The sequence below is a fragment of the Tachyglossus aculeatus genome, chromosome 4 (genome assembly GCF_015852505.1).
Source record: "Tachyglossus aculeatus isolate mTacAcu1 chromosome 4, mTacAcu1.pri, whole genome shotgun sequence".
NCBI classification, from domain to species: domain Eukaryota; kingdom Metazoa; phylum Chordata; class Mammalia; order Monotremata; family Tachyglossidae; genus Tachyglossus; species Tachyglossus aculeatus.
The window spans coordinates 27,327,542-27,388,489 of NC_052069.1; the positions used below are offsets into that span (position 1 = coordinate 27,327,542).

General features: G+C 43.8%; 1 protein-coding gene across 2 annotated transcripts; it reads left to right on the forward strand.

Annotated features, from left to right (window-relative positions):
* The first annotated feature begins 21,503 nt into the window (after positions 1-21,503).
* On the forward strand, positions 21,504-43,986 carry LHX8 (LIM homeobox 8). Of its 2 annotated transcripts, none has more exons than XM_038745417.1 (10): positions 21,504-21,815; positions 23,336-23,514; positions 26,130-26,219; positions 26,367-26,528; positions 31,011-31,132; positions 33,044-33,264; positions 33,658-33,761; positions 37,324-37,419; positions 42,353-42,536; positions 43,329-43,986. In XM_038745417.1, exons 2-10 carry the CDS (start codon positions 23,434-23,436, stop codon positions 43,403-43,405), a joined length of 1,137 nt encoding a protein of 378 aa, XP_038601345.1. In that variant the 5' UTR covers positions 21,504-21,815; positions 23,336-23,433; the 3' UTR covers positions 43,406-43,986. The 2 variants fall into 2 exon arrangements, with proteins under 2 accessions (XP_038601345.1, XP_038601346.1); XM_038745418.1 differs by lacking the exon at positions 21,504-21,815 and adding an exon at positions 22,052-22,072.
* The last annotated feature ends 16,962 nt before the right edge of the window (positions 43,987-60,948 follow it).

Consider the following 60,948-nt stretch of genomic DNA (forward strand, 5'->3'; position numbering starts at 1 on the left):
TGCCCAAAGTCACACAGCCAACAAGTGGCAGAAGCGGGATTTGAACCCATGACCTCAGACTCCTAAACCTGGGTTCTTGCCACAGAGCCGCAATGCTTCTCATTGGTAGAGGCCCACTTGACAAGGTCTGGGGGGATCACGTGACCTGTCAACATGTTTTGTTGTCTGTCTCCCCTTTCTAGACTGTGAGCCCGTTGTTGGGTAGGGACCGTCTCTATATGTCAAATATTTATGGATAGACACTGATAACCAAGGGAAGTAGGTGGCCTCATCCAGGATCTGAGTTGCAAGATGGGTCATGGGTTCAAATCCCGACTCTGCCGCTTGTCGGCTTTGTTACTTTAGACAAGTCACTTAACTTCTCTATGCCTCAGTTACCTCACCTGTAAAATGGGGATTGAGATTGTGAGCCCCACGTGGGACTTGATCACCTTGTATATCTCCCCCAGCGCTTAGAACAGTGCTTGGCACATAGTAAACGCTTAACAAATGCCATCAAAAATGAAAGGCAACATGTGGGCTACCCTAACACCACATGGACAGTCTGTGCCCTTTCCCAGACTCAATACTTTTGATCCTTTTTTATGATGCAGAACCAGATAGACATCAGATCATATAATAAGAAGAATAAGAATATTTGTGGTATTTGTTAAGCGCTTACTATGTGTCAGGCATTGTTCTAAGCACTGGGGTGGATACAAGCAAATCAGTTGGACACAGTCCCTATCCTACATAGGGCTCATAATCTTAATCCCCATTTTACAGATGAGGTAACTGAGGCACTGAGAAGTTAAATGACTTGCCCAAGGTCACACAGTAGGCACATGGCAGAGCCGGAATCAGAATCCAGATCCGTCAGACTCTCAAGTCCATGCTCTATCCACTAGACTACAATGTTAGTGGCAGCCAGCCAACATCAGTGGCTCTACCTCAGAAGCTACTGCCCTGGTCAGTTTAACCAATTCATTCATCTGCCAGGGGAAGGAGGAGGGTTGAGATTTTGTGGGAGCTTTGAGGAAGTAGTTGGATTGTACAATGCTTTCTAGACTGTGAGCTTCTTTCATTCATTCATTCAATCAATCATATTTATTGAGCACTTACTGTGTGCAGAGCACTGTACTAAGCTCTTGGGAAGTACAACTTGGCAACATATAGACATGGTCCCTACCCAACAGTGGGCTCACAGTCTAGAAGGGGGAGACAGACAACAAAACAAAATGTATTAACAAAATAAAATAAATAGAATAAATACATACAAGTAAAATAAATAGAGTAATAAATATGTTCAAACATATACAAATATACAGGTGCTGTGGGGAGGGGAAGGAGGTAAGGCAGGGGGGATGGGGAGGGGGAGGAGGGGGAGAGGAAGGAGGGTGTTCAGTCTGGGAAGGCCTCCTGGAGGAGGTGGGCTCTCAGTAGGGCTTTGAAGGGAGGAAGAGAGCTAGCTTGGTGGATGTGCGGAGGGAGGGCATTCCAGGCCAGGTGGAGGACGTGGGCCGGGCGTCGACGGCAGGACAGGTGAGAACGAGGCAGAGTGAGGAGGTTAGTGGCCGAGGAGCAGAGGGTGCAGGCTGGGCTGGAGAAGGAGAGAAGGGAGGTGAGGTAGGAGGGAGCGAGGTGATGGACAGCCTTGAAGCCGAGAGTGAGGAGTTTTTTCCTGATGTTGATTGGTAGCCACTGGAGATTTTTGAGGAGGGTAGTAACATGCCCAGAGTGTTTCGGCACAAAGATGATACGGGCAGCAGCATGAAGTGTAGATTGAAGTGGGGAGAGACAGGAGGATGGGAGATCAGGGAGGAGGCTGATGCAGTAACCCAGTCGGGATAGGATGAGAAATTGAACCAGCAGGGTAGCAGTTTGGATGGAGAGGAAAGGGCGGATCTTGGTGATGTTGCAGAGGTGAGACCGGCAGGTTTTAGGGGCAGGGTACGTGAATACCACCTCTATTGTATTGTACTCTCCCAACCACTTAGTAATAATAATAATAATAATGGCATGTATTAAGCACTTACTACGTGCAAAGCATTGTTCTAAGCACTGGGGAGGTCACAAGGTGATCAGGTTGTCCCACGGGGGGATCACAGTCTTAATCCCCATTTTACAGATGAGAGAACTGAGGCACAGAGAAGTTAAGTGACTTGCCCAAGGTCACACAGCTGACAATTGGTGGGGCCAGTATTTGAGCCCATGATTTCTGACTCCAAAGCCTGGGGTCTTTCCACTGAATCATGCTACTTCTCTGAATTAAGAGTCCTTTGAGCCAGAATTGAACCAGCAACCTAAGAATGTCTAAGGATACACTGCTACAGTCCTCTGCTCTCCTACCTGAGAAAGGCTCATCCACACTGTAAGCAGTCAGTGTCCTCCAAAATATTCTCTCTTTCTTTTCTCATCTTTCTGTAGGAATCTGTGAAAGGAGATAAAACAGTGCAGGCCATTCTATCCACAGCAAAAATAAGATGAAGGTAACAAAATTGAACTTCACTTGGATTGCTTTGCAAAACAAACCAATCACTCCATCACTGCTCTTGAGCCACAGAGACATTCATTTCATTGTCCTTCAAGTGTTGTTCTACACTATGACAGGGACTGCATCTGATTTAATTATCTTGGGCCTAGCCAGTGCTTTAGAATGAAGTAAGCACTTCAAATGACATTATTATTATTTATTGAGCACCTACTGTGTGCACTGCATTGCACTAAGCACTTGGGAGAGAGTACAATAGAATGAGTAAACACAATCACTACACTCAAGGATCTTGCAATCTAGTGTGGGAAACCAATACCGATATAGTTTTCAGGTAGGAGGAAGGAGACAAGGTTATGTTTGAGTTAGTTCATAAATAGTAAGTACTCTTCTCTACACCAACCCATGGAACATCATCTAATTTTTTCTTCCTAAAACAGCCAAAATGTAAAATGCACTAGAACCAAGATCCTCTGATGTCTCTTGGAAGAGAAGATTGTCTTGTTGTTAATCTATCCTATATACACTCAAAGTGCTTAATACTATTTTTTTCCTGGGAAAAAGTTTAGAACTCCTCCCTTTTTTCATCCATATTGAGCAAAGACTCAGAGAAAGGTTCCTAGTAATAAATATTATCTAGACCTGCTAGGCAATGGAGTTTGGGTAAAGGGTTACTATAGTTATAGTTATCGCTTTAATTTGCATTCGAGCCAGCCATAATGTTGCATGCCAACAACAATAGCAACAACAATTGTCTCCTTATCCTGCATACACAAATCTCTGCCCCATTCTAATTTTGACATTATTTTTTCCATCCAAACTGCTACTATGCTGATCTAAGCACTTATCCTATTCTGCCTTGACTGCTGCATCTGTCCCCTCACTGACATCCCTGCCTTATGTCTCCGCTCCAGTCCATACTTCACTCTGCTGCACAAATCCTTTTTCTAAAGAAATTTTCGGCCCAAGTCTGCCCCTCTTCAAGAACCTCCAGTGATTGCCCGTTCACTTCCACATCAAACAGAGACTACTTACCATCGGTTTTGAAGCACTCAATCATCTTTCCCCCTCTTCCCTTACCTCATTGATTTTCTACTACTGCCCAGCATAAATCACTCCTCTACTGCCTGTGTGCTCACTGTACCTTAATCTCATCAGTGTCGGCTGTGAGAGGATGATAGATAGATAGATAGATAGATAGATGGATGGATGCATGGATAGGTAGATAGATAAATGATAGATAGATAGATAGATAGATAGATAGATAGATAGATAGATGGATAGATAGATCTCACAGCTGATCCCTTTAGCCTGGAATTCCCTCCCCCTCCATGTATGCCAGACTACCACTTTCCCCACTTTCAAAACCTTATTTAAAGTCACATTTCCTCCAAGAGGTCTTCCATCACTGTCATCATCATCACCATTTTGGCATTTGTCAATCAATCAATCATAATTATTGAGAACCTGGAGCACACGTCTGGGAGTCAGAGGTACCTGGTTTCTAATCCTGGATCTACCCCAGGTCTCCTGTGTGACCTTGGGCAAGTCACTTAACTTCTCTGGGCCTCAGTTACCTCATCTGTAAAATGGGGATTAAGACTTCGAGCCCCATGTGGGACAGGGAACAGTTTCAACCAGCTCAACTTGTATCTACCCCAGTGCTTAGAACAGTGCTTGGCACAAAGTAAGCACTTGAGTACCATAATTAGTATTATTATCATTATTATTATCACTACTAAGTGCTTGGGAGGGTACAATATAACAGAGGTGGTAGACACATTCCCTGCCCAGAACGATTTTACAGTCTAGAAACGCTTACTATATGTTAAGCACTGTATTAAAGGCTAGGGTCATTACAAAATAATCAGGTCAGACACAGTCCCTGTCCCACATGGGACTCACAGGCAAGGTAGGAGTGAGAACAGACACTGAATCCCCATTTTACAGAGGAGAAAACTGAGGCACAGATAAGTTAAGTGATTTGCCCAAGCAAACAAGTGGTGGACCTGGAATTAGAACTCAGGTCCACTAACTCCCAGCCCTGTGCTCTTTCCACTATCCCATGCTGCTTCTCCAATTAAACCCTCTTTTCCTCTCTGACATCCCTCTTCTGTGTCACCTGTGCATTAGATCTGCATCCTCTAAGTGCTTCATATTCACCTCACCCTCATTTCCCACAGCACTTGTACATATCCATAATTTATTTATTCATATTAACATCCGACTCCCCCTCTAGACTATTAGCTTATTATGGGCAGGGAACGTACCTACTAACTCATTCGTTCATTCAATCATACTTATTGAGCGCTTACTGTGTGCAGAGCACTGTACTAAGCGCTTCGGAAGTACAAGTTGTCAACATATAGAGATGGTCCCTACCCAGCAGTGGGCTCACAGTCTAGAAGGGGGAGACAGACAACAAAACAAAACATATTAACGAAATAAAATAAATAGAATAAATATGTACAAATAGAGTAATAAATACATACAAACATATATACATATATACAGGTGAAGGAGGTAAGGCAGGGGGGATGGGGAGGGGGGGAGGGGGAAAAGAAGGAGGGGCTCAGTCTGGGAAGGCCTCCTGGAGGAGGTGAGCTCTCAGCAGGGCTTTGAAGGAAGGAAGAACTCCTTTGTATTGTACTGTCCCCATCAATCAATTAATCACTGGTATTTATTGAGCATGCACCATGTGCAGAGCACTGCATTAAGCACTTGAGAGAGTACGACAGAGTTGGTAGACACATTCCCGCACACAACGCAATAAATACCTTTGATTGACTGATTGATTTCCTGGGTAATGCTTTTTTATCAGGTATCCCCCTCGAGCATTATGATGGAGTTTCTTCCTTGAGAGGGAGAAGTGGGGCCCAGGGAAAGGAATTATTCTTTTATTTAGAGAAGCAGCATGGCTCAGTGGAAAGAGCCCGGGCTTTGGAGTCAGAGGTCATGGGTTCAAATCCCATTTCCACCAATTGTCAGCTGTGTGACTTTGGGCAAGTCACTTCACTTCTCTGGGCCTCAGTTACCTCATCTGTAAAATGGGGATTAAGACTGTGAACCCCACGTGGGACAACCTGATCACCTTGTAACCTCCCCAGCACTTAGAACAGTGCTTTGCACATAGTAAGTGCTTAATAAATGCCATTATTATTATTATTCCTGAGATTGAACGAAAAGGTAGCAGGAGCTGTACATGTAAGGGCAAAGGAGTTCTGACCTTGGGAGAGGCAGGCAGTCAGAAAGTTACAGGTAGAGCACCAGACGGACTAAATCAGGTTTGTTATTTTGTCCATTAGTTACTCAAAGCAGATTAATTGGAACCAGACATATGAGGATTCCCAAGGTTTTCCTTCTCACTAACATCATTAGTTATTCAAAACCAGCTTAGCTGCTTGTATTTCAGGAGACAGTTCTTTAGCTAATTTTCTGAGAAAATGCAATTTGCTTTCCCACTGACCTATGTTGAATAGACTCTTGTACTAAGTAATGTCCACTGTTTGTTTTTGTTCACAGACAGCTCTTACAGTAAAACAGAATGCCCAGGAGAAACTGAATTCCCTCTGAAGAGGGAAGACGGAATGAGCCTACCTCTGACCAGCTGTTGTTAATATGGACACACCTTTTCTCAGCAGCAAAAGATGAGGTAGCACCCGAAAGAATACGACTAATTATCTTTGGTTAATCTAGAGAAGAAGGAGACCTGATAGAGTAAGAGTGTGAATTCAGAGACCGAATGTCAGAAATGCCTTTACCCAAGAGGGAAAGGTTTGTTGGGAGCTACTATGTTAGCAGTCGTAGACTAGTAATTAAAATGTGATGAGGAGTTGTCATTCTCCTAAGAGTCATCCTGGGACCCAGAGATTTGAGGTAAAACACTGACTGGGATAGTTTAACCTCATTTTACCAACAAGAGCTTTCCGATCGAGTGACTGACATGTTTGACATGACAGTTCATTGTTTTTCTTTATAAAGTCTTACATTTATGCTGGTTTTAATAGTGTCTGTCCACTAAAATATGGACCTTTTGATCTTGAGGTGACATCATTTTACAGTGAGTAGTGACTCAATATTTTTAGGTTTGTCTTCCTTAGCAGTAGTCTAAAAGGAGTTTAAAATTTATTCCATTCATTCAATCGCATTTATTGAGCGCTTACTGTGTGCAGAGCACTGTACTAAGATATTCCAGAATATCTTAAATTGTATTAATATTAAGTAAAGCAAATACGTTTTAGTAAAACATTTTAGTAAACTTAGTAAAACTCAATTTCCCTGCTCTGCCACATGTCTGCTGTGTAAACCTTGGGCAACTCACTTAACTTCTTTGTGCCTCAGTTACCTCATCTTTAAAGTGAGGATTCAGACTGTGAGCCACATGTTGGGCATGGCTGTGTCCAAACCAATGAGTTTGTATCTACCCCAGTACTTAGAACAGTGTCTGACACATACATAGTAAGTGTTTAAAAAAAACCATAAAAGAAAAGTTTAATGGAAAAATGTGCATAGCTGAGGATCTTTATGCTAATCTATTTGGGGTATTCAAGGTTACAGGTTTTCAGAATAAGTTTTTGCTTGAGTGAGTGACCATTAAATTTTAATTAATCTTGTTCCCAAATATTTTTTTATTTTCCAAACTCATTGCTATTTTAATACAGCTTCCTCCCAGTAAGCACACAGCTCAATGGCTGTTGACCTGTGTAAATGTATTTCTGATGTCTGTCAGCAAGTATAAATGTATAATTTCATTAAAGTTTATTATGCATACTCTGCTATGAGAGAACAGCATAAAAATGAAGGCATTTGGCTAAAGTTCAACTGGGCATCAAATAGCACTGGCAAGAATTTTCTTAACCAGATGGGTGTAAAACCTTGCTAACGCAATAGTGTGTGCTTAACACAGAAAAAGTATCAGAAACAGATGTGTTCGAAATGACCAAAGTAACAACAGAAACAATAAACATGGGATGTACATTAGAAAATGCTGCCCTTGCCAGAAGAAAAAATGAAAAATTCTTGACAGAACAAATGCATTTCCTTGTCAAATATGAAATGCTACTGATAGTTTTCCAGACCGAGGTTCACGTACAAACATTTTTCTTTATGTGTTATTACTGAGCTGCTAACATGGTGGCCAAAATAAAGACCATATTTTCAGAAGAAATTCACCATAGGGAAAATGTAATTGTATTAAAGGAAAATAAATCTCTGGCTTAATTAGGAAGATGGGGGAAAGGTGAATGCCTATAAAATCTATGCAATTTGGATACACTCTCATCATAACTGCTGTTGTTGCCCAGATGCAACATTCCCCATTTTTTATGAGCCGATGTGTATACACACAACCCATCAGTTACAAATATTTTTCTTAGCCCTGAAGTTATTAGAAGCCCTCCAAGAGCCAAGCGTGTGTAGGGGGTGTGTGTGCTCTGCCACCTGAAATTAGGCAAATTGGAAAACAGAACATCCTGGGTGGCAGAAAAAAGGGTTTTTTTTTTCCTTCAGTCCCTTTCTTCCCAAAACCAGGGCCCCTAATCCCTCCAGAAGAGGTTGGAGCAGACTACACACACACACACACACACACACATGCACACACACACACGCACACACACATACTGATATATACACATAAGACAAGCTCATATATGCACACAACATGTACACAATACACATATAGCTTGCACACAAACACATAACATACATACATCTACACACACACACACGCTCCGATATATGCATAAGGCAAGCTCATATATCCACACGTATGCAATATTCATTCATTCATTCAATCACATTTATTGAGCGCTTACTGTGTGCAGAGCACAGACAGCTTGCACAAAAACACATAACATACGTACATCTACACACACACACTCCAATATACACCTAAGACAAGCTCATATATACACACAACTTATATGCAATCCACAGACAGCTTGCACACAAATACGTAACATGCGTACATCTACACCTCCCCCCCCCCCACACACACACTGTAAGGCCAGGTTAGGCCTGGGTCCCTCCTCAACACGATCAAGTCCAATTTTCAGTGGGAACTGGGGCCTTTGGGCAAGAGGATACCCCTCACCTTGGAGGGGAGCCTCCCTTCACTTCCAGCATCATTTGGTCAGGGGGCCTCAGCCAAATTTAGCTGAAACCAAAAAGAATCAGAGTCAGACACAGACCCACCCCAAGAAAAGGGAAATGTAATTGGAATTTATTTTTCCTCCTCTTCAAATTTTCCTATTGGTTCCTCCTGTGAGTCTGGGTGGAAGAGGTCTCATCTGCCCCATGGGGGTGGCTTGGGTGGGCTGTGGGGGATCGGCCTCAAAGGGAATTTGGGCTCTCCTCCAGCTTCTCCTTCTCATCCCCCTCAGTGGGGTCTCCAAATGGGAAGGGGGAGGGGAGGGAATGGGGAGGATCAGAGCAGGCAGGGCCTGGGCCACGCGCAGGCAGGACACCAGGGTTGTGCCGGGCTCCTTGGCCAGACCACAGGCTGAGTCTGGACTGGGCAGGAAGGGAAGGGGCAACCGGCTGGAGGAAGTGAGGGGGTGGGTGAGGGAGGGACAGGGTGGTGGGGAGCGAGGGGAATTGCAATTGCCTCCTTCTCCTTCAACTAAGCACTCAGTACAATGCTCTGCACACAGTAAGTGCTAAATAAATATGATTGAATGAACCTTCAGAACCAGCCAAAAGAGTGATTTTCCTCCTCTGCAGCCGCCGAGGAAAGGGTGACACACTACTGTAGTGGCAGAAGGAATGGTGCCCCCTACTATAAGCGGCCGAGGGAAGAGTGCCCAACTTCTGCAGCGGCCTAGGGAAAGGTGCCCAACTGCTGCAGTGCAGTGCCCGAGAGAAGGGTGCCCCGTGGCTGCAGCGGCCGAGGGAAAGGTGCTTCATCACTGCTGCAGTGGAGTAAAAGATGCCCAGCTGGTGCAGGGTGGTTCTATTTAATCACTGGCACGAGTCAGGGGGGGAAGGGCGGTGAAACCCCACCCACGTGGGAATTAAACTTTCTTCTTTCTGGAGGGGACTTGAGGTCGGTTTCAGCTTCCCTGTCCCTCCATTCATCCAATTGTATTTATTGAGCGCTTACTGTGTGCAGAGCACTGGACTAAGCGCTTGGAAAGTACAATTCGACAACAGATAGAGGCACTCCCCACCCAACAACGGGCTCACAGTCTAGAAGGGGGAGACAGAAAACAAAAGAAAACAAGCAGATAGCAATAACACAGTGATAGATATCAATAACACTCCTCTACCCCTCTTCGTCCTCTGACACTCACACACCCACACCCAAACCCACAGGCACGCCCCTTTTTATTACTCGCCCGACCTCGGGTGTAAATCGCCCTCGCTCTCAGGCAAAGACATCTTCTCCCCCCATCCCTGCCCGGCCCGGGGCATAGCTTTAACTCTATTTGTTCTGACGATTTTGACACCTGTCTACATGTTTTGTTTTGTTGTCTGTCTCCCCCTTCTAGACTGTGAGCCCGTTGTTGGGTAGGGACCGTCTCTATATGTTACCGACTTGTACTTCCCAAGCGCTTAGTACAGTGCTCTGCACACAGTAAGCGCTCAATAAATACGATTGAATGAATGAATGAATGGAGGCCGGAGTGGAGCTCCTCGATCTCCCCTGCCCCCAGCTCTGCTTGGCTGGGCAGAGTTTTGTGTTTCATCAATCGTATTTATTGAGCGCTTACTATGTGCAGAGCACTGTACTAAGCGCTTAAGTGCTTGTGTTTCGTGTTGCGTGTTTTGTGAGTTGGGCAAGCCCAGGACCCCCGACTCAAAGGAGGAGGGAAGTGGAGCGCTGGGGGCAAGGGTGGGCCAGAAAAGACATCTGGAAATTCAGAGGGAAGCGACATCTCTCAGCGTGGTTTAGTGGAAAGAACACGGGCTTGGGAGACAAAGGACGTGGGTTCTAATCCTGCCTCTGCAATTTGTCTGCCGTGTGGCCTTGGGCAAGTCACATAACTTCTCTGTTGCTTCAGTTACTTCATCTGGAAAATGGGGATTAAAAGTGTGAGCCCCACGTGGGACAACCTGATTACCTGTATCTACCCCAGCGCTTAGAACCGTGCTTAGCACCTAGTAAGCGCTTAACAAATGCCATCATTATTAATCGTAATTCAAGGGGGAGCGCAGGTCCCTGAGCGAGCAGAGAATTGCACTTACAGTAGCACACAAATCCGTTCGTAGAGGAGGCAAGTCAATCAATCAATAGAATTTGTGGAGCGCCAACTTTGTGCGGTGCGCTGTAATAATAATGGTGGTATTTGTTAAGCGCTTACTATGTGCCGAGCACTGTTCTAAGCGCTGGGGTAGATAAAACGTAACCAGGTTGTCCCGCATGGGGCTCACATCCGTAATCCCCATTTTTACAGATGAGGTAGCTGAGGGAGACAGAAGTTAATTGACTTGCCCAAGGTCACACAGCAGACAAGTGGCGGAGGCGGGATTAAATACGATTGATGATGATGATGATGATTAGAACCCATGTCCTCTGACTCCCAAGCCTGTGCTCCATCCACTAAGCCACGTTGCTTCTCCAGTCGAGCAGGCGAATGCCTTCGAGGAAAGTCAAGCCCACTCCGCCCTGCTCCTGACAGCTTCTTCCTTCTGGCTAAGTCTATATCAGCAAACTCCCCCGAACATTCAGGCCCCAAATTTATACTCTGACCGACCACGGTCATAATAATAATAATAATAATAATAGCATTTATTAAGCACTTACTATGTGCAAAGAACTGTTCTAAGTGCTGAGGAGGTTACAAGGTGATCAGGTTGTCCTTCAGGGGGCTCACAGTCTTCATCCCCATTTTACAGATGAGGTAACTGAGGTACACAGAAATTTAATGACTTGCCCAAAGTCACACAGCTGACAATTGGTAGAGTCGGGATCTGAACCCATGACCTCCGACTCCAAAGCCCGGGCTCTTTCCACTGAGCCACGCTGCTTCTCTCAATGCAGCAGGCCTAAACCCACCCCCGTCCTCCTCTTTCTTCTCAAATGATGATGATGATGATGTTTTGGGGAAAGAGAGGAGCAGAGAGGGTACTAAATTATCCGGATCATTGAGAACTAGTCCGGTCTCTCTCAGGTAGCATTTAATAATTATGGTGTTTGTTAAGCGCTTACTATGTGCCGAGCACTGTTCTAAAGCGCTGGGGTAGATACGAGGTAATCAGGTTTTCCCACATGGGACTCACAGTCTTCATCCCCATTTTACAGATGAGGCACAGAGAAGTGAAGTGGTTTGCCCAACGTCACACAGCAGACAAGTGGTGGAGTCGGGATTAGAACTCATGTCCTCTGACTCCCAAAACCCCTGCTCTTTCCACTGAGCCAGGCCGCTTCAAAACCAAGTGCAAAGGGCGGCAATCCCAGGGCTAACTGATGCCGAAAGCAGGGTGGAGCCGGATTTGAGGAGTAAATTGTCGTCGGTAATTGTGGCCGTGTAGAACCTCGAAACAGGCGAGGGAAGAAACTTCATTCATTCAGTAGTATTTATTGAGCGCTTACTGTACTAACAGCACTGTACTAAGCGCATGGAAAGTACAATACTGCAATGAAGAGAGACAATCCCTGCAACGGCCCGGTCCCACACTCCTGAATGTGGTCCTGGGTGCGAATTCGCCCTCAATCCTCCCAGATACAAATCCCAGAGGAATCAATCAATCAATCGTATTTATTGAGCGCTTACTGTGTGCAGAGCACTGTACTAAGCGCTTGGGAAGTACAAATTGGCAACATATAGAGACAGTCCCTACCCAACAGTGGGCTCACAGTCTAAAAGGGGGAATCCATCCGTGTTCTCAGGAGCAAGGGGATTTGGCAATGTTTGGGGGCTTGCATCACCAGTCTCTCGGATTTTATACCATCTTATTTCCAAAGACCTGGATCTTTGGAGTTAGAATAAAAAAAAGAGGGGCGTGTTTCCTTCATCATCCTGTGGGAAAATGCGACAACCCACACGGAGACCCTCGCGATCATGTGGGCGACCCCACTCCTTGCCTGGAGACCCAGAAGAGGTCGCAGGGAGAGAGGGCTCCCGGCTGGACACACACTTCGACTGACCCTGCCTGTCCTCTCTGTCCCAACAGCTCTCCTCTCTCCGTCAGCGTTTCCCATTTTAATCCGTAAGATAGTCATCGGGGAAAGGACAGATAAGGCCCTTTGAAGGTCCGGCAGGCGGGCTTTCAAGCTTCTCCGCGATGGCTTTTATTTCCTTTTTGATGGCTAGCATGTTGGGGGGCGGGAGGAGAAAGAGAGAGAGAGAGAGAGAGAGAGAGAGACCCTGCCTTCTCCTGGGCTAATCGAAATCATATTTCAGGACTGTCTGTCTGAACTTTTCGTACATTTTCCGCTCCCCTGACTATCTGATTTAAATACCATCCCCTACCTCACCTTGCAGAGAGGATATCTATAAGGCCTGAGGCACTTTATAGGGTCCCGTACATGTGTATTCGTTATCCAGACAGCCTCCTGCGCTGTATAACCTGCAGACCTTAAAAGCCGCTTCAGAAATGCAAAACAACTGTGAGCTGGAAAAGTGATGATCTCCAGTTAGATCATTTCTCCTGGAAACCTGAAGGGAGGTTTCCCGTTTGATAGGAAAAACTTAGCCTTTCAGATCTTGGCAGGTGGGGAGTGAGGCGGGGGTGGGGGCGAGAGGCTGAGCCTTCGAGGCCCGGAGCTGTGGATCGCGGGGAATCTGGAGAGCTCTCCCTCAAATCGAGCTCGGGAAATCGGACTAGGGGATTTGGGTGGGAGACACACTTGTGGGGAGCGCTGGACGTCTCTTGGGGAGTCAGACTTGGGGGTGATAGGCTTTCTCTGGGAGTCAGACTAGGAGGGCAGGGCGTCTTTCGGAGAGTCGGACTTGGGGCCTGGCAACTCTAGGAGTGTCAGACTCGGGGGTGTGGGCATCTATCGGGCAGTCGGCGAGGGAGGGAGGGAGGGATTCTCTCCTCGAATCGAATTTAGGGTGTGGAGGCCGCGGCCTCTCAGACGGGAGCTGTTCCTTGCAGGAGGAAGCCGACGGTTGTCGATGCATCTGAGGGGTTCGGGGAGCGAGAAAGCAGAGGAAGAGGGAAAGAGGTCAGCCGAAGAGAAGCTTCAGAGGGGATGGGGGAAGAGGGAGGCGATCAGAGGGGATGGGGGAAGAGAAAAGACTGTCTACATGTTTTGTTTTGTTTGTCTCCCCTTCTATCAATCAATCAATCGTATTTATTGAGCGCTTACTGTGTGCAGAGCACTGTACTAAGCTCTTGGGAAGTACAAGTTGGCAACATATAGAGACGGTCCTTATCCAACAGTGGGCTCACAGTCTAGAAGGGCTCACTGTCTAGAAGGCTCACAGTCAAGACTGTGAGCCCGTTTTGGGGTAGGGACCGTCTCTATATGTTGCCGACTTGTACTTCCCAAGCGCTTAGTACAGTGCTCTGCACACAGTAAGCGCTCAATAAATACGACTGAATGAATTAATGAAAGAGATCAGAGGGGATGGGGGAAGAGGAAAGAGAAGGCAGATTGGGGCCGGAGAGAAAGAGAGATTTCCAGTTTCTCTTGGTTGAAGGAGGGGGGCAGAGGGGAGGAGAGGAGAGGCATCAGACGGGTTGATGATGCCCCCGGAGCAGACCCAGCTGCAGTCTTCATAGGAGAGCGCGGGACAGACTTCTCTGGTCCAGGGCATTTGCAGAAAGGGATGAAGGGAGGGAAGGAAGGAGGGATCAGAGGGGGAGGTGGGGAGAGAAAGTCCTTGGTAGGGGGCGGCCTGGCCTGGACTTCCCTGCCGGGGGTGGGGTGGGCCCGGAGAAAAGGACTGCTGCCTGCCTCTTCGGCCTTCTTCTTCGCTGCAGGGGCTGGGTGGTCCAGACCCGCGGGCCCGCTTAGCCTGGCCGGGGGGAGGGGGCCCAGGCTCCTGCACGTTTGACTGGCAAGCCTCCGTTCCTTCCCCGTGGAAAGGGAGACGACTTCCCCTCACCCCCCAACACACACACCCCGCCCTTGAAGGACTGGGCGATGCTCCCCGGTCCCCTGGGTTATTCAGACTCATAATAATAATAATGGCATTTGTTAAGCGCTTACTATGTGCAAAGTACTGTCAGCACACCGCGTTTGGGGGGAGGGGGGAACCTGTCCCGGGATGCCCCATTTGAGACGGTCCTGCACCCCAGGAAAGTCTGCTCCCCCGAAGAGCGAGGCATGAATAAATCCATGCCGGCTTCGGATCTTGCGGATTTGGGTATAGAAATGGGAGAAAAATCCTTCCAGACCTTTCCTTAACAAACCTCGGCCTGTCCCTTCTCAAAGCCCTTGAGACCTCTTCCACGCTATTTAAATGGTGGGGCGTGGGGGGGGGGGGTGATCTAGTCCATTTAGGATGCTTAGGTCCAATTTGCATTCATTCATTCATTCATTCAATCGTATTTATTGAGCGCCTACTGTGTGTACAGCAGTGTACTAAGCGTTTGGAAAGTACAGTTTAGCAGCAGATAGAGACAATCCCTACCAAACAACGGGCTCGCAATCTAGAAGGGGAAGACAGGCAACAAAACAAAACAATAGCATCAATACCATCAAAATAGATAGAATTATAGCTATATACACATCATTAATAAAATAAATAGAATAATAAACATGTACAAAAATACACAAGCACTGCGGGGCGGAAAGGGGCAGAGGAAAAGGGGGGCTCAGTCTAGGAAAGCCTCCTGGAGGAGGTGAGCATTCATTCATTCATTCAATCGTATTTACTGAGCGCTTACTGTGTGCAGAGTACTGTACTAAGCGCTTGGGAAGTACACTAGCCAGCGGGGCCCGAATGGCGCCCCCGACCCGGGTGTAAGGCGGTCCGGAGGGTGGGTGGGGCCCTGAGGGTCCCATCCCCAGCCCTGCCCCTTCGCCCTTCCTCGAAGGGAAGAAAAGCCGAGGGAGGCTCCGCTGGACTCAATCGATTTCTTAAGCTCTGTCTTTTCTGATTTATTTTTCAATCTCCCCAACGATCGCTCCGGGAGCCAACTCCCACGAAACCGTCCCGAAGTGGGCCAAGGACTCTGACGCCAACCGAGTTTCCCAAATTCCTTCAATCGTACTTATTGAGCGCTTCCTGTGTGCACAGCACTGTACTAAGCGCTTGGAGAGTACAATTCGGCAACAGATAGAGACAATCCCTACCCAACAAGGGGCTCACTCCCGGGAGATGCCCGGACCGCTCCAGGGAGCCAGCTCGGGGCTGGAAGGAGGCCCAGAGCCCGGCCTGGAGACCCGGGTAGGGGACCCCAGACTCATAAATAATAATGATGGCATTTGTTAAGAGCTTACCATGTACCACTGTTCTAATCGCTGGGGTGGATACAAAGTGATCAGGTTGTCCCACGGGGGGCTCACAGTCTTAATCCCCATTTTACAGATGAGATAACTGAAGCACAGAGAAGTTAAGTGACTTGCCCAAAGTCACACAGCCGTCAATTGGCAGAGTCGGGATTAGAACCCATGACCTCTGACTCCCAAGCCCGTGCTCTTTCCACTGAGCCACGCTGCTTCTCTCAGCTCCTCTTCTTCCCCGGGGAATCCGTGGGGGGCGGCGGCGGAAATCTGGACCCTCTCCTTCGGTCTGAAAGTGAGAAGAAACATTGACACCCCCATCCTCAGCACCCTAGAACCGTCTACTCCGATCTGAACAGGCCGGTGCCGATGCCGGGGGAAATCACAGAGGCGACTGAAAGGTTATTACAATTTAAAAAAAAAAAGAAAACGGGCATAGCTCATGATTAAGCAAGCGGACGTGTGGGGTAGCATCAGTTTACAGGATGCGGAGGATAAACAGCTGGAGAGAAAGGGAAAGCGTTCCTGAGAAAAAGGTGTCTCTGCACAAAATTGACTTTTTGGGTGGGAGACCGTGGGGCAGCCGCTCAATGCCCTTTCCTCTCATTCATTGATTCAATCGTGTTTATCGAGCACTTACTATGTGCAGAACACTGTAGTAAGCTCTTGGTAGAGTACATTCCTTCATTCAATCGTAATTATTAAGCGCTTACTGTGTGCAGAGCACTGTACTAAGCTAAGGAAAGTACATTCCTATATTCAATCGTATTTATTGAGCGCTTACTGTGTGCAGAGCACTGCACTAAGCTAAGGAGAGTACATTCCTATATTCAATCGTACTTACTGAGAGCTCACTGTGTGCAGAGCACTGTACTAGGCGCTTGGGAGAGTACATTCCTTCATTCAATCGTATTTATTGAGCTCTTCCTGTGTGCAGAGCACTGGACTAAGCGCTTGGGAAAGCACATTCTTTCATTCAATCGTATTTATTAAGCGCTTACTGTGTGTAGACCACTGTACTAAGCTGAAAGTACATTCCTATATTCAATCGTCTTTATTGAGCTCTTCCTGTGTGCAGAGCACTATACTAAGCGCTTGAGTATATTCCTTCATTCAATCATATTTATTGAGCACTTACTGTGTGCAGAGCACTGTACTAAGCTAAGGAGAGTACATTCCTATATTCAATCGTATTTATTGAGCGCTTACTGTGTGCAGAGCACTGGACTAAGCTAAGGAGAGTACATTCCTATAGTCAATCGTATTTATTGAGCTCTTCCTATGTGCAGAGCACTGTACTAGGCGCTTGGGAGAGTACATTCCTTCAATCAATCGTATTTATTGAGCTGTTCTTGTGTGCAGACCACTGGACTAAGCGCTTGGGAGAGCACATTCTTTCACTCAATCGTATTTATTAAGCGCTTACTATGCGCAGAGCACTGTACTAAGCTGAAAGTACATTCCTATATTCAATCGTATTTATTGAGCGCTTACTGTGTAAGCTTACCTCCTTCCCTTCCCCACAGCACCTGTATATATGTATATATGTTTGTACATATTTATTACTCTATTTATTTATTTATTTATTTTACTTGTACATATCTATTCTATTTATTTTATTTTGTTAGTATGTTTGGGTTTTTTTTTTTCTCTGTCTCCACCTTTTAGACTGTGAGCCCAATGTTGGGTAGGGACTGTCTCTATATGTTGCCAATTTGTACTTCCCAAGCGCTTAGTACAGTGCTCTGCACATAGTAAGCGCTCAATAAATATGATTGATTGATTGATTGATTGCAGAGCACTGTACTAAGCTAAGGAGAGTACATTCCTATATTCAATCGTATTTATTGAGCTCTTACTGTGTGCAGAGCACTGGACTAAGCTAAGGAGAGTACATTCCTATACTCAATCGTATTTATTGAGCGCTTACTGTGTGCAGAGCACTGTACTAAGCACTTGGGAGAGCACATTCCTTCATTCAATCGTATTCATTGAGCTGTTACTGTGTGGGAAAGTACAATAGAACAATAAAGAGTGGCCGTCCTTGCCCACACCGAGGTCAGAGCGCGCTCAGGACCGTCCCTGCAGACTCTTTCAGGCCGTGCTGTGGGCTGGGGCAACCAGTGAAGGCCGTGGTCCTCGGGGTGCGTTTGGGGCTCTCGGGGGAATTGGGGTGGCCCTGGGGGGCCCCGGAAGACTCAGGGATCAGCAGGCGGGGCCGGGCTGTTCATTCATTCTTTCAATCGTATTTATTGAACGTTTACTGTGTGCTGAGCACTGGATTACGCGCCTTGGGTAGTCCAAATCGGCAACATGTAGAGAAGGTCCCTACCCAACGGGAAGGCGGCGAGGGTGGACAGGGTTGTTTGTTGGTCACCTGTCTCGCAGAGTTTAAAGAGTAATAGAGCGGGCAGGGAGATACTGAACTAAGAAGTCGTGGTTCTGACCGCATCGCAGAGTTTGTCTTGGGACCAGTGCCAGTTGAGGCATCGATGCCACCCCCCCACCAAAAACAAAAAAGGAATCCAACGAGAGGTCTCCTCTCTCACCGGGCTTGGCACTGGAAGGAAACCTGGAGATGAAACCGGGGGGGAATCCGGAGAAAGAAGGCGGTGTTTTGGCGGGGAACTTACCGGGTTTCAGCCCGGGCACTGCCCTCGCCCCGGGCACGGAGTGAGGCCGGAGCCGGCCTGAGGGCGAGCGGGGGGTGGGTGGTGGTGGTACCAATTAGAGACAACCAGCCTGAGAAAGTCGGACCATCTCTACGACCCCCGAGGCCGTGGCTCTCCGACCGTCGGCCTGCAAATAAAACCAGGGGTGTGTGTGTGTGTGTGCAGAGGGAGATAAAACGCGAAAAAGCAACCCTTGAAATCATTATCTATAGGGCCAACCGTCAGTCTGGAGTGACTAACGATGCTCTTCCTGGACGCACTAATTAAGGAAAGGCTAATTATTCCGTATCGCTCCCATCTAGCAAGCTGATGGTTCGGAAGGGACTCGAGCCCCCTTCTTGGCAGAGGGGTCAGCAGGCTGGGAGCGTGAGGAGGTGGGGGTCGGGGGGAAGAGGAGTCAGAAACTGGCCAGGGTTTGCTGAATTGTACTTCCCAAGCGCTTAGTACAGTGCTCTGCACACAGTAAGAGCTCAATAAATACGACTGAGTAAATGGCCACCTCCTCCAGCATCTCCTGGCCACTAAATTAGACGTCTCCCGGGGCGGCCTGGGTTGGTGCCCGTGCCTGCAGCTTTTCTCCCGGGGTGAGATCTCTGGGACTGAGCTGGGCTAACCGCCTGGGCCAGGCTAGCAAGAGTCAGTAGCCCTCTCGGGCCTGTGCCACCCCCGAGCCCGGGGACGTAGGTTCGGAGGCATCCTTTGCAAGAGGACATAGTGCCCTGCGAGGCCTGGGGTGGGCATCTCCTCCCCTTTCTGGAAAAAAAAAAGATGGAGAGGGGCAGAAGGACGGAGCAGGGCATCCTGCAAACCCCGCTGTGGAGTTTCTTGCCTCCCTAAACATCTCGGACAACGGAGTTGGGAATCTTAAGGGGTCACTTCCCAGTTCACAGACCTTACCCAGGCCGCAGGGGACCCGATTGCCAGTCTCTGCCCAAGACTGGCAAGGCCCGAGGGAAGGAAGCGGGACGTGAGTGTGAGATTCATGGCGCAAGGAGCAGGAAAAGAGCAGGGGCGATGGCTCAGACGGGAGCTGGTGCAGCTGAATGAACCTCCGGGTTCAATTCGTTCTCCTCGAGAACAAACCTGTGGTTATTCGCCGCGAGGATCGGAGGCAAAAGGGGCTCAACAGCCAACCTGGCGGGGCCCTGCCCTACTTCAAGAATAATTTGCTAATTCGGATCCATGGCTTTTAAATATCAAGTTTCAGGGGACTCTCTCAATGCAGGCTTAATTTCATCCCACTGATGAAGGATGTTTATACACGGCGCCTGCGGTGCGAGCCGAGGGTGAAAATATCCGTTTTGTGCCTTTTGATAAGAATTACCGAGGTGGCTGGCTTATTAGACGATTGTAGATTGCACAGCTGCAGACGGGCTCAATGAGGTCGCTGGCTCGCTGGCTGGCTCGCTCGTTCGCCCCACGCCTGAGCCCCGGCGGCTCGGAGGGGCCCGTCCCCCGGCCCAGGTGGCTAGTCAAGGCCCTGGCAGCCCACCCACCCACCCACCCCGGATCCCCACCCGCATCCCGGTGCGCTCGGCTCGGGGCCATGAGGGCCCAGGAGGGAAGGACCCGCCGAGGCCTCCCCGGGAAAACCGCGACGGCCACTCGGAAACCCGGCTGGACGGATAATAATAATAATAATGGCATCTGTTAAGCGCTTACTATGTGCCAAGCACTGTTCTGAACGCTGGGGGGATACAAGTTGATCAGGATGTCCCACGAGGGGCTCACAGTCTTCATCCCCATTTTACAGATGAGGGAACTGAGGCTCAGAGAAGTAAAGTGACTTAGCCAAGGTCACACAGCTGACAAGTGGCGGAGCCGGGATTAGAATAATAATAATGGCATTTATTAAGCGCTTACTATCTGTAAAGCACTGTTCTAAGCGCTGGGGAGGTTACAAGGTGATCAGGTTGTCCCATGGGGGGCTCCCAGTCTTAATCCCCATTTACAGATGAGGTAACTGAGGCACAGAGTAGTGAAGTGACTTCCCCAAAGACACACAGCTGACAATTGGTAGAGCCGGGATTTGAACCCATGACCTCTGACTCGCAAGCCCGGGGTCTTTCCACTGAGCCACGCTGAGCAACTGGTCTCCCCCAAGACCCCCTGTCCATCTGCGTGTAGGGCTGCCCTTACCCACCACCCCCTGCCCAATCGGGTTTCCACTGGCCCCCCTAAAGTCCTCTGGTTTCTGGGCCTGGGCCTCCAGTTGCCCCGCGAGGACCTTTTCTGGAGCCAGAGGAGGGGAATGACCCTGCAGGCTGGAGGATCATTCAATCGTATTTATTGAGCGCTTACTGTGTGCAGAGCACCGTACTAAGCGCTTGGAAGGTACAGTTCGGAAACAAGGAGAGACAATCTCTACCCAACATCGGGCTCGCAGACTATTCTTTGGGGAGGCCAGGCTAAGCCCGCGCTGGGCAGAAAAGTAGCTGGGTCAATCAATCAATCAATCGTATTTATTGAGCGCTTACTGTGTGCAGAGCACTGTACTAAGCGCTTAGTCGGCCCCTGAGACCCTCTGATAGCTTTTCTGCGGAGAGATGTTGGACCCGGGGTCGCACCTGGAACCAGGCCCAGCCTCGGGGCAATCCAAAACGAAATCGGTTGTGCGCGGGATGGGTGAAACGCGCTCCTTGCTTCCTTCATCTCCATCCTAGACGAGTCCAGGGCCTGTAGGAAACGAATTCCTGGCCTCTGGAGCCTCCGGCCTGGACTTGGGGGGCGATGTCGAAACCCCGATGGCAAGGAGCAGCCCGAGGGTGGCTTGGGCTCATCAACCCACTGCTTTTCAGCCTCCCCTCCTCCCCCACCCAAGGGCTCCCGTTCGGACGGGGATCCGCGTGAGGTTCCCTCCCAAAACGTTGCGCAGAGGACAAAACAAACGTTGGCCGTCCCGGCTCCCGGAGTGCACGGTTAGGTTTTAGTCCACGCTCGACCCCGGGACTTAAAAACCGGGCTGATAGATCCGACACTCCGCACGTCTCTGTCTTTCCGTTCATACGCGCCATCCCGAAACAGATGCTAGATCATGGAAAATGCATTATGCGGATTTCGCCCCCCTCCCCCTGACCCCACCTAAATGCAGATTTTTTACAGTTGATGAAAAACACAAGTCCCTCGGTTCTCTGCTTCCACGTTCGCCTTCCCAGCCGACTGACTGGTCAAGCCCACCCTCTTTACCCCCCTAATATATTAGGAGGACACAGGCACAATTAACATAATTACAGTTCTCTCCCATTTGCCGGTCCCCTGAATTCAAGCAAGATCCGATCAGATAGTCGTGCCCGGAGGATTTCTAAGATGAACATGAACCGTGATTGAGGACCTGGTTTGTTGGGTTTTTTTTTTTTTGGTTTTTGGGTCTTTTATTTTTCGAAAGATGGTGAGGATAGAAAGAAAAGAAAAGAGCGGTGTGGGCTACAGGGCTTTGGGAAAGACGGCGCATTCGCTAGGGAACTATGCGCTCAATGGAGCAAAACACACTCATTTGAGAAAACAGATGACGTTTCCGGGCGTTTGCTCTCTCCGAGGACTGGCGACTCACCGGATTTTCTGCAATTCCGCCAGCGCTTCGGAGTCGACTATGTAAATAAGTCCCGCTCCGCCTCCGTGGAACATTCCCCAGCTAGGACCATCGGGGTTTAGTCGCGCCAGAAACTAAATTTACCTTTAGACCGACCTAAAACCAAGGGAAGGGACAGAGAGAGAGAGAGAGAGGGAGAGATGGAAAAATAGAACGGCAGCGCCTAATAAAAAACATATGCATATGATTTAGGTAAATACCTTTACCGAACGAGAGGCACCCGGAAAATTCGCCCTCTCCTGCCATGCGTGAAAATAATCCAGAAACAATATTTTATTTTTTCTTCACCAGATTCCCTCAACGAAAATAAACAAAAAAGGGAAGAGAGGTCGAAATGGGCCCTCATTCCCGCTTCCCCCCCTCCCAATTTCCTAATTATAGTCCGGTTTTATCTAGCACCTCCTTCCCACCCCTTTAGCCAGGGGACTACAATTTCTAGCGTTCAGTCTCTGGGTCTAGGTCGAGATGAGCGAGACTAATTAGCCCCATGCTTTTTTTTTTCCTTGTAGACTTGATTTTAAAATTAGTCGCAACATTAGTTTTCACGCTGCTCGGCTGTTCCTTCTTTAATCTGACTCGAGAAAACTCTGTGCGGAGGGGAGTCCTAATTCACTGGGCAGGCTGGTTTCTGTTAGCCCCTGCGGGCCAAGAAAAAAGAAAAAGGGCTCTCGGAGTTGGGAAAATGGCTAAAATGTACAGGGCTCATAGATTCCCCTTCGGCTTGTCTTCTCGGCTATTATAGAGACAGATGTAACCTGATTCTCGTTTAGCTTTGGGGTTCGGACTAGGAGGGAGCAGGCGAGAGAAAGCGAAGAAAAACGACGGAGACAGATTTTGGAAAAAAGTTAACAGGCCCTTCCCTTTGCTCTCTGTGTGAGTGTGTATGCGTGTGTGCGTGCTTTTGAAGAACAAAACCTGGAGTGAGTTGGCTTGCCCTGATAAAGATCTGAACATGCACAGAAGGCGGGTTTTACATAAGGAGGTGAGGCTAGTCAACCAGGAAAAGACTTCTCTCGCTTTTTTTCCCTCTTCCCTCCCTTTATGTAAGGTTCCACCCCCTTGAAAACAAAACTTTTTTTTCTGAAGAGGCTGACATCAGTGAAGTGGGGACCTGAGCCTTAAGAACAGTCTATCGCCAACCGATAGCAGCCTCCGCAGGCCTCTCTTGGACGATTTTTTTTTCCTTTTTCTTTTTTTTTTCCTTTCCCTCTCCCCTTTCTCCACTTCCCCTTCCCCACCCCCGCTTCCATCCCTTCCTTCTGCAGCGTTTGAAAGCGCATTTGGTTTATGCGTGTGTGAGAGCGATCGAGCCAGCCCTGGCCGTTGGTGGAGTTGGAATGTGATAAGCGGCCCTAGCAGTGCCATGTATTGGAAGAGCGACCAGATGTTTGTGTGTAAACTGGAAGACAAGGACGTGCCGGAGCTGGATGTTTCCTCGGAGAAGGTGAGCGAGCCTTCAACTTTGAGCTTCCCCCTCTCTCTTCCTCCGCTCGAATTTGCTCAGCCCCGAGGCGCGGGCTGCGATTCGGAGGAAGAAGCCAATTGCTGCGCGAAACGCTAACGGGTGCGAAGGTGCGGGAGGGCTCTCCGCATCCCCGTCCAATCGATCCGGGAGTTGCGGGAACGGCCAGATAGATTTCCAAGTCCAGGGAGGGAGAGGGGGACAATCTGGAAAGCCTTTCCTAAGCGCTTCTACCCGGCCTGAAAGCTGGGCCCTGCCCAAGCGGTCCTGGGCCTCAGTTCCCTCATCTGTAAAATGGGCATTGAGACTGTGAGCCCCACGTGGGATAGGGCCCGTGTCCAACCCGATTTGCTGGTATTCACCCCAGCGCTTAATACACAGCCTAGTAATAATAATGGCATTTATTAAGCGCTTACTATATGCAAAGCACTGTTATAAGCGCGTAACAAATATCGTAGTTGTCACTATTATTACAGCAGAGACCGAAAAGTCCCTTCCACCGTTTGCCCCACGTTACCCCAGCTTTCGCTCAGAGCAAACAGAAATTGTCTGCTCTGTGGCCGCAGAGTAGTGTCACAGTATTTCTTTAAATGTTTCACACCGCTATTATTAATACTACTAATAATTATAATAGTCGTGGCGGTATTCAAGCGCTTTCTAGATGCCAAGTTGCTGGAGGCAGATACAAGATAATCAGGTCGGACACAGCCCTCGCCCTACATGTGCACGTTAGGGATGCCTATTTCCAGGGCTTAAAACAGTGCTTGGCACGTAATAAGCGCTTAAAAATACCATAACTTTATTGATAATATGCATCTAGAGATGTAATAATGGGAGGATCAGGGCCGCAGATGTATCTATTCGAGCAGGGAGAGATATCTCTCCGGCCTTCAACCTCGCTGCAAACTGGTTTTCGGAGTAGCGGCAAATTTCCAGCTTTCCCGGATGATCCCTCTTCTAAAGGACAGGATACTGCCCTTCTGGGGAGGGCAAACGAACACGGATGGCCAACGCCACTAGACTCCTAAATGCCCACCCCGAGGTTTGGAGAATGAACACACAAACTGCGCGGGGAGGACCCCATCGTTGTCCGCACACACGAGCCTCGGAGTGATGGTATAATGGGTGTTGATTGTGTCACTTTAAAAGCGTTGACCTGCGCTTGGATGAGGGTTTTTTTTCCCCTCTTAATGGCTCAAATTAAATTCAGCTGGATATTTTCCATTATTCGCCCCGCTTTTTTTTGGCGCTAGTTAAAAATAATCCTCGAGCAGCTCGAATGTTGACTTTTATTGCGCTTTAAGTGGCAATTTACACCTTAAAGAAACGAGTGTAAATCACTCACAGCTCTAATTGCTGCAAGTTTACGAAAGAGCTGCTGGCTCCGTTTAATCTGAAGCCTTTCTATTCAAATTGTCATCGGAACAAACACCAGGCTCCTTAAATCCCGCTGTAATTACCTTCAAGTATCCTATTAAACCTCTTCACCTTTCGGGTTATCCCCTTCAAAAAGCCCCCCTTTTAAAATGGTAACTACATATAATATATGTATATAGATGGTCTATGATACGTATATAAGTGTGCGTCTTGCTTTTTTAATTGCGGTTATTAAAGAAATCAAGTTTCTCTTCCCCGCCCCCAGCCCTCTTCAATTCATTTTTACACCCCCACCCCAAACCCCCTTGGCCGGGGGAGCCCAGTTTGGCGGTGATTGACGTGCGGAGAGAAGATGCTGGGTCCGAAAGGAGATTGTTGTTCACTTGTTGACCCCCAAGGGGAGGTGGGGGGTGGTCGTGGGGCGGGAGGTGAGTCCTGGTGAGAGTGAGGGTCTCTTTAATTCTCCTCCTCCCTGCCCCAGCTGTGCCACATCCCTTGCCCATCACCCCTGAGTCCCCGAGGAGAGGTGGAGAGGGCTGAGGGGGCGGTAGGTGAGTCCTGGTGAGAGTGAGGGCCTCTTTCCTCCTCCTCCTCCCTGCCCCTGCTGTGCCACTTCCCAATTTGTACTTCCCAAGCGCTTAGTACAGTGCTCTGCACATAGTAAGCGCTCAATAAATACGATTGATTGATTACCCCAGCTGTGCCACATCCCTTGCCCATCAATCAATCGTATTTACTGAGCGCTTACTGTGTGCAGAACACTGTACTAAGCGCTTGGGAAGTACAAGTGGGCAACATATAGAGGCAGTCCTTACTCAACAGTGGGCTTACAGTCTAAAAGGGTCTCTAAAAGAGAGTGAGGGTCTCTTTCCTCCTCCCTGCCGCAGCTGTGCCACATTCCTTGCCCATCACCCGTGAGTCCCCGAGGAGAGGTGGAGAGGACTGAGGGGGCGGTAGGTGAGTCCTGGTGAGAGTGAGGGTCTCTGAGCCTTAGTTCCCTCCCTCTTCTTCCTTCCAGCCCCCTGCCCCAGCTGTGCCACTTCCCCTGCCCACCCACCACCTGTGTGCCCCCGAGGTAGAGGGAGCCTCTCTGCGGGCCTCGTGCTCCGCCCCGGCTCCAGGTGATTCATTAGCCTGGCTCCCAGGGGCGTGCTAATTAATTTCTGCCCCGTCTCTCTCTCTCTCCCTCTCCCTCCCCCGGCCTCTGTCCTTTCGTGCAGTTCCCGGGGCTCATGTCTGAGGAGTGCGGGAGGAGCGCAGCTGCCCTGGCGGCGGGCAGACCCCGCAGAGGCAACGGGGAAGGAGGCCTGGTAAGCGGGGATGATGATGTCCGGTCCTGTCCATCCTTGGCGGGAGCGTGGGTAGAGGACGAGGACCAGGGTGAGTGTGTGTGTGTGTGTGTGTGTCCCGGGGGGAGGGGGAGGCCTGAAGGCAGGGCCGTCTTGTCCCCCCCGCAGGTGAGCCCCGAGGGCGCGGGGGATGAGGACTCCTGCTCCTCCTCCGCCCCGCTGTCGCCGTCGTCCTCGCCCCGGTCCATGGCCTCGGGCTCCGGCTGTCCCCCGGCCAAGTGCGTGTGTACCAGCTGCGGCCTGGAGATCGTCGACAAGTATCTTCTCAAGGTGCGGGCGAGGGGGCGAGGCCACGGGGGGAGACGCTGGAGTGGGAGGTGGGTACGGGCCTAGTGGGGATACCCACTGCCTGGGCCCTGGGGTGGGGGCCGTGGTCATTCCTTCAATCGTATTTATTCATTCAATCTACCCTATAGAGAGCTCACCTCATCCAGGAGGCCTTCCCAGACTGAACCCCTCCCCTTTTTACTATCTACTGAGCGCTTACTGGGTGCAGAGCACTGGACTAACCGCCTGATTTATTGATCGCTTACTGGGTGCAGAACGCTGGACTGAGCGCTTGGGAAGTCCAAATCGGCAACATATAGAGGCGGTCCCTACCCAACAACGGGCTCACAGTCTAGAAGGAGGGAGGCAGACAACTAAGCAAGTAGGCGTTAATACCATCAGAATAAATAGAATTACAGCTATGTGCACAGCGTTAATAAAATAGAGTAATAAAGGTGTGCAAATAAAATAGAGTAGTAAATATGTACAAATGTATAAAAGTGTGGGGAGGGGGAGGGGGCGATGGGGGGGCTAAGTCTGGGAAGGCCTCCTGGAAGAGGTGAGCTCTCAGTAAGGCAGAGAGGCTCCCCCGCACCCCAATTCTATTTACTTATATTAATGCCTGTCCACTTGTTTTGTTGTCTGTCTCCCCTTTCTAGACTGTGAACCCGTTTTTGGGTAGGGATTGTCTCTGTTGCTGAATTGTAGTTCCTAAGCGCTTAGTATAGTGCTCTGCACACAATAAGCGCTCAATAAATACGAATGAATGAATTCTAGACCGTGAGCCCGTTGGGTAGGGATTATCTCTGTTGCCGAATTGTCCTTTCCAAGCCCCACACCCTAATTCTATTTAGTGATATTGATGCCTGTCTGCTTGTTTGGTTGTCTGTCTCCCCCCTTCTAGACTGTGAGCCCTTTGGGTAGGGATTGGCTCGGTTGCCGAATTTTACTTTCCAAGCGCTTAGAACAGTACTCTGTATACAGTAAGGACTCAATAAATACGATTGAATGAAAGACCCCCGCCCCCGCTCCAGGCATTTTCTGGGCCTCCCCGGGGGGTGTGACACCGTCATCTTGCCCGCAGAAAACTTCTTTAAGACGACGGCTTTTCCCGAGTTCACTGCGAGGATTTCAGGTAGCCCCCTTGGCCACTAATTCAAGCTGCGGCCCTGGGCCCAGGAGCCCGGGCTGGATTGGGTCCCCGCGGGAAAATTTGGGGGGGTCTCTGAGAAGCCCTTGCACCGTGGGGGTGCTTTCAAAGTCTCAAGCTTGTCCTCAAGCTTTCCGGTTCGGGAAGCTGGGCAGGCCCAGCCCTGGGGCAAGATTAATAACTTTTCCAAGTGAAGAGCACGGAATTAAGACACTCCAGAAGATGGTACCTGTTACCAATATTTTATGCTTTCAGTAGAGCTCTAAACTCTTCTACCCCCACCTTTTTTTTACAGCTCCTAAGCTTTAATGATCCCTGTGTATTCTAAACGAATATAAAACGACCCCTCAGCAACTTCCTAGCGCTTTGAACAGTGCTTTGCACATAGGGCTTAACAAATGCCATTAAAAAAACACTACTGCATTTCTATATTCTTCAGGGCTGGGGCGAAGCTTATAGAATATCCCTGAAATTAAAATTCATCCATTCAATCGTATTTATTGAGCACTTACTGAGTGCAGAGCGCTTGGAAAGTACAATTCGATGGGAATTTTGCTAATACATAGTCATTCAAGATACTCATTTCAAACCCTTTTAAAATGTATCTGAAATCTACGTGTTTATAAACTTTGCACCTCAGATTCTGTCGGCTAAAATGGTTTTGTTAGCCTGATATTTTCATTTAAATGAGGATTTGAATTGAAATGTTTCTTAAATGACTAAATCATTCTCAGTATGATTGTCTACTGGGTGCATAGCACTATAGTAGGCATTTGAATTTAAATGGAAACTATCTTCCTCAGACATATTATTAAGTTATTTTGTGGGTTAGAAGGCTGCTTCTTTTATAAATAACAGAGTATACAAATGGCCTTTATAACTCCATCCCACCACCTAGATACCCCTCCCGGCTTCAATGCCTGCTTGCGTACAATACAGTACAAAGTATTGGCTAGAAAGCAATTCAATTTATAATTTAAATAGGTAAGTGCTCAAACATAGTTCATTAAATTATACATTTTACAAAGTCAAAGCAGTTAATGGAACATTTGGCTATAGTTAGATAATATCTGCACATTACTACTGAACTCTAAAAATCTTGAGCTATATTATTTTAAAATATATGTGGATTGTGATCGGCATGAAGGTCTTTCAGGAAAAATATGAATGTTAAGGCGCTGACTGACCTGAGATGTCTAGGTTTAAATTCAGCATGGGTCACCAACAAAAAAAGTTTGTGAAGGGGCATGTTAGCTCTTACCCCAGTTACCTTTTACGAATCTAAAGAGAAGGTCAAGATTAGACAATTGGATGATGTAGGTTCTTCTCATGGCCTGGTCACAGAGTTGAGGCTAAATTTATGCAGCACAGCTCCAGGTGATTTGGGTTTCTCAGAATCATTTTTGTGAACTTTTAAAAATGCATAGGAATATTTCTCTCCTCTCCCCAACTGCGAAAGATAATGCTATTTTCAAGTTCTTTGACCATGTAAACAGTTAGTAAAGCTACTTTGAGAGAAGATGATTTTCCCTTGTGGCGGAATTCAATAGAATCGGGTGCTGCCGGCCTCGTAGTAAGAAAGTGACCCCAACCTCTAATTATGTGAGAGCCCTGAGAGGGACTTTGCCCAAGGGATGGATAGGGGAAAAATTAGCAGGTTAAGTGCCCTTCTTTCCATTTTTGGGTCTTATCGAAGGCTTTTACCCAGAGCTCCATACTTCAATGGTCAGTTCTGTCAGACCTGTATTACCACACTACTATGTAAAGACTTCTGCTGATGACTTTGATAAACCATGGCTGTTATTGCATTTTACCTTGTAACAGACAACTTATCCCTTTACAATCTTCTTTCTCAGTGGTGTTTTTAGAGAAGTAGTGCTATGTGAAGCTGACCTAGATGAAATATCTATGGATCTTAGTTGTGATAATATTGTGCTAAGTACTTACTATGTAGCAGGCACTGTACTGAGTGCTGGGATGGATACAGGTTAATCAGGTTGGAATAATTTATTTTCTCCCTTTTGAGCTACTGCCCCACCCCTCTGTCTGTCTTAATCTTTGGCCAACGAGGTGTTTGTAAAGAAAGATTGCAAGTATTTAAGTGGATAGTAATTTTGCCAAAATTGTGCCAGAGAAGTGCAGGAACTTTTGGGCTGCAGGAAAGTTCTGGGTCAAAATATTACAAAGAGGTTTTATACAGACTGATATCATAAATTTCACTTAAGGGTACCAACTTCTTTTTTGTTTCTTGCATCATTCTTTCACAATTCTTAAATCAAAAATCTACTATATATCCATTTAAACAAAACCAGGTTTTAAGATTTCAACATTCTTTGATCTACTACATAGTTCCATTCCCATCAGCATTAAAACCTGTGGTGCTTTCAAGATTATTGTACTTTTTGGAATTAATTCCTTTTGAAGTGAACATTCTTAGATACTCCTTAAATACTTGCATACTGGTTTAGTAGCATTTTGGATTTCTTTTTGTTTTAGAAAGTTATGTAGGATGAAGTAGCTTATCTGTTAACATGTAGTCTCAATACTTCAGCCAAGTTTTAAACTAAATCCTTAAGCTTGGATGTTTGGAACCACTTGTCAATTTTCAGCGACTCTTCAAAAATTAGAGCTACCTTTTGAAAGCTTAATTATATCATTTGTTTTCCCAGCAGCTCCTACATGCTTGTATAGTAATAAAGCGACATTAGTAGTAAACCCAATATTGAAATCTAGTTGTCTTGGTAATAACCTTGTTATTATGAGTTCCGTAAAGAAATAGATCACATTATTCATTTGAGACTGGGCATTTTCTTCCAAGCCATCTCTCCTCTCTATTAACCCACATATTTAGGGCAGTGTTATGTAGTGTTATGAGTCTGTTCCCTTTATTACTCAGAGATGCCTGAAATTCAGCGGGGTGTGTGGTTTGCTCGCCTTTTAAGATCACAGTATGTAAAGAATTTGGGAATGGAAGCATGCCATTATTTTTAGGAACCTGAATTTGGGACATTTACAAATTGAACTTTCCAGTTTTTGAAGAACTTTGTTAATCATAAACAGAGTAAAACTTTTTTTTAACCTGAAACAAAGCACAAAGACTCTGGGGAGTTTAGGGAGGAAGATGGAAAGAATTAGGGACATCTCCAGATTCACAATTATATTGACTTGCAACATTTCACTTTAAACTCAAAGGACTCACATATGTAAAACATTCAAGGGTTGGACCCCCTGCATGTAGAAAATAGTACTTACTATTTTAATGTGAATTCTTAATTATATTGAAATAGCTTCCCCCCATCCATTTCCTTCTATTTATTTATTTATTTTTTACACAGGTGAATGATCTGTGCTGGCATGTGCGTTGTCTCTCCTGCAGTGTCTGTAGAACTTCCCTAGGAAGACATACCAGTTGCTATATAAAAGATAAAGACATTTTCTGCAAGCTTGATTACTTCAGGTATTTCATATATGGAAGTTCTCAACTCTCCTTACTGACAAGACAACACGTTACTCTAATTCTTAAAAGAGCACAGTGTGTGTGTGTTTGTGTGTAGCTGCTATTTTGTGTAAGAAATTAACTGCATTTAGTGTTTTCCTGTTGGGGTCATTTACAGAAGGTCAGTATTTGTCACTGACTTATAGAGCATTATTTCAAGTTTTATATGAGAGGGTCTAAAAATGATGAAATAAAAATGTTTAGTATTTTGAATCCAGCATCATTTAGGAACATGCATAGATTCTTCTAATGTATGTTTGAAATTCTTAGTTCTGCTGTGCCTTACAGTGAGTTGAGTGCAGAGGAAATGTTCATGTTACTGATTCTTTTTTTTTTAATTTGAGAGAAAATGCAAGGTCCTTTATAAACTCCTCATAGTTTTGATACAAGAAAGCAGAGGAGAGATTGGCAGATGCAATTAGCAATAGAATACAAATTCTATTAGAAAAACACAAAATAACTGTAAAAACTAAGATTAAATTAAGCAACTTATTTGGTTTTCCTTAAAACCACTCTTAAAAAAGAATGATGAATTCTATAATGGTGAATGGGGACACTATTGAAACAGTATTAATTAAATTTTAAATAGTCTCAGGGCTTTGGTGGTCGACATTTTCAGAGTTCTTTATAGGGACAAGCCTCACTTATTTCAAAGCAAATTTTATAAAAGTTTACACAGAGCAAAATTGTGTACTTGGCTCATGATTATCTGTTTTGGATTCCAGTTATTGCTAATGCTCCTCTCCGAACACCATCTTCTTCTCTGAATTTAAGTGACTTAATGCACACTCCTTTTCTACATCTGTAGGTCTACCCCTTGTTCCTTATGTTACATTTTGAAATTAGTTGTGTAGTTATTTAGGGCTTGTACCATTGCCATATAACTAATGATTAATGTGTACAATTGCTTTATAAAATGGAACAGCTTCTCATCTGTACAGACTCAAAATCAAACTTTTTAGACGTAAATTTTAATTATTTTTAAAATAGCCAAATAAGCTACTACAGTGTAGTCTACTAAACAATTTACTAAGGGAAAAAATGATTGGAATTTTCAAGTACCTAATTTGTCAGCCTACAGTAATGTTGGCATATAAAAATAAGTATCTTCTCTCCCTTGCATAGTCGCTCCTCTCCTTTTGCAATAGTTGACAAATGGCATCAAGCCACTTTCTGCTTTAGAAGAAAGGAAGATTTATGTGTATTGGGGGATTTTCAAAGCCAACTTAGTTCTTTATGTCCTTGTTATACTCCATAAAGTTTCAGATGAGATCTGTAAAAATTATTTCTGTGGATAACATTGTTACCTTGTCATTTCAGGGAAAACAGTCCTGAATTTTTTTTAAACCTTATTTCACCCTTTTATAACGTGTTCTTTTCCCCAAATCCCAAATTTTATGACTTCTAAAATAGTGTTGATAGTACATTTTAAATTTGGTGAAGCTGTTTTTATTTCATAGTTATGAAATTGAGTTTTGCATTTAGGAAACATGGCATTTTTACCCTTGACTGTAACAGAATGGGAAATCTTAAATTTAAAGGCTTTCATATGGGTGTAATGCATATTCACTAGGATGGTGTTAATTTTAATCCAGCCTAATTCCAATTTTTCCACTTTATCCTTCATTACTTTCAGTTGCTTCTTATGCGGTTAGTAATGAGTAGATTTTGCCCATAGCAGAACTGCCTGAATTAAACTTTCTGCCTTAAAAACCATTAGCTATTTCCAATTCCATTAGTTTTTAAACTATACCTACTTCAGAAAAAGGGAAGAAAAATCTCCTGAACATTAATATTGCTTGTGTATCCTAACAAGGTAATCTGTCCTGCAGATTTTGAACTCTAATACTTTTTCTCCCCCCGTTACTGTAGACGGTATGGAACTCGCTGTTCTCGTTGTGGCAGACATATCCATTCTACTGATTGGGTCCGAAGGGCCAAAGGAAATGTATATCACTTGGCATGCTTTGCCTGCTTCTCCTGCAAAAGACAGCTTTCCACAGGAGAAGAATTTGCTTTGGTGGAAGAGAAAGTCCTCTGTAGAGTACATTACGACTGCATGTTGGACAATTTAAAAAGAGAAGTTGAAAACGGTACTGTATTATAACTTTAATCCTGGGGAGGGGTGCTTAAAAATGCTTTCAAATAAATTTTTCTCATTTTGATTCTTGAAGAAGCCATTGTAATAAATGACTTTCTGTATATTTCACTGGAGTACTTTCTGCCCGTATGGTTAGAGAAGTATTTCCTGAAAATGGCTCTAGTATATACGCATGTTTTGATTTTGACTAAACCTACAAAATTATAGGTGGAAAGCTTGTTGTATTAATATTTTAAGATTGCTTAAAATTCAAAATATAACTCAAGGGACTCAGAACATAAGACATTTTTGTTCTGAATAGACAAAGAATGATAAATACCTGTTCTAGCATGGTTAATCATGTTGCACATATCAGCTCATTCAGATCAATGCTTTAAAATTTCAGGGAACGGGATCAGTGTGGAAGGAGCGTTACTAACAGAACAAGATGTTAATCATCCAAAACCAGCAAAAAGAGCTCGGACCAGTTTTACGGCAGATCAACTCCAGGTAGAGAATTGTAAATGTTGACATTTTTCCAAGAATTATTCAGTTGAATTACAGTAAAATGAATTTTTATGCATTGAAATGTTTGTGACAATTAATGCTTTATGTGAATGAATACACTTAGATCGTCCCCAAACTTTTTCAAAAAAAAAAATTTAACACATGTTCCTGGAAAATGTGGTTCGCCCTCTATTATGAAATAGTCATTCTTCAAGCTTTTATTTCCCTGGAGGTAACTGATGATGTTCTTTAAAGTGGAAGCAAAATGTTGATCTGTCCTGACTGCCTGGTGAAATTGGCTTAATCCAGACTTTACATCACTATGCGTAATTACAATAGAAGACACAATATTTTGAGAATTATGTAATAGGAAGAGATGTACTGCATAAAGCTTTTCAGGACACTAATGTGCTGGAGTTTTAGATTTCCTTGTAACACACTACAATCAATCTTATAATAACCATAAAGATTGCATGTTTTCATGGTTGGAAAGTATTATATTCACATCAGCATAAACAGGAACTCACAGGTTGACTTCAATCAAATGGACTTTTTCTATTCGAAAAAGAGTGAGGGTAACTCTTTTGCTCTGGGCTGAAGGTTGATTATGTCGTTGGAGGAGGAAGGATTTATTTTCTTTGGTATATTTAAATAGTCCACAACTGTAATTGTTTAATGATATTTTCATAAGAAAGTCTCCCTGCTTCTACCCAAGTTTTGAGAGTAGAGATAGTCCTTGGAATTCTCTATATCATGAAATCAGACTTAAAATTAATTTGGATTGATCTGGGATTAAGTATTTTTTTCTTATAATAATAATTATGGCATTTATTAAGCACTTACTATGTGCAAAGCACTGTTCTAAGTGCTACTAAAACAAATCCAGCTCAGTGTACAAGGCTCTGATGTAAATGTGGTTTCATGTTGTAGAACTGGCAAATCAGATATACATAAATGAAGTTTTGAGCATAGGCTACTTTTGTTGCATGAAATTTGAAAGTTATAAAAATGAGATATTGGGAAGTTTTAGTATCTTCAAGACTCAAAGTGTGTGTGTGTGTGTGTGTGTGTGTGTGTGTGTGTGTGTGTAGAGATGTGTGTGAAAATATTGGTATATAAATTTTCAGTTTGTATTTGAGGACTTGGAGGATGAAGGATGATGTGGAAGGAAAAAGAAATAAAATTCATTTTGGGAAATAACCATTAAAATTAACATGTTAGGAAGAGGACCTTATCTGCATTAGAAAAGATGCATGTTGAATGAAAACCTAAGTATATGGTAGAACTTTATAGAGTATATTTCAGCTCAGAAGCAATATCTTAGTTTGTCCACTTATTCACTTCGAATGCGGGAAATATTTTTTGACTCACTTGTTCCTCAATTTCAGAGCAAATATGAAACTAATAAACTGTTGCTTTTTTAAAAACAAAGCAAAGGGTTGAAAGATGAAGCAAGATAATTTTCAAGTTTATAGTAGTCTATATGTTTCCCAGCTGTTGATATTTCTCCAAGTTGATGGCCTAAAGATGGATGGCTGCTACTATTATTTGAGCATTTTAGGTCAATGTATGGACATTTTGATTCTGTTTTACTGTAATGAATCAGTAATGGAGCACTGCTAAAAATACTACAAGATTATTAACCTTGTAGATTAACCTTAAGCTCTTGTGCAGCTTTGTACAAAATTCCTTAAGTGCAAAATATTGCTAGTTTTTTAGATTACCTGAGGCTGTAAGCATATTATGTACATATTATGTGATGCCAGTGAATAAATAACTCTTCATTTGGGACACACAGCTGAAAATAGGTTAATTTCCATCGACCTCTACTGGTTTCCATAAATGGACATTAGATGCTAAGTACTGCTATTCTATTATCAATGAGATAATACAATGATTTTTAATCTACTTAAAGGAAGAATTATATTGCTCTGCTTTACATATGTTAAGAAAATTTGATGCCAAAATTAACTTTTAAATAAAATATTTAGGGCTGGGGATATATCTCTAATGCTCATGTCATCTATGCCACTTTTACCTGGATGGTCACTCAAGGGTTTTCTTATTTGGGGATGTGCATTTAATCACTTAAAGGAGTAGTGATATCTGCTGAATCAGCAGTATAATTACTCTTTGGGATTAGATCACTTCAGGATCTAAGGATCCACTTAGGCAGAAGAGCATAGGTATTTTAATGATCTGGGCCTCATTCATCCCTTCAAGGCCCTACTGAGAGCTCACCTCCTCCAGGAGGTCTTCCCAGACTGAGCCCCTTCCTTCCTCTCCCCCTCATCCTCCTCTCCATCCCCCCATATTACCTCCTTCCCTTCCCCATGGCACCTGTATATATGTTTGTACATATTTATTACTCTATTTTACTTGTACATATCTATTCTATTTTGTTAGTATGTTTGGTTTTGTTCTCTGTCTCCCCCTTTTAGACTGTGAGTCCACTGTTGGGTAGGGACCGTCTCTATATGTTGCCAACTTGTACTTCCCAAGCACTTAGTGCTCTGCACACAGTAAGCGCTCAATAAATACGATTGATTGATTCATAACATGAAGCATATTATCAACCTAGTAACCATGCCAAATGTGGTTATAAATAATCCAAAACTGGGCATTCTCAAAGCCTGTAATGTTTCACTGTGTTGGGGGTGAGAGTGGGTTGTTCTTGTGTCTGGGACATTTATTTGCCCCTATCATCTGACCTCTAGAAGTGAGACTTCTGGGGATAAAGATGGTAAGATCTGTAGAATTGTGAATTTTCTTTCTTAATGAATCACCTCATAATTACGCTTTCTTGAAGAAGGGTATCTGAGCTGGATGTTGGGAAGTCTGTATTCTAGCTCTGGATCTTGGACAAGTCATTTAAAATTTCTGGAATGAGTTTCTCCATCTAAAATATAATGCATACCCTTACAGGTTGTTAATATCCTCACAGTATTTGACACATGTGAGAGTGAGCCCTCTTTCTTTTTCATCCTTCTCCCCTTCCACCATCAGAGACTCTTATATGTCTTCCCTAGCTTTGCAAGGGTGGGAAATTAAAGCAGCTCTATATGGAAACACTATTAGGAGTGGGTAATCCTATCTGAAGATGTGCTTGGTTTGGAGGAAAATGTGCCCTCCCTAAGTGTGAGCTTTCTGGAACAGGATTTCCTGTTTTCAAATCTGGAGGTGCTCTGAAAGGACAGGCCCTCATTTCTCCCTGAATTCTAGAGAAGGGGATCCCAGCTTCAAGTGGCAGTTGAACCATTCCCTACCTGAAGCCAAAGAACTCATCTGCAGTTAGAGAATGAGTGGCAGCAGGAAAGGTGGGGGATAGCTTTTCTTTCTGGAGTTGATTTGCATTGCTTCTCGGTGCTACAAAGGCAGACCTGAGGTGATTTGTGAAAATGCTTGTTTTATATCAGAAGAAAGGGGCTTGGTCTAAATCCAAGGAGGAGGAATATTTTCTATGTGTGTTCTTCGATGTGTTTCATGACCCTTTTATGAAGAAGATGACTCCCTTTCCCAACATTTTATTGCTCCAATTTTAAAGGGTTCCTTTCTGCTCTTTCAGGTTATGCAAGCACAGTTTGCTCAGGACAACAATCCAGATGCACAAACCCTCCAGAAACTTGCAGAAAGGACAGGTCTGAGCAGACGTGTGATACAGGTGACTTCACTAAACTTAACAGACAATGGGACTGCCAGAATGTCCTAATTGGCTTAGGGCTTTCTTGGGAAAAATCTGCTTCAGCAAAGAGATTTCACTGAGCACCTTCCACTTGGATCTCTTTTAGGCCAATCCCTTGGCTCTGTTGCTGAAAGCAGTTATGATTATTGCTGGAAATCCCTGCTCTCGACACTGATTAGGGTACCACCACTTCAGGAGAGTAATAGTATGACTAAAGGAGGTGATCACAAGATCACTTTTGCGGCAGGACACCCCCCAAGGCCACTCTACCGCACAAATTTGCTGTGGTAGCATCAAACAATCAGTGGTATTTAGTGCTTACTATGGGCAGGATACTGTACTAAGTGCTTAGGAAAGTACAACGTGACAGTTGGTAGACATGTTCCCTGCTCAAAGGGGCTTACAGTCTTCTGCATCCCTTCCACTGGACCCAGAACCCTGTCAGCAGTAGTCACCAACAGTAGCCATTCTTTGATAGCCACCACAAAATATGTCTTCCAATAGCAAGTTTGGAAACTGAGCAAATAGCCATACTGGATCAAATAAAAGTAACCAGATTGTTGGATAAAGCAGGAAGGACATTTAATCACTAAGTTATTTGTTTCTCTTTGCTTAAATTATTTGGGCAGCTGTTTGTCATTTGCTTTTCCCAGCATGAGTTCAGGACTTCATTTTAATGAACAAAATAACCTTAATAAGCACACTAAATGAATGGCCAGAGAGAACTGGCAAATCTGAATTTTTTTTAAGGAAAGCAACAATAAGGCCTTTTTAAAATTTTGTACCTGATAACTTGAAAAGGTTTACCTCAGTAGCAGTATGTCCTTAAAAGACTGAGTATATATATTTTTTTCCCCTTCATCTCCTTCAATATTTGGAAAATAGATGATGAAATAACACTCTTCTAGTCTACTACTAGTTTAGTGTGCTCTGGTAGGAAGCCTCTCCTTAATATATTTTTCTACTTACGGAAAATTTAGTTCAAGGCATCTAGTGGTATTGAACACTACTGTGTGTTGAAAATTGTACTAAGCACTAGGGAAAGTAAAATACAATACAGTTGGTAGACACAATCCCCATCCTCAAGGATTTAAAATTTAATGTGGGAGACATTATAATAAATTACAGAGTGGGGAAATCTTGAGTATGAGGATATATCCATAAATGTTCTGGAGTAAGTATTGAAGTGTTTATGGGGTACAGACCTAATGTTTAGGTAACACAGAAAGGAGGGTGATTAGGGTGGTGGGAAATGAAGTAAGTCAAGGAAGGTATGATTTTAGTTGGACTTTGAAGATGGAGCATTTGGAGATATGTTGGATATGAAGAGGGAAGGATTTCCAGGCAGGAGGGAGGATTTGAGCAAGGGGTCAACCCCAAGAGAGATGAGATCAAGGTAGACTGAATAGGTTGATGTTAAAGGAATGAAGTGTTTGGGATGGGAGATTTGAGATTAGATAGGAGGGGGGAAAAAGCTGATTGAGTGCTTTAAAGTCAATGGTAAGGAAAGTTTGGGAAGTGGATGAGTTAACCACTGGAGGTTTTGAAGGAATGGGAAAAAGTGTAGAATGAGTTTTTAGGAAAAAAAGATTGACAGCAGGGTGAAGTATGGACCAGAATTAGGGAGAGGCTAGAGGAAGGGAGGTGACTGAAGAGGCTGGTGCAGTACTAGAAATGATTGTCATGGTAGCAGTTTGGAGGGGAAACGGATTCTAGAGGCGTTGTGGAAGACAGAATCAACAGCTTCCCTCCATTCTTTCCCACACTAGTGCATAATTCATTCATTCATTCAATCGTATTGAGCGCTTACTGTGCGCAGAGCACTGCACTAAGCACTTGGGAAGTACAAGTTGGCAACATATAGAGATGGTACCTACCCAACAACGGGCTCACAGTCTAGAAGGGAGAGACAGACAACAAAACAAAAACAAAGTGCTGAGATGAGTCAGTATTACACTCAAAGCATAGGGTGATTAAGAAATGAGCTTCTTAGGCATAAAGAATGTTTACCAACTCTGTTATGTTGTAAATAATAATAATTATGGTACTTAAGCGCTTACTACGTACCAAGTACTGTTCTAAGCACTTGGGTAGGTAAAAGTTCATCAGGTTTGACACAGGCCCTGTCCCACATGGGGCTCACACTCTGATCCCCATTCTACAGTCATGCAGCAGACATATGGTGGAGCTAGAATTAGAACCCAGGTCCTTCTGACTCCAGGCCCATACCCACTAAGCCACGCTGCTTCTTATACTGACTGAAGTGCTTAGTACAGTGTGCTGCATTTAGTAAGTGCTCAAATCATTGATTAATGACTTGATCTAATTTCCACCACTTGCCTGCTGTGTGTCCTTGGGCAAGTCACTTAACTCCTCTGTGCCTCAGTTACTTGATCTGTAAAATGGGGAGTCCTATGCGGGACAGGGGATTGTGTCCAACCTAATTTGCTTGTATCCACCCCAGAGCTTAGTACAATGCCTGGCGCATAGTAAGTGTTTAATATATACCACTATTATAATTATTATTGGTAAATGAGCTTTATTTAGGTACAAAATAAATCTTGCTATTTTAGAAAAAGGGTCAAGAAGCAGAAGGGTGAACCCACGTTCTCTTAGGCTATGAAAGTGGAAAATAGCTTTTTTGTGTGTGTGTTTGGGGGGTGGCATTTGTAAGCATACGGCATGGTCAGCCCCCATTCCCCTGCAATTTGCTCTTTTCTGTTCACTGGGACTTCATATACCTCTGATAAATCCTTTTGAGTAGTGGCTGCTGGTATATCAGCGACCAAGTCTACAGCTAAAGATGTTCATTCATTCAATCATATTTACTGAGCAGTTTGTGCAGGGCACCGTGGCTTGGACTCACTTCCTCAAAGTTGACTCCTTAAATTCTGATCTGAACCTTGAATCCTGCCTACTCACTACAAAGGCCCAAGATCCAATGTGACACTTGCATATTGAACCTGTGCCTTCTAATGAAAATATTTCTCCAGGTATGTAAGCTCCTATCTGGATAGCTGGGAGGCTGGTGCTTCTGGAAGCTGCATAATTGCCTCGAAGCAGTCAGTAACAAATACCACAGTTATTACTACTACTAAATGTCTTGGAGGTAGAAAGTAAATTAAGCTTCTGAAAGTCTTAAAAGGGCTTTTTCTAGATCTAGGCACTGACTAGTCTAGGAAGCAGAGAAGGGTCAGATGAACTAAGGCCACAGATACGGACTTGGGGGGATATGAGAGGGGAAGGGATAGGGAATTTTTCTAGTTGAAAAGGGCTTTGTCCAAGAGAGGAGGAGGAGATGGGTGTGGGAATAGTTTTGATTCTTTGAGAAAAGACAATCCCAAGTGCTCTCTCTATCTTCCATCTTTCCTCTCTTCCTCTTTTCCCTCATGCTCTCCTTACTGTAGTAGTAATAGTGTTTTCTAGACTGTGAGCCCACTGTTGGGTAGGGACTGTATATGTTGCCAACTTGTACTTCCCAAGTGCTTAGTACAGTGCTCTGCACACAGTAAGTGCTCAATAAATATGATTGATTAAAGCACTTGAATACAAAGCACTATACTAAGCTCTGGGAAACACACAGTGGGTGATTAGATATGGTTATTACTCTCTATCCCCAATTCATAGCCCCTACTCTATTCTTGGGTTGCAAAAAGTGAAGCAATTATGTGAGTAAATATGGTAAAACAATTAGTGTTGTAGGACCTGTAGCAATTATTAGGTGCCCAATTGGTACAATGCACTGAGCTAGGCATTTGGGAAGTAGAGAATAAAGAAGTGACACATTCCTTGTCCAAAAGGATCTCACAAGTTAATGGAGGAGAGAAATATACAACTAGAGAGGTCAAAATAATTCAGTATACATACAAACATGGGTGCTCTGGGATTAAACAAATTCATAAGTGATGGTTGTAGGGAAGATAGGCTCCAGGGTGCTAGGGAATATATCAGGGAAAGTTCCAAGAGGAGGTGGGATTTTAGGAGGAGTTGGAATGTGGAGAGTGAGAGTACCAAACAAAGCAGTGTGAGTGAGGGAATGGAGGCAGGAGAGTTGAGTGAGTTCAGATAGAAGATTGGCTTTGGAGGAATGAGGACAGCAAGTTGAAGAGGTGTGGGTGAAGAGAGCAGATAGGTTAGGGGTAGCCAGATGATGAGAACTTTGGAACTGAATATGAGGAGTTTTTGTTTCTTTCAGAAAGACACAGGGAGCCAGTTGAGGGTTTTTAAGAGATGTGAGAAGTGGGTTGAGTGATGCTTCAGGAAAATGATGTAATTTGCCGGTAGAAAACTTACCAAGTTTATTTCCAGAGAATAGCTCATAGCCCTCAGAGGCTAAGATTAAGCCAATTTAAAAACTGTGGTTATCCCATTTTTAGAGGCTTCAGAAAACGATTGTTTTCTTCTCCAGATTTTAATAGGTATTAAGATTTTTAATGGTCAATGACTTGAAAAGTTCTATAATATTCTTAGGATACTTAAGTCTTAAAGTTTCTGAAAATGTTGTAGGCTCCAAATTTTCAAGTGATATGTGAAACTCGGCATCTTCAACAATATTTGCCTGTTGGTTCCAATATTATTTGTAAATTCTTAAATATTGCACTGTTTTCCCAAAGAGTTACTTCTCCATTCCATAATATCAAATGTATTATCACACTTGTTTATATGGAACCATATTTTCTGCTCTCCTACACCAGCCCTCCAAGTTTTGTGAACAAAAATTAGTGTCCACAACAGCTTCAGCATTTGAATGAGGGTTGTAGCCAATTCTTCTACAAACAGCAGTTACATTTCATTGTATATTGACTTTGCTTAATGTCTTATTTTAAGTGTTCTCGAGTTGACTCCTCACACTGATACATGCTTTCTTTCCTCTTTCTCCACTCCCTCACCTCCCCAAAAATCTTCTTTACAGGTTTGGTTTCAAAATTGTAGGGCCCGGCACAAGAAACATGTTAGTCCTAACCATTCATCCACTGCTCCAGTTACAGCAGTTCAGCCTTCAAGATTATCTCCCCCTATGTTAGAAGAAATGACCTATTCTGCATATGTACCCCAAGATGGGACAATGTTAACTGCGTTACATAGTTATATGGATGGTAGGTACGACAATATTTTTAAGTTGGGAAAATTGACCAGTGCGCCATTCTAGAAATAGGTTTGCAAAACTCAACTTTCTCATTCTTCAGGCTATTTTGAAGTACAGTGATATTTACCTTGGTGCACTTGAGTGGGAGTGAAACTTAGTGAACTTTCTTGATTTTGGGATGGGTTTAAAAATCACTTTGTGTAATTTGCTCTATTTGTAACATGAGTACTGGTAATGAGAAATTACCCTAAATACTTGATTTGCTGTTTATTTTTAAGATGTAATTACTGTTCCATTTTTTTCAGTTAATTGAGGCTGAAATAAAATTATTCAAATTGCAATATGTTCAGGGAAAATATTCGGTTCACGATTAAGGCTCTTTTTTTTGGATTTTTGGTGCATTCACATTGTAATGTCCCATTTGATTCATTGAAGGGTATAGTTCAAACTCTAGTGGTAAAACTAGGAACACCACTGCAGACTGAATCTGCTTGTCTTCCCAGCTGCAAGCTAAAGTGCAGCCAATGGGGTTGGATGGAGATGGCATTAAAGTGGTTAAAGATTGTGGCCAGACTGAAGAGTTGGGGTGAACAACATCACTCCAATCTGAGTTAATCTATATTTTCTGGGCTGGAGAAATGAGAACGCTTGCTGAGGTCAGTGTGTAACTTACTGATTCCCTCAGCTATGATAATGGTGCATTCTTGTTTCTGTTTTTCTTCTTTTCTTTCCTCTGTTTACTAGTTCCTAATGTTTTACCTGCCCGTCAATGCTAACCAATAACTATCTTTCTATTTTGTAGCTCATTCGCCAACAGCTCTTGGACTCCAGCCCTTGCTACCCCATTCGATGACACAGCTGCCAATAAGCCACACCTAATTCCCTCTTTTTTTTTTCAGGGATATAAACTATTAAGGATGTAATCTTAAGTCATTTATTGTGTATTAAATATCAAAAAAGATATTGTTAACTTTTTTATTTAACACCCAAAGCATTTTCAAGATCATTTGCTCCCAGGTATGGATGTATAGTTGGCCTGCAAGACACTTTCTTTAATTCTTCATTAAAGAGAAAAATTATGTTTACAAGACTTATTGAAAGAACCCCTTTTGTATTGTCTGAAAGTAGTTCATGCTAGTTGTGTATCTGTTAATTTATTTGTCATCAAAAGAGCACTTTGCATAAAAGAAAGGACTGACAAGTGTGCAAATTGTTTACAATTCTTTGTGAAATTGTAGTTTATCATTAGTTTGTATCTGTAAGTTATTGGTATAAAATATTACCTGTATTTTTTTGTTATATGCAACCTATTCTTTGACGCTTGTATCTGTGAATAGGCAAATTTCAGTTGCAAATGTTGTCTGAATGACCTGAATAAAGCTTAAGTTGTAGCATGCCAAGATAACACGTTATTGTGTTCATGGTTGTTACTAGTATCTGTAAATAGCACCAGAATTAACTATCCTATCATACTTTAAGTTCATTAAAGTTTTCCTTTCTTGTGATAGTTTAATTACTTGTCTTTTGTTAAATTTTTAGTAAATTCAAACTTTACAGACCAACTTTAAGAGAAAGGGCATATCCATTTCTTAACTAGTTTTTTAATTGTCAGTTAACTGGACAATTCACATCTTTGGGAGCAACAGTCAGTCATTGGTATTTATTGAGTACTTAGTGTGCAAAGCGCTGCACGAAGCATTGGGAGGAGTCCAATGCAACAGAGTTGGAAGATATGCTCCCTACCCCCAGTGCACTTAGAACTGAAAGATCCAGATCTGTATCTAAAACATCAGTGGAAGAAAGTATAAAGGTGGAGCAAGAGCCAAACTAGTTAATGATCAGACTTAGTGGCATTATCTTTCTCAAGGGTGAAGCTGGGGTCTGTTCACAAAAATGATCTCTTTTGGAATAAGCATATCCCAAATGGAAAACTGGGCAATATGAATGAATTTAGTTCCAACAAATACAGGAGGAGGGATAGCAGAAACTAGGAATTCTTTCTCTAAGAACTGGAACGATGCCTAAATATGACACAAGCTCATGTGTAATGAGGGATCTCTGCTTCTGGTTGCTTTATTTCAAAGTGAAATAGCTTTATTCACCTCCTTTTTGGGAACTGTTGTACACCTCGTCTTTCCCAGCCAAAGCTGGAGTCATCATTTGGCTTGACCACTTTTAGAATGCTGTCATTGATTCATCTGGCTGCTGAAGCAACTTTGCAAGATAAGCAAACTTTAGCCTAGTTAATCATGCCCAGGAAGGGGAAAATATCACAGGTATTGAAAAGTCACGTTGGAAATATTGGGGGAGCTCAGCTTTCCCTACATATATACTTTATAATGAAAGGTGGAAGAAGTTGAGAGTGCAGGATTGACATCTGGTTGAGGACTGATAGTAATAGAATGGTATTTGTAATTCTATGCTAGTAATAAATGCAAACAGGAAAGTAGTCACAAGGACAAAAAGACTCATTTTCCATTCCAAGTCAGGGGAAACTAGTCAGGATTATTGGAGGGAGGGAAGCAGCAGGGTGTAGCAGGGAGGGCCTGGGAGCAGGAGGTCATGGGTTCTAATCCTGACTCCTCCATATGTATGCTATGACCTTGGGCAAGTCACCTCACTTCCCTGGGCCTCAGGTACCTCATCTGTAAAATGGGGATTGAGGCACTGAGCTCTGCATGGGACAGGGACTGGGTCCAACCAGATTTGCTTGTATCCACCCCAGTGCTTAACAAATGCCACAGTTAAGACAATTTTTACCTGGCTGAAGGCTCTGTTATACTTATTTTGACACTTTTCACAGATAACTCTTTATCCCCATTTGTAAGAAGCAGTCTTATGAATTAGGCTTCTAAGGATTCTGGGTCTTAGGCATAAAATTCACATATCTCTACCTTTTCCAGGTGTCAGCGTGTCATGGGTTCTCAGCTCTAGCCCTTTGGTGAGCTCCACCTACCTGATATGATTTTGCCTTTGAATAAAAGCTACCCAGAAAAGTAAGAAGATCATATCACAATCACACAAGAAAATATTTCCAGCCCTTTCAAATCACTTTAGACCTTTGAACAAATGTTAGAAGACAGTTTTGTCCTGAGTTGATGCAATTAACATTTGGTAGTTGGTAGAACATGTCTGTCTACTCTGTGTAAGTTCTAAGTCCAGTGCTCTGCACACAGTAAGCACTGAGTCAATATGATTTATTGAAGCTGATGTGGAGAAGTTACTAGGCTTAATAATAGATGCAATGAGGCCCTTATTTTACAGAACTAAACCCAAAGCTTGATCAGATATTAAAAGACCAGATATTACAAGTTGTCTTAAATTTTCTACAAGTTAATGAAGGTGTTGATTTTAAAGTTACTTTTCACCTGGTACAATACTGTATTCAAACCAAGAATTCCATAAGGTTCTTGTGTTGACTTTTCAGTTTGCTGGATTTTCTTTTGATGTTAGAAATTTCTACTCTAAGTTATTCTTTTTTCTGTGAGAAGGGAGGGTAGCATTAAGGTATTTAGCAGTAATTTTGCATGTAGACATCTCATTCCTGCGATTCCATCTTACTGAAAATTACATGTACATCTGTTTTGAATATCAGATGATAAACATTGCTAGATAGAATCTCAGTTCATACTTCTAAAAATTGTTCCATCCATTTGAAAATTGATACCTGTAGTATTTCTCTACTCAGTAAAGTATGTATATAAATTACCATACTAGCCTTATGAATATGGGTGAGACTTTTTTTGGTAGGGCTGAAGGAGACAGAGATGGAGCACTGGAGCCTTTCTCAGCTTGGTCACTTGTGACCACCACCTTTAAGTATCTTTTAAATATGGCTTTCGTTAAGTACTGACAATTCAACACAAAAAAATGGATCATCCCTGCTTGCCCTCCAAGGAGGCTCATGTGTAGAAGTGGAACATAAAGGTAACAGTATGCAGTCAGTTGCTCAGACTAAGGAGCTACTTTCCAAAGTTACTAAGAAAAGCAGCATGAGGCCATAGAGCATGGATCTGGGAGCTAGAGGACCTGAGATTTAATCCCAGCACTTTCACTTACCTACTCTGTGGCTCACTTTCCTCCAGTGCTAAATGGGGATTCAATACCCACTTAGAGAGTGAGTCCCATGTGTGAGAGGAACTGTGTCTGGTCTTGTATCTAACCCAGAACTTAGAACAGTGCTTGACACAAGGTAAACGCTTAACACATACCATAAAGAGTCAAGCAGTGAATTCTAAGGCTAGTTTACATGGAGGCTACATCCTGTTATAGCAACTACCTTTGTGAGAAGGAATAATAGAATTAAAGAACAGAGGGATGCTATACTTTGTTATTTTATGGTAGGAGTAATTTATTCTCTGAGAAGAAAGCTGTCTATGCTACTGTTAACCATTGAAGCAGTTGCTGTACATCCTATTTAAAAAAAAAACCAACCATAAATTTTAATCTCTAGTTTGAAGAATCTTTTCCTTTGGCTGAGATAAATCTGGGCTGGAAGGGCTGATGACCATGGGGCTTTCAGCTTTAGTTGCAATGGGAAGCTTGGTGCTTAGCCCATTGCTAGACAAAGCTCCTCTCCAGCAGAACACTTTAAACTTACGATAGAACAGCCAGGAAGAAAGGATCAAAAAGACAGGGCCCTTACTCAGGAGCAACATTGTTACCTGGGTTGGGAAAAGCCTTTAAGCTTTGGATGGGAAAGCAGTGAGGATGGAAAGCGAAGAGGTGGGCTGAGGTTGGGGAGAAGTGAAAAACCTTTAAGGTGCAGAGCCCAGCTAGCAGAGGAGACAGGCATATATCTGAAGGGAAGAGAAGAAAAGCTGTTTTTCTCTGAGATGAGGCCAGCTGAGGACAAAGGAGAGCATCACACACACATAGTTTCTATCTCCTGGGCTGCAGACTTTGACTTATTAAAAACTTTTTCATAAGTTTAGTCTTACTTTATCCTTAATTGCATAGACAGCCAAGAGGTCCAATGTACTGAATTCATCTTTCTCAGCAGCTTGACATACCTTGCCATCTTATTCCCTTTTCCTTCAAGTTCCCTCCTTGATTTCCTTACCCAGCTGTAAGAGTCAGCCTCGTTTCCAGTTTCCTTCCCTCCTTTTTGGCAGTCAGTGGGCCCAGTGAGGTTTCCTTAGTACCAATCTTCAGTACATTCAGTTTTCTCATAACACGTCTTTCCATGGCACATTTTGGTTGGAACATTGTTAGGGAATTAGGGAGCGTTCATCTGGAAACATAAGTGTGTTTGTATGCAGAATGCTATGATTTTAGAAGAAACCATGCATGTGCATGCATACAAGCAGCGATGGAACAGGCAGATACTACAACATGAGCCTCCCTTATTGCACACTTTGCAGCACGTTAGTAGAGAAATAGCTGTATTATTTCCTGACCAGAATTGTCTTTCTTTAAGACAAATACAGTCATCTGCCCCACCTAATCTGCAGGCTGGCCATCTGTTTTTTATAGGAGTTACCAGGGAAGGAGAATCTGGAGTTTTCCTTGAAAGCCTTGCATGAGTTTCCCACTCTTTTAGTGATGAATCTCTTTCTAATTCTCTTGCTATTGAATCAAAATCTTCCTGTTGTCTGTTTGCCAATTTCCTGAAGTTGGGTTTTCAGTGGAAATGGAAAAAGACTTTCACTGTCAATCAGAAAAAATATCTTCTAATGCTGCTATTTCACCTCTTCTCAGTCTTCTCTTCTTGCTGCTAAATAATCCAGTTCCTCTGGGGTTTCTCCCAACTTCCCCAGTCTCCAGTTATTTCTGTCACAGGCTTTCAGACTTCTCCCAGGTCTCCCAATGCAGTGATCAAGTTTCAAGGCCCAGAAATCAATCAAACAACCATTTTTACTGAGCACTTACTGTTTGCAGAACACTGTACTAAGCACTTGAGAGAATACAATATAACAGTTTTGCTGTTGGTTGTTCTCATGGCATTTGTTAAGCTCTTACTATATGTCGGCCACTGTACTGAGCACTAAGGAAGATGCAAGCTAAACAGATTGGACAGAGTCCATGTCCCACAGGGGCTCACGGTCTTAATCCCCATTTTACTGATGAGGCAACTGAGTCCCAGAGAAGTTAGCTTGCCTAAAGTCACACTGCAGACAACTGAGTCCCAGACAAGTTAATTAGTTTGCCCAAGGTCACACTGCAGACAAGTGGCAGAGTTGGGATTCGAACCCAGGTTCTTCTAGCTCTCAGACCCATGCTTTATCCGGTAGGCCACACTGACCTGTTCCCTGCCCACAAGAATATTACAGTCTCTTACAGGGTCTAGCCTTATAATATGGATCTGGTCAAGCTGAGTAAGATAAACAATCATTTTACACTTCTGAGCCTCACAGTGTTGGGAAAATTGAACTCACAATCCTGGAGAATATGCCATTGTGGGTTTGGAAAACCAAGGGATGGCCCATTCAATAGCACACAGCCTTCTCTGAAGCATGTTTGAAAAAACTCTCAGAGCCCCAAAGTCCCCACAGGGCTAGGGGTGAGAGGAGACCTTAGCTGATCTATATGGCCCAGGCCCTTACTCTCTTTATGCCCCCTTCAAATAGGGCTAACAGCCAAACTGGGTCCATCACCCACTATACCTTAGGCAAAGCCACTGAATTAGGGGAAAAAGTTAGGGAGGGGAAGAGAGGAAGAAGAGGATAACTGCAAGGCTTAGCTCTTCTACAACTCTGCAGGAGGAATATGGAGGTATCCCTAGGGAATCACATCACTCATTTTCAAGCTTCTTTGTCATTTCCAATCCAGTTTTATTTTTCACCTGGCATTTCCAGAGTGCTCTGGAGGACCTTAAGAAATGACTTCATAGTCTGCCATTTTCATATTTGCTTTTTTCAGTAGATATCCATCACTACGTATCATCAAATAAAGCAGTTCAGGTCTTCTTTGCTAATAGGTAAGGTTTTCAGTGAATCTACTGCTATGAGTGTCTCCTTGGAATTCATCCTAGCAGTGGTTTGCACTAGACTAGATACTGTCTAAATATGCTAGTTATATATCACTTGAAGGTCTCAAAATATGACATTATTATTTCATCCTTAAAATCTTACTTAGCACCAAAAACTATGTAGCATGATATACATTTAGGAAAAGAGGTAAGTACTGAGTAATGAGCTTATTTCTAGTAGCCAGATAGTAACAGTGCTCTGCACACAGTAAGTGCTCAATAAATATGACTGAATGAATGAATAACAGAAGGTTGCTCAATTACCTAGGAAATTTGGGAAAGTTTAAATTGGATTTTCCTCCAAATGATCTACCTTGAATTCACTAGGAGGTTGCACAATCATCCACTTTGCTTTGGCTGGAGAGATTTGATCATATTTGCTTTATCATTCAGGCAGAGAAGGTGAACCCAAGGCATATTTACTAATATATTAGCATTTTTAGATCAAAGTGTTTCCCCAAAATTCTCCACTCCAATCTTTCTTCCTAAAATCAAAAATGTAGGAAAATATACCTCCATTCCTTTGAGCCTCAGACTTGCAAAATGGTTCTTTCTCTTCAGAGTTTGGACCAGATCTTCACTAGCATGCCAGACTCACTTCTGGATCTTGCAACTGGATCGTAGTGTAGAAAAACCTGAGTGAAGAGTTGATGTCTGTAGCAATCCCTGAAAGGAATCAAATAGAACAATTTTGTATCAACTAAATACTTGGGTACTCATTTTCCTTGCCTGGTAGTACTTACATTTGTATTTTCAAACTGTTGCTTTCCCCTACCTGTAATTTATTTTAGTGTCTGTCTCCCTTGCTAGATTACAAACTCTCTGAGAGCAGAAATTGTGTCAACTAATTCTATTGTACTCTTTCAAGTATTTAGCAAAATGCTTTGCATGACCTTTCTGGCTAGTCCACTATTGAATGACTAGCCTTCTAGTCACTTAACCCATTTGCTTTCCCTCCCTTCTCTCTTATAATGATCTCTCTCTCTCCTTGTTCTTTCCCAGTCTCCCTTTCACCTCTTTCACTCTCCCAGCTCTCACTCTCTTTCCTATCTCACTCTTGCTCTCTTTCCTCTCTCTCAACCACTCTCAGCTTCCCTTTTTTCTTTAGGAGAGATATTGATGCTCACCTAAGAGTTTTTCATTACTGCCAACATTGTCATCATAGTAATAATAATGATTATTTTTATAATAATTATATTTGTTAAGCACTTACTGTGTGCCAAGCACTGTTCTAAGTGCTGGGTTAGATACAAGGTAATCAGTTTGTCCCACGTGGGGCATACAGTCTTAATCCCCATTTTACAGAGGAGGTAACTGAGGCACAAAGAAGGTAAATGGCTTGCTCAAGGTCACACAGTAGACAAGTGGCAGAGCAGGTATTAGAAGCCACATCCTCTGATTCTCAAGGCCGTGCTCTTTCCACAAAGCCATGGTGCTTCTTTGACTCCACTTTCATGAAAGCTGGTACTGGACCACCCTGCCATGCGCTATACATAGTACAACACGGACAAAAGAGAACGTGAACTGTCTGATTTTATCTGATGATTAAAACTATGCACAGTGGAGTCTTAGTTTCATTCCAAAGAATCAGAAAGGGGTAAATGAAAATATTTTTCACCATCCATCCTGGGTTTTCCTTGAGACAGTTAGCACAGGCCTGGGAGTCTGAAAGACCTGGATTCTAATCCCGGTTCAACCACTTGCCTGCTGTGTGACCTTGGGCAAGTCATTTTGCTTCTCTATGCCTCAGTTACCTCGTCTGCAAAATGGCAATTCAATACCTGTTCTCTCTCCTGAGACAGTGAGCCCCATGTGAGACCTGATTCATCTGTAGCTAGCCCAGCACTTAGAATAGTGCTTGGCATGTAGAAAGTGCTTAAAAAATACCATTATTATTATTATTCCTGATTCTGCATCAGATTGGTCTAGAAGCATCCCTGATTGACATCTGATGCTTGGGAAGACTAATGGTGGCCCTTCTATCTCCCCACTCAACTTGGACTTGGACATCTAGAGACCGAAGCAGCATGGCTCAGTGGAAAGAGCCCGGGCTTAGGAGTCAGAGGTCATGGGTTCAAATCTCGGCTCTGCCACTTGTCAGCTGTGTCACTTTGGGTAAGTCACTTAACTTCTCTATGCCTCAGTTACCTCATCTGCAAAATGGGGATGAAGACTATGAGCCCCCGTGGGACAACCCGATCACACTGTAACCTCCCCAGTGCTTAGAACAGTGCTTGGCACATAGTAAGTGCTTAATAAATGCCATTGTTACCATTATTATTATTATTATTATTGGACAAGTGGCAATGGCAAAGTGGCCATTATGCTAAATGAGCTAAATGAAATGCATTCAGGTTTTCCATATCATGTTCTCTCAATATGGCTTTGTATAGAATTCTGCTACAGAATTAGGGAATCTTTTTCCATCATCTTGCACGTGTCTGGGTAGAACATGATGAGATGGTGGAAGAAATGACTGCAGTAGGGCACAGTGCACTACTACAAGGTACATGTACTACATCAATCAAAAAATGGAATTTATTGAGAGCTTACTATGGGCAGAGCACTGTACTAAGTGCTTGGCAGAGTGCAATCCAACAGAGTTGGTAGACACATTCTCTGCCCACCAGGAGCTTATTGTCTAGAAGATCAATTTATAATGTGAGTTTTCTTCACTCAGGATTTGAGAACATAACCCCTTATACCAGAGTTTAGAACAGTGTTCAGCGCTTAGAACAGTGCTTGGCACATAGTAAGCTCTTAACAAATACCATCATCATTATTATTAGAGAACTGAATGTACATTAAGAAATGGTAATTCTATGAAATAACACCAAATTGTAAGCAAAACTCCACCCATATGCTCCATAATACACACATGGAGATATTTTTGACAGAAATTCCCAAGTGGCTATTTTCATGGGATACCTAAAAAATTGAATGGAGAAAAAAAAAACACCTTTTCATCCATCACTTCTTAGCTTACTAGATCTAGGTCGTTAGGCATAGATTTAAGGAAAGAAAGGTTCTTCCAAGGTTAATGTAATTTTCGTGTAGTCAGAAAAGACAGAATTTAGGAATAATCTTATTCATAGTTTCAAGAAACCTCCCATCATCTTTCACAACCGAAGAGGAAATGATAACAGTTACCTCAGTCAGAATGCTCAAGATGATTTCAAGCGTTTAGCTCTGCAGTTTACTGCACAAACTGCTGTGTCCACACTGCAAAATCAATCTTCAACTTGGTCCAAAGGTTCCTTCCTATTGCTCAGTGGAACGATTCTGGATTGGCAGTTGTTCAGATGTTCTAGTAGGCGAGCAAAGAGGTTTTTACAGCAGCTGCTTGTCTGGCTCCTTGGCTCTTGCCAAAGCTTTCCATCTTTCATCTTTTCAAGTACAAAAATTCCCATCTTAAAATGATGTCAATTTAATTTTAATGTCCTTATCCATCAAATAGAGTTTTACAATCTAATTTCATGACTTTGTAGCATGTAAACTCTACTGCAGATCACAGACCTTTGGAACGGTTCTTGGAGCTCTATTGAGGCATTAGCCATGGAATTTTAAAACGAGCCTTTATTACTTGAATATCATTTCACAGATTATTCACTCCAGTAAGTCTGGACCGAATAATCACTGTTCAAACAGCAGATTTAAAATGTTAATGGGTATATTTTGATTGTCGCCACTGTTCAGGGTTGTCTTTTCAATCTGTTTTTAAACTAACTTCATTTTATTTTATTTTTTTAAAGTCATAGGTGCTTGCCATGCTAGAGATGAGAAGAGACCTGCTGGATAAAGTAGCCAATTTCTCTGCCAGCACAGGATTTTTTCCTTATTTCTTGTTTCATCTTTCCACAACTCCCGGAATGAAACGCACACTACTTCCCCTAACAGGGCATTTTGTTGTCTAAAACAGTTTTTTTTAAGGAAAAATTTTCCCGACGGCCTGCCTAAATCATCCTCTGGGCATTTTTTCAATCTTCCTACTCTAGTCAATCCCAGAACTAGTTTTAAGAGGCAGGTGGTGGACAACCCACCAACTTGAGGAGGTCACCCTTTCTAAGCAGCGTGGCTCAGTGGAAAGAGCCTGGGCTTTGGAGTCCGAGGTCATGGGTTCAAATCCCAGCTCTGCCAATTGTCAGCTGTGTGACTTTGGGCAAGTCACAACTTCTCTGTGCCTCAGTTACCTCATCTGTAAAATGGGGATTAAGATTGTGAGGCCCCCGTGGGACAACCTGATCACCTTGTAACCTCCCCAGCACTTAGAACAGTGCTTTATACATAGTAAGTGCTTAATAAATGTCATTATTATTATTAATTAAGTCATTCTCTCTGTGAGTGGCAAAATTCCCTGAGAGGATCTCCTTTCCTCTCTTCTCTAAGAGGATCTCCTTGTGGGCAGGGAATGTTTCTGTTCCATTGCTATATCATACTCTCCCCAGCGCTTAGTACAGAGCTCTGCACACAGTAAGCTCTCAATAAATGATTGATTGATCTTCCTTCCTCTCTCCACTACCTCCATAGTGCCAGCCTGCCTTTGACAGCTCCAGGCTTGTGGAGAGTAGCCAAGGATTAAGGGTGGCCCTTACAGTAAGCGCTTTGTACAGTGCAAGCACTTAGTACAGTGCTCTGCACACAGTAAGCACTCAATAAATACGATTGAATGAATGAATTAACCTCTCTATCCCTGAAACAAATCCGGAGCCAGGAACCAAAATCTCCGGGCTCAATCTGAGAATGGGATGGTTTAAGGAGCACACCTACTGCAGGATTGGTAGCTCTCCTCTGTGAACTCTCCCCTGCCATTTGTATTTAGCTCACGATCCCGGATGAAGTTTCAATGTTGGAAGCATCCTCTGTGAACTGAAAGACAACTCTACCACTACTGGATATTTAGCGGCTATCAGTCATAAACCACTTCTCCTCAAACTGATTTAGTTATGCCAGATTCCTAGGCCATTCAGAAGCCAAACCAAAGGATAAAATCTCCCAGTGGGTTGGGGAGGGGGGGAGAATTTCTGACTGTTTGGTCTCAAATGAACAGCTCTCACCCAATCCACTTTCACAGCAAGCCAACTGCCATTGCAAATCCCTAGTTGGTTGAGTTGAAAATGTTCCTGCAAACATTTTAGTCTCATGGCAGACTGTTCCCTGGGGTTAGCAACCCACCGAAGATCAATCCCTGGTGTCAGGAGAATCTGGAGATGGGAACACTGTCTGGAGTGGGTTTTGTATGAGTCAAAAAGGGCCAAATAGCAACTTCTAATAAAACTATTCCCCCTGTCCACCAATCAAAGCCCCAGAAATACAGGTGTCACCCCCCCCCCCCACCCCCGACTTTCCTCACCCCTCACCACTTTGACCACCATGCTGGGCTGGCATCCATTGAATCAATCAATCAATCAGTGGTATTTATTGAGCATTTACTACATGCAGAGCACTGAACTAAATGCTTGGGAGAATACAATCAACAGAATTAGTGAACATGTTCCTTGCCCATAATGAGCTTATAGTCTAGAGGGGGAAACATACATTAATATGAATAAAGAAGTAAGTTATAATATATAGTTTAAGGATGTGATATATAATTTGAAGACGAGACATGTCCCTAGGTGAAGAGGTGTCATGTTTCAGCCATTAGGAAACATAAGAGCAGGATTTATCTTCTTCAAACTGACTTCAGCCAGTAAATCAATCATAGAGCTCAGATGCTCTGACTTCTTTCCCTACTCCTCATCCTGTAATGATCTGGAAAGTCACTATGTGGTAGCCACAGATTAGTTGAAATAGAGGGAGAAGGAGGAAAAGAGCAAAGAAAACATTGTCAGTCAATCGAAATTAATGAGTGCTTACTGTGTGCAGAGCACTCTGCTAAGCTCTTAGGAGAGTTCACTATAACAACATAGATGCATTCCCTGCTCAATATGAATTTACAGTCTAGAGGGACAGACAATAATATAAAAAAATAAAATCACTGATCTGTACATAAGTACTGTGGGGATGGAAAGGGAAATGAATAAAGGAAGCAAGTCAAGGCTATATAGAAGGGAGTGGGAGAAGAGGGAGGGCTTAGTTAAGGAAGGCCTTTTGGAGGAGATGTGTCTTCAATGAGGCTTTGAAGGAGGCGAAAGTAATTCTGTCAGATATGAAGAGGGAGGGCATTCCAGGCCAGAAGCAGGACGTGGGCGAGAGGTGGTTGGCGAGATAGATGAAATCAAGGCACAGTGAGAAGGTTAGCATTAGAGGATCAAAGTGTGTGAACTGTGCTGTAATAAGAGAGTAACAAGGTGAGACTCATAATCTTGGCATTATCTTAGACTCATCTCTCTTATTCAACCCACACAGACAATCTATCGCCAAATCCTGTCAGTTCAACAGTCACATTACTAAAATCCACCCTTTCCCCTCCATCCAACCTGTTACCATGTTAATGAGAACAATTATTTTATCTCACCTTGATTACTGCTTCAGCCTCTTTGCCGACCCCCATGCCTCTTGTCTCTCCCCACAAAAGTCCATACTTCAGTGTGCTGCCAAGATCATTTTTCTACAAAATCGTGTCTCCTCACTCCTCAAGAACCTCCAGGGGTTGCCTATCCATTCATTCAATTGTATTTATTGAGTGCTTACTGTGTGCAGAGCACTGTACTACCTCCGCATCACACAGAAACTCTTTACCATGGGCTTAAAAGCATTCAATCAACTTGCCCCCACCTACTTTACCTCACTGATTTCCTACTACAATCCAGCCCACATACTTCGCTCCTTTACGGCCAACGTACTCACTGTGTCTCAATCTCATCTATCTCTCCACCGACCCCTTGTCCACATCCTGTCTCTATCCTGGAAATCCCATCCCATGATACACAACAAACACCCTCCCCACCTTCAAAGCCTTATTAAAAGCATATTTCCTCCAAGAGGTCTTCCCCAACTAAGCCATCATTTCTTCTTATCCCATTTCCTTCTGTGTCACCTTTACATTTGGATTTGCACCCTTTAATTAGCCCACCCTCAACCCCACAGCACTTATGTACATATCCATAATTTATCTATTTATATTAATTTCCGACTTCCCCCTAAACTGTAAGCTCATTGTGGTAAGGGAACAGGTCAACCTACTCCGCTATCTTGCACTCTCCCAAATGCTTAGTACAGTGCTCTGCACACAGTAAGTGCTCAATAAATATGACTGATGGACTGATCGATTGTCTCTCACTTATTGCAAAGCTATTTCTTCTTCCCTTCAAACTCTTTGCTAAAGCCTCATGTTCCTAACCTCCCCTGAACCTTTTCTTCCTCCTTCACAGAGTTTTATTTCCCTCCCTCCTTATTTGGCATTCACATTGGCATGTGTCAGCTCTAACCAATCTTGACAACTCGGTCCGTTCCATAGAAAATCCTCCTAAAGCATTTCAACAGGAACTACCCCCTAGAAACAGTATCAAATAGCATCTGCCATCAGAGAGAGCACCAGGGTTATTTTCCAGCACAACCTTATGGGAAACAGCTGGCCACTGCCCAAATCGGCTGATGGATAAATGCATTATCAAAACATAAGCACACTTCTTCCTTCTAAAGTAGGAAAGAACAAGAGTCCAACAAATAAACAAGAAAATGATTTTTTTCTTGTTCAGTTTTGGTTTTTTTTTTTTTTTTGGTCCAACCATTCCTTTCCAAAACAGGGTTTACCATCAAAAATGGAAAAGAAAATTGTTTCACAATCTGAATGCAAGTTACTAGGTCAGCCAAAAAAACCATTAACTTATAAAATATCATTAGAAATGTAATTCAAACAGCATGCAGGAATCAAAGTGCAGGAGACATGGGCAGCAGTCATCCTGTTGGTTCAGCAGTTCCCTAGGTGCTGTGTACACTGCATATATCAGTAAGCTTCAAGTGTAGCATAGCAAACTGAAATTCTGCAACATACGTAAATGTCATTTTGTTCCCAAAATGTGTTGTTTAGATGTCTAGTTTAGAATTTAAGGTGGAAAGCATTGTGGTGATGTGGGGTTTCTGTAATTCATTTCTGACATTCAAATTATTGAACTCATCCATCACGTTGCTTCGAAAGCTGTGAGGTGTATAAATACGATTGAATGAATGAATGAATGAATAAGGACTTGGTAAGATCTTGATTTCTGTTTACTCATACAGTTCATTCATTCAATCATATTTATTGAGGGCTTACTGTGTGCAGAGCACTGTACTAAGTGCTTGGGAAGTACAAGTTGGCAACATATAGAGACGGTTCCTACCCAACAACGGGCTCACAGTCTAGAAGGGAGTTGTCCTCCAAGATCCGGTAGTATTGAAAAGATATTGCCAAAAGACCTCTTTCTACTTATGTTTTTGATGATGCTGGCCCATTAATCAATTGATTGATCAATCGTATTTATCGAGCACTTACTACGTGCAGAGCACCCTACTAAGCACTTGGGAAGTACAATACAGTAGAGTTCGCAGACACGTTCTCTGCCCACAATAAGCTTACGGTCTAGGGGGCGGAGACAGATATTAATATGAATAAATAACTTATAATTCTAAAGATACGTACATAAGTGCTGTGGGGTTGAGGGTAGGGTTAATATCAAATGCCCAAAGGTCACAGATGACACAGAAGAGAAAGGGAGCTGGGAAAAGGAAGGCTTATTCAAGGACCTGTTCTTTCTTTTACTTAGACTGTGAGCCCCAAGTGGCACAGGGTTTGTGTCTGATCTCATTACCTTTTATTTACCTCAGCCATTAGTACAGTGCTTAGTACACAATAAGCGCTTAACCAATACCACAGTCATTATTATTATCATCTGAGAAGCAGTGTGGCTTAGTGGATAGAGTGTGGGTCTGGGAATCAGAAGGACCTGGGTTGAAGCCCCAGCTCTGCCACTTGTCTGCTTGTTGTGTGACCCTGGGCAAGTCATTTAACATCCCTGGGCCTCAGTTACCTCATCTGTAAAATCAGGATTAGGAGTACGAGCCCCATGTGAGACAAGGACTGTGTTTAATCTGCCTAACTCATATCTACCCCAGCACTTAGAACAGAGCTTGGCACACAGCAAATGCGATAACAAGAGATGTTCATTTAATTTGGAGTTTTAAGACGAGACTCTTAAAAAGCAGCATGGCCTAGTGAGTAGAGCACAGGCCTGACAGTCAGAAGGACCTGGGTTCCAATGCTGGCTCTGTTGTCTGCTGTGTGACCTTGGGCAAGTCACTTACTTGCCTTAACTTCTCTGTGCTTCAGTTATCTCATCTGTTAAATGGGGATTAAGACTGTGACCTCCATGGTGGGACACAGACTGTGTCCAACCTGATTGCTTTGTATCTACCCCAGTGCTTAGAACCATGCGGGGCACACACTAAGGGTTTAATAAATACCATTAAAAAAACCCCAAACCAAAACAAGAAAAATTGAGGTGACAGACATGGTCCCTGACCACAGAAGCTCACAGCTTTGAGGGGATCTTACAGTCTAAGTTAGTGCCCATTTTCATTCTGTTTCAGCATGGAGAGGAGGAGGACTGGGGCAAAAAAACCCATTCTCCACCTCATGGGCTTCAGTCAGAAGCAAGCTGCCTCAGCCTTGCATCACAGCACAGTTGGTGGAAACACTAGGGTGGTGGTCAGTGGGAGCAGACCTTCTCGTCAACTTCTTACTCAGGTGGGGAAAAGGAAGGAAAAGATGACAGGACCAGAGCCCCAATGCATAGAAGCAGTAGGAAGAGAAGGAGAAGGAGGAGGAGGAGGAGGGGGAGGAGAGCTGCCCCTGGAAAAAAGTGGGAAAGGAGCATCTGTTCTGAGATTCTAACCCCTCTTGGCCAGGTTACCACCATCACCTCTGTGCAGCTCCAGGCCAGCCTGCTGCCCCCCTGATGGTTGAACTCCCGCCCGGGTCAGTGGTGTGCTGGACAATCAGAAGGGTCTTGGAGCCAATGAGATAAGGGTGGATGATCCCCCAACCCTGGGGACTTTTGAAGCCATGGTTGCGAAAGCCCAAATTGCCCCCCTCCCCACCCTCCGCCAACAAATCACAGTGACACCTTTGGGACCTCTGAAAGAAACGAGGCCAGCTCACCTTTCCTCCATCAGTCCCAGGGTTTGACTCCCAACAAGCAGTGGACCCACCCAGTTGCCGCGACCCGGCTTGCCCTCACCCAGTCCTCAGGGGATTTTAGTTCAACCCGGGAGCCTGTGCCTGCTTGGGCCCAGAAACCACCTCAGTTACACTCACACAATGATTGTGCTATTTGTTAAGCACTTACCATATGCCAAGCACTGGGGTAGATTCAAGACAATCAGATGAGACATGGCCCTTGTCCCACTTAGGGTTCACAGCCTAAGAGGGAAGGAGATAACCACCTAATCCTCCTTTCATAGATGAAGTTGAGGCACAAGAAATTAAGTGACTTGCCCAAGGTCAGTCAACAGACGAGTGGCAGAGCCAGAATCAGAACCCAGATCTCCTGTGCTCTTCCCACTAGACCATGCTGTTTGCATATCCGTGCTTTGAACATTGCGATAATACAGGGACTATTTTTAAATGAAAAATTAGGGTTAAAATGAGTAGATGTGTGAATGGTGGAGGCAAATCACTTAAGAACTAAGAAGTGTTTCTGAAAAAACTGATTAAGACTTAAGGTGGGAAGGTCCTATTGGTCTTAAATTCTATCATCAAAGTTCATGTGTTGCTCCTCAAACAAGAATGCTAGAGAGGAAACCTATCCAAGTGTAATAATTTAGCAACAGACAACACCCTTTCCTACAAAGGTAATCAGTTGAAATGGTAAATGTAATTGAGGTGGAAAGACCTAACAATATTTTCTAAATAATCGGACTTCAGATAATTCTCAGCCATATTGAGAACTGCTGGAAGAAGAGCCAAGGCTGAAGCAGATAATCAGGTAGAATTTTTTGCCTGAACTATTTACACTCTACCAAACGCCTGTGGGGCAATTTAACTATCTCCTTCCTGTCTCACCTTGTTGAATTACACAAATTGCTTCCTCCTCATAACTGAAATACCAAATCTACAGTTTTATAGAGAGCTTACCCTTAAGGCTCATGTCCTATCCCAATGACAAAGACAATTGTTTGTGTGTGTTTGTGTGTGTGTGTGTGTGTGTGTGTGTGTTTGGGGGTGGGGAGGGAATGACACTGAAGTGTCATTGAGTATTTTTACATTTTCCTAGGATAAGTGACTAGTCTAGAGAATATTTTTCACTCCTGATTCAGTCTTTTCTCCATATAAACACATGCATGAAATAATAGATTCATCATTTTGTAATGCAGTTATCATTAAACCATCAGACCCCTGAAGGTGCAATAAAGTAATTCCAAAGTCTAGTTAGTAAAATCAATTGAATTAGACCTTTGCCAAACATTAATCTTAGCCCTTTATTTCTGTATATTTAGGCACTAGTAGTTCCGCTAAAAGATAAACATAGCA

What these genes read in the sequence shown, in the direction of transcription:
- LHX8 (XM_038745417.1), top strand. Translation starts at nt 23,434, where the DNA reads ATGTATTGGAAGAGCGACCAGATGTTTGTGTGTAAACTGGAAGACAAG. An exon ending in TGGATGTTTCCTCGGAGAAG is followed by an intron (nt 23,515 to 26,129) that starts GTGAGCGAGCCT and finishes CCTTTCGTGCAG; the next exon opens with TTCCCGGGGCTCATGTCTGA. An exon ending in GCAACGGGGAAGGAGGCCTG is followed by an intron (nt 26,220 to 26,366) that starts GTAAGCGGGGAT and finishes TCCCCCCCGCAG; the next exon opens with GTGAGCCCCGAGGGCGCGGG.